The sequence below is a fragment of the Pterocles gutturalis genome, unplaced genomic scaffold, assembly GCF_000699245.1.
Source record: "Pterocles gutturalis isolate BGI_N339 unplaced genomic scaffold, ASM69924v1 scaffold14296, whole genome shotgun sequence".
NCBI lineage: Eukaryota > Metazoa > Chordata > Aves > Pterocliformes > Pteroclidae > Pterocles > Pterocles gutturalis.
The window spans coordinates 3,188-64,355 of record NW_010103350.1 but is presented as its reverse complement, the minus strand read 5'-3'; the positions used below and the strand labels follow the sequence as shown (position 1 = coordinate 64,355).

The window sequence follows — 61,168 nt, the reverse complement described above, 5'->3', positions numbered from 1 at the left end:
GAAATAAAATGGTTTTTTCTCTTCTAAACTTTAATAGCTGGCTTCAGACTTTATTTAATAATCTTGCCTTACGTCTTAATAATTTTTTTTCTCATCTTTATTTCTTGTGATATGTAAATAGGTAAGAAATATTAAATATTGTAATGTTCTTTCATTAAGACACTAACATTTCAAAGATTAATGTAAAATCAAGCTGCTAAAGTTTACAATTTCTCTGTCCAGCAGTTCATTTATACAACTGCCCTGAGTAGATGCTATATGCTGCTTAGCAAACGGCCTTTAAGAGTTTAAAAATAACTCAGTAAAGCTACTCAAAGGTAATGCAACACTTCTCAGGCATCTGTAATTTGAATTAAGGAAAAAAAAGGATTTTCTCATTAGTTAATTACTCACTCCTTCCTCAATGATTTGTACACCACAAAAACACAATCGAAATGTTCAGGAGAACAAATTGTGCTTGTTCCTATGCATGGTACCATGAGCTTATTTTTCAGAAAGGCAAGATTTTGCACCAAAAACTAATCCTATTTTTGTAGACAGTTTTAGCTGCTTTTATTAAACTCTATGTTGTTCCCATGGGAAGCCAGTGAAAATATTTTTTTTCTAATCTACACTGTTGTGAGGTTTTTTTGCAAAACCTCACTGATCCCCTTTAACAAAAAAATATTATCTTATTTCAAAATTCCTGATATAATCAATTTGCAGTGTTTCTCAAACTGGTACAAATATGCAAAATTTGTGCTTTTAAAAGCTTCTGCTTTGAGTAGCCTTACATTCCATAATTGTGCCCTAGCAATGATCAAGCTCTATTGCATGCCCCATTCAAGAAAAGTATATTTTGTTGGGATGATGTAGCTTAAAGAATTTGGCTCTAAAACTTCATTACCTAGAGCTTCCATTAAATTATATTAATTTAAAATATCTATGGAATGATACTTTTACAAAAATATTAAAACAAAAAAAATTAATGGGTTTATGAAAATGACTCTTTACAGTAAGTAAAAAAGGTTTATCACAGTTTTGGTACTTGCATGAGTTCATATTGAAAATAAATCTTTCACATGTTCTTAATGAATTTAAAACTTTCATGCTCTAGGTATTTTCAGTTGTATGCTCTGAAACAGTAGACACCGTACAGCTTGTGCTTTTTATCAGGGAAGCCTACAAAGCGAACAGCTGCTTCGTTAGGACTGCAGCGTTTCCTTGGCCTGGAGATTGGGTAGCGGCCACTGCCATCAGCCAGCCAGCCAGCGTCGCAGCGGTCGTACCCCAGGAGCTTCCAGGCAGCAAATATCTGGCCAACTTTAGCGATCTGAGCTCCATCCTTCAAGCACGCCTGGACAGCTTCATCGTAGGTCAGCTTGGTTGGGTGAATTAGGTAGTAAAAGCGACCTAGTAAGAGAAAGAAGGAAAAAGGGTCACTAATGACATGATTAAGATGATACGATATGATATCATATGACATGATAGATATAATATTATAAAGGTGGTTTGACAAGAAATAGGGATGTTCTATTGCAGAACCATATCAAATAGTGGTTGACTCAGAACTGCGTAATTTCTATGTTGCGCTGTTAAAAATATCTCAGTTATTTTTATAGTGAGTTGATAAATATCAGGAGTTAAAAAAAAAAAAAAAGGTAAGTAGATAAAACTGACTATTTGAACAAAACAAAAAAAGTAGCACTGTATTTATTTCTGCTAACTTAGGACAGCGTGACGTCCACATCCTCACTTGCTTTCGGTGGTAACTGCACTGTTGCAATGCATATTCATTCTCAGAAAAAACAGCAGGAAAAATGTTGGGGGAGAGGGGTGATGGAAGGCACCCTGGTAGTCAGAAGAGAGCACCTGTTCTGCATATGACTTTATGGTGTCAGAGGAATTTACCAACAAGGTGCCAGTGACAATCCAGTCAAATGTCTGAGGAACTCCACAGACTTCATGCAAGGAGTTCTCATGCAGCTGTAGCTTACTGTCAGAGAAGGGAAATCAGTCAAACATCCGAAGCAATGTACTTCTTCCTTATTCTCCCAGCATCAGCTTAAAACCTTTATGAGTTTTCCTCTCAGAAGCACGGCATGGCAAGATCTTTGATGGCATTTGGGTGAGGGTGGCTGGAGGTAACACATGCAGTTTTACTCTCTGACAAGGCAGTGACCTCGTTTCTGATTAAGTACAAGCACATTTTTTTTTTTTCCCCTACAAGAAAACTGAGATATTGCACAGCTTCTCAGAAGCAGAGTTTGAGCCTGTGGTAGATCAAAACCGTGCCTGCCGTAAGTCTTCATTAGCAGCGTCAAAACCACACGCAGCAGCTCTGCAGCTCTGTTTCTCCTTAGGCATCAAAGGGTATATCCCCACCATAAGACGGCATTGAACTGACAGTGTTGCTAAGAAAAATGTGCCTCTGTCTCAAGGTAATGAAAACATATGCCGGCAAGTAAAGCTCAAAAAGGAAGTCTCCCCTACTAATCCATATGCGGCAACAATATTAACATTAATTTCATTTATCAAGGCAATACAAATTAATTGTAAGCCTTTCATTCATTATAGTTAGGGTTATTTATCATCACTGATTTGACAATTAACTGGTAGAAATGGATTGCAGAGAAAATGGAAAAGATAAATGGATTTTTTATTTGAAGAAATAGTGATTTCCAAATAAATCCAGATTTTCAGCCTGATTGTTCTGTAAGAGGTAAGTTATCTAAAAAAAAATACATTTATTCATGCAGAGAGCTTCTAATTCCAGAGCACACTCTTCATTTCTTAATTAAGAATGTACTCCAGAATAATATCCTTTTTCCTCCTTATAAGGAACAGGCAAACACACTAACAGAATTCTGCTCAGTTTCAGATTACTTGCTTGGAGAAAAAAAGGCAGTGAGCAAGATAAAGAGTTATGACAGCTCTAGATCCCTGCAAAAAAACCACATAGCTTTCCTCTAAGTAGAGAAATGTCAGGTCAGATGTCAATACAAAAATAATTGAATTAACTTTGTGTAAAGGTTGGAAATTGTATGCCATGACAAGAATGTAACAAAAAAACCCCAAAACACTAAGCTGTGATGGCGAAGACACTTTTCAAAAATTTAATTGCTGTCAGAGACAATATCAACGTTATTTCCACAGGAAACTGTCAAGAGTAGATAATCTACCCATTTGTAAAATGCTTGCTTGACTCCATTTCAGCAAGTTGAGAGCATTTACAGGGTCTTGCTAAAGAGAATATTTATTAAGTGGAAGCCTGTTCCTGCTATGTTTTAAGAGGTTTCCCCAAAGCAAACAGGATTTCAGAATTGGCGCAACAGGGATTTGGACTGATAATATGTAAACTTCACCTAGTTTATTAGTTGCTCTTCAAACCATATGTCAATGGAATGTAATTTCCTAGGGATTTGCAGTAAAGTCAGGCTTTGACATATGGCATCAATAATAAAAACTCCTATAATTTATCCCTTCCTTAAATAGGTGAACTTAATAGTAAAGCCCACAGGAGTGTAATGTATATCCCAAATGTCTGATTAAATAAAATTCTGTTAATAAACTCAGTACAGATTTGCTGATTTTCCCCTGATAATAGGTTCGAAGGGTTCCTAACTGTTCAATCTTAATACTTGTTAATTGATGTGGAAGGAGAGGGAGGCATTAACTGTCTCTCTCTCATTAATATCTGGTAGTTGGGTCACTCCTACAGAGGATGAGCGTGCTTGATTTGCCTTCCTACATCCAAATCATGGGGCAGAGGGTTTATGCAAACCTAATCAAACCCCATCTGTAATAGCTATTTTAAGCTTTTGGAGGTAACTGAACAGCTTAAAGAGGAAAATGCGAGCACTTGACCCAAATACCCTACACCCTTGCGACTGTGGGAGTTTAAGTGATGCATCACCCTTGGAGATTTTTCCAAGCTCAGCTCTAAATCGAAAGATTTACGAGTAAGTGTGTATATTGCAGCTGGGTGCGCTAGACAGTGGGCCACCACCTTCAAAGGTACAGAAAGGCAGTACCACCCCTTTTGCTTTTGTAATGCCTTAGAAAGAGGGTGCTGGATGGACTGCTCAGAGAAGATGCCCTCAAGTGCAGCCAGCCATCAAGTATCTAAACATTTGGGCTCAGCCCTAGGACTAGTCCTGACACAGCTTACTGGCATGCTGGGACAGCCTCTTGCTCAGCCTCATGGCTCTGATGCTGTGCAGGGGCAGCCGAGGAGCTTGGTGGGTGGCAGCGCATGCAGGAGAAACGCTGAGCACAGGGCTGCCTTTGCAGCCAGCGATGGACGCGTGTGCCGAATTATGGCCACAGAAATCAGTGAAGTTGTTTTACTGTGTAAAACTGCTCTAGTTTGTGGTTTCATATGGGCATAAAAGGCACCCTCAGCAGCCCGCGGGGTATATCTGTAGCTTGCACAACATGTAGACCCTACCATCTGCTCAGCAGACTCAGTCCAGTGTATCCTACAGCAATACCAAACAGTTGAGGGAGGCTGTTGTCCCTCAAAATCTAAGAACATGTTAAAAAAGTGTGTGAAAGTGAGATGATTTTCATGCCTTTAATCATAAGGTTCTGATAAGTATTTTGATATCCACTGGTCATCTCAGGTAACTGATTTTGAATTGTTACTTTAAATATACGGGAATAATTTAAAAAATTCCTCTTCCAGCCCACCCAATACCAGCAACGACCCTGGTGACTCAGAAGCAACCACTTCTAAGAAAGGGTACGTAATTTTATTTTGGGTGGGTTTGTTTCTCTTTTTGGAACAACGGCTACATGTTCCTAGCGATAAAACATTCTGAAATGGTCAAATGAGCAGCCAGCATGCAGTATTAGAGATGACTTTCTGTATCTTTCTCCCAGAAATGGTAGACGTAGTTAACATCACACGTGTTACTGTAGCAAACAGGTGGTTAACAGCTGCACTTTTAACATGATCCCTAAAATTTATTCTTTGTATTTTTAATTTTGTTAACACGAGATTTTTGCTTGATTCTGCTAGAGCTGATAACAAATCAATTATGCACTGTGATTCTGTATGCAAAGTGTATAACAAAATCAATGTTAATGAGGAAAATGTGTGATACAAGCTCTACCTATACTTCTTTTTTCTTTGAAAATGCTTAATTATAGAGGAACTGATAGATATGTTTATGTTTATCTCACTTAACACTTTCCATTACAAAAGATTCCCATGTGGTTTTTTTGAGGAACTCACCGTTCTCCCTCAGAAACCCTCTGAAATTAAGCAAAGAATAACCACTCAGCTGTACCATCATATGTTCTTTGTCCCATGCCTTTTGGGCTCTGTGGGGAAGAATGCAACAAAAGGATTCATCTGCATTGACTCCCCTGAATCAGTATGTAGAAGCTCAAACTGACCTTCTAGAGGGAGTGTGCGGAGGAGAAGCATCCCCATTCCTTGAGGAAGAGCAGGGAGAGAAATTGTGATTGCCTGCAGCCCTTGCAAACCTCCGGATCATGGCAGACTGTTCCACCACATGGGGCAGGAACCTTTAGCTTTTTGAAAGAGAACATGGACTAAAGTGGCTCCTAGCATGAAGGAAAAGTGGAGGAGAAATTGGCTGTGAGGGGAAAGAGCTGAACCCTCAGACATCAGTAAATTCCAACATGGGATATCCAAATTTAAGTTAGATACATCCCACTTGTGTGTATTAATTTTCAATAGTCTTTATCAACATGAGGAACGTAAAAGCAGATTGAGAAACACGTTGCCATCCTGTAGATATCTCTATGCAGGCAGAAGAGTTGTTATTTCACAGCGTTTTGATGGATTTAATGGATAATATTATGCTAATGTTACTCTTTTCATTGTTTTATGAAACACATCACTATATATTCTTATAAACTGGTAAATTGATGGTACCACTAAGAAGTATATGAAACATTTTCAGGTTTTCAGCTTTGCCTGCACAGACACAAAACATGAACAGTTCTTCTATGAGCCAACAGAAAGATTTGAGTATCAAGCAGTTATACAGGCAGAACAAAATATTCAGGTGTTATGCTAGTCTAAGAGAAGACACTGTAGATAGTAATTTCATAAAGTACTAAGACTATTTTATCTTGCATTGCAAACTTTGCTAAAACAATTTCCCTGCACTGGTAAGAAGAATGCATGTGGAATTCTTCACTAATTGTATAAAATCCCCTTTTTTTACCAGTATTTTTTGGTGTATTCAGCTCATCAGAGATGGGATCTAACAGTTCCCGAGTGAGAATACTGAACCTAGATTTGAACTTGCTGGATTGATGACTACATTTTAATTTTTCACCTTAATGGTTGAATGTAATTTTGCTATTTTGTATTTTTCTTCTTCAGGTAAGAAACAAGCTTTGCACGTATTTTAGACAAAGACTTTTTAGCTTTGACTGCTGAACTATTTAAAATTGAGCCCTTTTTTTTATGTTCCCTGAGATCATAATGTATTTGGGTTTTCTTTCCCTAAAAAGATCCCAGTTAGCAGAAATCTAAACCTCACTCACTCTCTTTCTTCATAACAGCTCCCACAACTGACACTCTTTGAGATTTATTTTTTTTTTTAAGCTCTCCGTATACTCCCCTGATCCTGAGGCCCTTGGCATTTTTCCAGCTCCCTTACATAAAGCTAAAGGCTTCTCTGTTTCATACCATCAGGAGACTCCAGCAGTCACTGCCACCGCTGGAAATGCACGGTGTCCTAACCACTTCTCATTTTCCTTGGCTGTTCCTCAGCTGAGAGAATCAATATTAGGTGTTGCAGAAATAGCTCTTTGCCCATAGCCACTATCTTTGTCAATCACAACATGGTGGCAAAATGGGTTATTATAAGCTTTTCTCCTCTCAGTGAGAAAGCTAAGGTATGCTGCTAAGTGTACATAAGCTGTCTGAAGTGTTGAGCCGAAAATAGGAAGCTGGCATTTCGGGAGAGTGACTGAGTTTACTGTGGATATTAAGGTAAACTTGGGACATGAATAGCAGAGAACATAGCAGGGACGTGTGAGGATAACGTAAGGTGCTGAGTTGTTGGTTAAGGAAATGGATGCTAGGAGAAGCAGAGTCTAGATTTTCTGCTGTCACCTTGAGAGACCTACATGGCACTGAGCTGTTAGGGACTGGAAAAGACGGTGCTCAGCTCTAAACATCATTCTGTTGCTATGTAGTATTCCATCTTGCAGGTTGGTTTAACAGACTCATCAAGGATGAGATTCATTTTAGTGTCTTCTCTTTGATTTCTCTACTTCCTGTATACCTTATTCTCACCTTACCTCATTCTTCTTTCTCCCTTCCTCCGTCTCTTGCTGTAAAAGTGCACAGACAGGGTTTATCTGTCAGTACTTTTTTTTTTTTTTAACAGAAATAATATTTTTTTCCTTAAGAGATACTGTCCAGCTGCTAGGCTGGAAAAGGGTGGTAATTAGTGACCAGTAGTCACAAATGTTTCCTCTGCAAGCACTTTAAATAGTGCAGCTATCACACTTCTAGTTCTTTTTCCATGTTTATTTTGTTCCTCAGTGTTATTTCTATAGCACAGGGTTAAATCTGCATACAAGAGATGAGCTCATATAGGATTTCATCTTGGGTAGATGAAGCAAGAAAAAAATGAGCCAGCATTTCCTGGAATGATGCAGCATGATAAAAATCAGCTAAACTTTTTTTTTTCAGACTGCATCCAGACTAATTTTTGATATTGTTGGTTTGAGAACTACAGGGCTTTTTGAGACTTAGCACTGAAGCATATCTTCTGAGAGCAAGGCTTATGTATATTTTTTGGTGTTCTGTCGGACAAAAATGTTTCATTGTGGATAAGCAAGCTGTGCACAAACAAAAAAGGCCATGCTCCTTAGTCTGGGTGGGCTGCAAGCCAAACATGTACAAAGTTGCATTGGAATTATCCCCAATTATGATGTTGTAGAGGACTGTAGACTCATTTTGCAAATGTTCTCTTGCAGCATTCCTCTCATTCACAGCCATGCTTTCTAAATCCTTTTCAGCCACTAGATTAAACCTGAAATTATAGCAAGCTGAGATCAAGTCACTTCATACCTAAAGTAGCATCTACTAATAGCACAAAAGCTCACCGTCTGAAATAAGGTTTAGAGCAGACCAAGCTCAGAGCAAAAGTGAACAGGGTTTTGGCAGTGTACTAAGATTAGGAATCTAAATTATTAGCCATAAAAGCTAGAAATAACTTTGTTGATAAGGAAGTTGTAGTGATTTTAGACCCTGTATGTGAGCAGAAGCCGCCTGACACGACAGCACGGATGAGGTGGTGATCAGAATTTTGTTTTGTTGATATATTTAAGTTGTAAAACATCATAATTATAATTTAATTCAACAGGAAAGCTCATTTAATGAATTGCAGGTTTCTTCATCATTGTAACTGTAATAAACTGGGCATATATCAGCATTAAAAAAGTACATATAAATTTTAACAGGGTAAAAGCAGAGATACTAGAACACACAAGTTCTGAGTTGTAAAACTATCTATGTGAACATGTGGCAAAGACAACTTTACTCGGCGCATGTCTCCTTGTAAATTCAACAATAACATTCCCCAAGCCTAATATAAGCTTTGACAAATCAAATATCACTTGCTGCCATTGGAATTTCTTCTCTAAGCACAAGAAACAGTCATTTACAGGGTAAAGGGTAAAGAAGGCTCTTACCATTGAAGTTTGAAGTAAAGCAGAAAACATCATATCGGCTTTTATCTTTATCCCAGAACCCGTAATTCCTGACCCCAGGCACTGTGTTCTTCCCTCCGCAGGGCTCTCTGGGCTTGGTGATGGGGTACTGCACTGAGCCATCACTGAGCCAGCCGGCGTTACACCAGTCCAGCCCTGACCTCCAGGCATCGTACAGCTGGTCAAAGGAGGCGATAACAGAGTCCTGGTCCAGACACGCTCGCTGAGCCTCGTGGAAGTTTAAATTGTAACGACCCAGCCGTGGAGAGTAAGGGAATACAACACCTGAAGCAGTAGGAAAAGGGTGAGTTACTGGACACTGAAAAAGCAGAAGAAAGGGAAACAGCATTTACAGCCACCAGAAGGAGAAATAAATGTCAATGCCGTGTGTGTCAGACTGTTCTTCTATTTCTGGGGAAAAACACACTGTCAGAACATCAGCCATTAGGTCTGAGAAGGGGACAGCTAGCCAGATCCTCTCGCTGTAACCTCATTACTTTCCCCATGGGAACTGTGCTAGGTGTGCACGTTACTCCCATCTGCTGCTTTGCTCTCCCTGCTGTATCTCACCCTTGTGCACTCTGAGAGTGCTTAAAGATGAGTGGAGCTGGCTGAAATTTTGGAACTACAGGCTTTTCATCAGAAAATTCCAGTTTATCAGATGTAAGATCAATTTCTCATTTTAAAAAAGTAAATTAAAACCCAGCCTAGTTCTATTTTTTTGTGGGATGGGATTTAGGGATTTTCTGTCAGTCATTTAGAAAGAAGAAATTGTAGTACAGAGGCATATCAACTATTGCGTTCTACACACGGGCACTAAAATGAAATGTTTCAATTGATATAAAAGAGTGCCATGTTCTTTGCATGCATCCTGGACAAGATTTCCTGAGAGGTTCAAGACAATTGGTATTTTGTTTGTTTGTTTTTATTTTATTTCACATCATCCCAGGAATGGGAAGGTATTTCATGGCTGGTTTAATAACAACATTTCAAGGTTAGACTGCTAGAAGGCATAATTTTAGTGTCCTGAAGTCTTAAAATAGGAAATCTACAGGAAAATAAAATCAGTGAAATAGTGTGTGGCTTTAGGGAGACTTTTCTATAACTTTCCGGCTGTTTATTGGCAGTTTATCACCACTCAAGGAGGGAGAGTTCCTCACAGAGGGCATCAGGGAGCATGGTTCCTTGAGCAGAAGACAGGTTTCCCCAGTTGCAGATGGTGAGCCATGTAGCACACAGCATACAGAAATGCAAGACATCCCTAGCTGGAAGCCATGTGAGACACCACCCTCCCTTGCTACCCCTATGGCTGCCAAAAGCACTGCTGGCTTAACCAAAGGATGCTTGTTGGAGAGCCACTGTGCAAGGAGTACGGACCTGCCAAATGCTTCCTTCCACCCCTGAGGACAAGCCAGAGACCAGCCCAAAACCCTGTCTGTTGCTCATTGGTGGTGAGCCAGCAGGCGGGGCAGAGAGACCTTCTCAGAGGACATTCAAGTGGAGATGGGAAACGTGGGGACACCTCCAGAATTGTTTCAGTGGCAACATTTAATCAAAGGCATTGCCCTTATCTGACAGATTTTTCTACTGTATATTTTCTGTGTGTTTTATGAAAAAGGTCTGATTACTCCTTGAAGCATGAAAGATGTTTTAGAAAATGCTGAAGAACCACCTCCCCATTGGCCCATAAAAGGGAAGAGAGGGAGTAGAAAAAAAAGTTTGGATCAGACCACCCTAACCTTTGGCAGGGTTTGGAAAATTAACCCAGATCTAAATTTTACAGTTGGCTTTAGCCCAGTCTCATAATAAGTTGAGATAGACCGGCATCAGAGGAGATCCAGCTCAGCATGTTTATTCTCAAACATCCCTATACAACTGAGTGCTGTAGGATGCAGAGAGACTGAAGACAAGATAACACACGAGACAATCCAAAACCATTACACTGGTATAAACATCCATCCTTCTTTTATCTTTCTCTCTGCTGATGAATTCTCCCAGCTATAACAAGTCTCTTGCGTCTGGGGCAATGTAGCATAGGATAGAGAAATTACACCATACAGTCATGCAAGACTGTCACCATGTAATGAAGCCATTCTTCTTTCTAAACATTCAACCTTACTTTGGTGTCTGTTCCACTGGTATCCTAACATCTCCTTTCTTTCCCTTCTCTCTCTTGCCCACCTATTGTCCAAGAAGTGTTATTTTTGTTAAAGAAAATATTTGCTATTGCGAAACCTCAGTGCCTTGATCCAAGAAAATAAAGCATGCAAATGTAAACTTGGCAGGGTAACAGTAAACTATTTCGCTTTCCTTCACCAATTAACTAGAGAGTCTGCTGAAGTTCCTTCCTTTTGTAAATCCTTTGTTAAAGGGCTTTTCAGTTATTAGCTGTTCTGAACTATAAAACATGAAGGAAATGTGACACAACACGTGCTGTAATCCATAACTTCATAAACAAGAATCTGTAGATGTTTCATATTTTTCTGGATCTCTGTTTTTCCTTCCTCCTCCTCACCTCTCATAAAAAGATATCCAGTCTCCCTCAGTGCTAATTGATAGAAATATCACTGGCTGTAATAAAAATGTAGCAAATGTGAGAGGAGTCCAGGCTTTATTACTTTATTAGAAATCCAATGCTTATTATTTTCTAGAATGAAACTTCCTCAGACAACCAACTAGTTGTCCAGTACTTGTGTCTGATTTGCATATAGATGTAAAAAAAAAGCCTAAAATAATCAGAGGTGGGTATTCTTTAATCAAGATCTAAACTTATACACTTCAAAAAAGTGAGCAACAATTTGTTGGAAACTATTCAAGGAGATTTAATTCCTTGAGATGTCTAAAATCACTTTTTTAAGGGGCTAAAATATGTATGTAAATTTGTTACAAATCCACTTGAGTTTGACAGTTTTGAACATAGTGCTTTAATAACATAAATATACACAAGACTGTAATATTAGCTTTGGGCTATATTCGGGCAGACTGCATAGAAGCCGGTTTTTTGTTTGAGTTCATCTGCAGTACAAGCCTGGAACTGATTAGCATTAATTTCACCCTGCAGATGGGGGTGGCTATTGCTGATTTTGTATAGCAAAATGGACTGGGTATGTGTTTTGTGTAGCTTTGCATTATCTTGCATCTTTATTTATACAATATTTTTTCTTCTTCACTTCCCTAACAAACCTAACAGTGAAATTCATAGCTAGATTTTACTATTCATCTTCCTTTTGTTACAGTTTAGCAGTGCTGAACTTCAGTTCATTGCAAAGCATCTTCTTCAGTCTTGGATCTTATAACCTGTCAAAAGATAATCCATCCCATCTGTTCTTGAATGGACAAAAGCTGTCCTGGGGCATGTTACTGTTCCCAAACTACAGACTGAATCTAAACTCCTAACTCCAACCCTGTTTTACCACTAGACAAAACACACACTTCCAAACATTAACAAATACAGCTTAAAAAATGGAAAAAGATAAAAACTTCCAGCCTCAGATTTTTAAAACCTGGTTAGCTTGTGGGAATACTGAGTGAGGACCCTTACCTTGACCTTAGTGATTCAGGTCCCTACCCCAAGGAAGCATCTGAGCCACTTGTGGACAGTAAATGGGGAATATTAATTTACAGTTATAGACTTCTTCACAGTGTGTCTGCTCTCCCAGACACGCTGTTCTCTGGAATAGGTGCTACCCCCAGGGAAAGACTTCCTTTCTTCCAAGCAAGAGAGGAAGAACCTGACACACACGGATTCGGTGGAGAATAGATCTGCTGGTGAAAGAGCAGGGCTGGGTGAGGCTTGCTGTTATGCACCTGTGACAACGCAATCACAGTCCTGAAAACGACTGTTGCAGTGGAAATTACGATTTCTACCAAATCAGAACATGAGACAAATGTATAACATATCCTCCCCATAAGCACACTTTTATTTCCATGAATGCCCTACATTCAACCCTGTGAATGTACAACTCCGCTTCAGTTACTGTGGTTTTAGGGAATGCTAAAGAGATTACACTTGTGTGTCCTCTGTAAACTATTTGCACTTCAGAGTCTTATATGCAGGTAATCCCTAAAATTTAGTGCAAGTGCTTTGCAGTTACCTAGTCGCTGTAGGCCCACTGTCAGTGCAAGGAGCTGTAATGGTTACCCAAGGTGAGGAAATAACCTTAGAAAGCTCAGCTCGTGTAACAATTTATGGATGTCTATTAAGCCAGCACCATGCACAATTAGCAATTTTAAGAGTATTTACTTATAGGACAAAATAACACAATTTTTTTCTGTTGACTTGTATGGAAAGGAAAAAAAAAAAAGGTCTTTTCACAGCCAGAGTAAAGAAATGGGCTTCCTTGAGTTCTAGCCCAAACAGAAAAGTAAGTTTTCTTGTAGCCAGTGTAAACATAGGGTAACAGTAGGGTTTGCTATATGCTATACTGTAGGGTACAGTTTTATGCTGGCAGGTTCATACACTTGATTGCAAAATTTTCCATGACGGATTTCTAAAACTTGATCAAAAGTGGCAAGTCCCTCATTTTCCTGGACTCTCCATCTCCGTTTCTCTCCCTGTCAGGACTGTCAGGTATCTGATCATCCAGTACAGACTCCATGGGTGGGCCACTAGCTGTCAGCAGGTATCAATCTCCCTAAAAATTAAACTGAAGCTTGAGACAGTGTCCCTCCAGCCCACAGCATCCTATAACTGAGCTGTCAGTGGAGTTGCTTATTTCTGACAAATACAGGCATACAAACTAGACTCACCTGGCCTGAGAGCAGATTATCCCTTTATTTTTCTACAGCCTTTATAAAAATTTGGAGACTGTTGTCTTTCCTTGCTCTCCTTAGTCTAATTACTCCTAATTCTTTTAGCACTTTCCTTTTGGGTCATCATTTCCCTATTTTGCTGCTGCATTTTGAACTTTTTACTTCACCTGCATCTTTTAAGTACCGTTTCTCACAGCACTTGCAAAGACCTGTTACCCTGTCACAGAATAAATTACATTGGTCTGTTGTGACTTAGTCTTGATAAACTCCTGTTGTCTTTTATAAGACTTTATGTTGTCTCCTAGGCACCCACAAATAGTGTGTCTTATAAAATCAGTTTTAGAGCAAAGAGAGCAACAGATTTTCATGCAAAGGGCATTTAAAATAGTTTTTTGTGCATGAATGCAACACCAATACACAGAAGAAGCAAATATGACATACATTATTAGGCTAAATCTGATTTTTCCTCCTGTTGAGAGCATGAAGTTGGGTTCATGTTAGTTTCAGATATGAATTCCCCATTGCTTATATCCAACATAAGAGCAAATGACTAGATTAGAAAATGATTGCTGTGAAAATTTCGAGGAATTTGTTTATATGTAGTTTATGGATTTGTTTGATATATTTTGAACTATAAAGTCTGTTTTTAAAGAGATGCCTGTTCTTTTTCTAACTCTGTCTTGGACAAAAAGGCTAACATACCTCCAGGCAAGATTGTAAAACCTGATGGGTTTTTTGGTTCATGTGGAGCCACCCAAAGAGTTAGCTTCTATCTAGAAACAGTTTTCTACATCAAGTTTTAATGGATTTACCCCGATCTGTGTATTTCTGGTACTGTTGAACATACAAAGTAATTATTTTATAGCCTGTATCACAAAACTACTGTGTTCAGTTATCACCTCCCCCTGTAGACAGAAACTATTAAAAAAATTCCTAATAGAGTAAAAATCTGGCTTTGGCAGTTGAGCATTGTTCCACTTTCTTTGTCACCTGGCCTATGGACCTCACAAAGGAATAGTACACAAAATTTGTGCCTGAACAGTACAACCAAGGGCCAGTGCAGGAGCCTTCACAAGCCTGGGAAGCTGAAGCACACAAACCCAATGTAGTGAGATTCATTACAGTGCCCAGTATTCATAGCAAAGGAAAATAGTAAAGCACTAACATAAAGAAAACTTAGTGTAGAACAGTAAAATACCAACATAAAGAAGATTTAATGCAAGCTGAGAATTCTTTACTTGCCTATGACTCAGGCAACAATATCTAAATGCCGTAGAAGACCTTCCAATTTGTTAAGCTTTTGACTCTCAAGACATTTGACAAAGAGTGTAAAACTCATGATTTGTATTTTATGTGCAGGAGGAGAGTAAGGCCAGTTCAGTGAGACAATGGCTTTGGTGACAAGGCCAACATAACAAAGTACTCTCTGCAGTACCTGATATTTTTTGCAGCCACTGTGCCCAGCCAAACTCTTCTGCCCTTAGACCAGTCCCTGTATTTAAGGCTACAAATAGGATGATAACCATGACATGATTGAAGAGTTGTGAAATACTGCAGTGAATCCTAGTCCTGAGCTTTAGCTGCTAGACAGCACTGTTTTGCTAGTGTAGGGGGAAAATGGTGTGGTTCTGCATTAAATAATAGTGGAGAAAACATACAAAAAAAAACATGTAATGTATGTAACAAATACAGACTGAATCAAACTAACTGCACTGCTTTTTTTCAAAGCTAAAAGTACCCAATTATGAGGAACAGTTTATTTAATGACAATCCCAGGAAACCTTTAAGTCTAAAAAGAATAAAACACCATCACCTTCAGAGAAGAATAAAGGTTCATTGAGGTAGAGGTCAACAAGTTTCATATTGATGTATGAGCATACTTTTGTCTAGCCAAAGCTATACTGTTTGTACAGTGAGCTCACATTGGAGCGATGAGCTGTTTTTTTTTTTCCTGGCTACAAATGGTTCTGTCTTGCTGCCAGTTAACATCCTAAGGGCCACCATCTCAGGACATCAGGCTATTGATGCAAATCCTTCCCACTGTGAGATTAACCTTATTATTTATAACAGATGTAGAATGTTAGGATGGGCTGGTATATTTTAATTTTTTTCCAAACGTTGATTTTTTTTTTTTCCCCTTGATCTGTTCTGCATTACACAAACACATGAAACAGCGATTAAAACCAGCACTGCATAAAGCTGCAGATGAGAAGACAAAATAAGCACAGGGGCATGAAACAGAGGAATACGTTCCATAAGCTATACATGCTGTCTGTAAATATAAGCGCATTTTATTAATTAGCATTTAGAAGGAAGAAGAAAACTTCAATGAAACTTAGATGCAGAATCATGGGATTTAGTTGCCATAAGCAGAACTGACACTGACACACTAGCTAGTCTTACCTCGCTTCTTGAAAGGTTATGTTTCACCATCAATATTTGCAAATGCAATTTTCCTGTCTGCTTAGGAAACATCACTCTATAACATCAGAAACGAACAGTTTGACACCTGTCCCGTGCCTCACAAAGATCGTTAAAAAGACATTGTTCATATCCAATGGGCTGGTGTTATATCATTAAACAGTCACAGTAAAAAAGGTAGAAAAATCTCCTTTTTTTCAGTTCTGTTACTGTGTGCAGTAAAGAAAAGATTTCATTGCTTTCTTACTCTAGTATCAATCAAATATTGCCTTTCAAAAGTAGATCTCTGCATGTGCACAAGTATTTCTACCAACATTCAGGCAAAACTTCCCAATCTGCCACTGCAGCCATCAGCATCTCCCCTTCCCCAAGTACCCCTGGCACAGCAGCGCTAGAACCTCCTCACTTTTAATAGCAGAAAGCTAATGAACTTTTGTTTCAGAGGCCTGATGCTAAATGAAACCGGATGAGTACCTGGATCAGATGTGTGGTGTGATGAACACTTTGAAGATTTTATGCTAGCTCTGACCTTTCTACATTGGCAAAAATATCATAATGCTTTATTTTTTGGGAAATCCCAGTGTGTGATGGGCAATAAGATAAATGGTTATTTATCTGGAACATCTGGAAGCCTGATAGAGGTATGTACTTAGGAGACTCTCAGAAGAATATTATCAAATTATTGAGCATCCTCACAACCCAAGGGTGGGCTCTGGGCTCCAGGACCTTCTGCACAGCAGCATGAAAGGAGGAGAAACATGCTGGGGTCAAACACAGCTCAGCAGGTGCTGTGTGTTTCTGACCTAGATTACGTGGCGCTTGCTATTCCTCATGTGCAGTAAATAGCTGCACTTACTGCATTTTTATTTACATCCTTGTCTGGAAACCAGCCTGTGAAGTGGATCGCTCTTGACCTCTGGGGCTGCCCACCTCATAATGTGTCTCCTGATCACAGGGAACATACCTGCAGCCTGGGCAGCTGACCAGAGCCTTGCTTTCACTTAGCATACACCAGGGGTTTGATTTTTTTTTTTTTTAATTTATTCTTCTTCCTATCTACTTTTCACAGATAATGTGGCTTCTATAAAGCTCTCTATGGCTCACCCTTGCTGGTATGAGTAAGGGTAAGGGAGACATCTTCATGCAACTTTTAGTTTACTGCTGATTCTCAGTGCAGTGCTTTTGGGAAAAAAGTCCAAATGCTGGTTTACATGCATTGAACCTCCTAGAATTTAACTGAATTTCATAAGAGTAGAGTAAAGCTGTTTTTTTGTTCCTCTTTAAATCTGTTTCACTAATTTTTCTAATGCTTGTTACTCTACTGTTTTCAATAATATTGCTGAGGGAAATAACTAGAGACTACGTGTAGGCATTATCTTGGCAGGCTATATAGAAATGTATTTTATGTAATTATAAGACTGGAAAAAACAAAAAAATTGTCTCTGTAAAACACTTTTAACATGTTCCCTCTTTGTAAGAAGATTTGTATCTGCTTGATAATCTAAAATGTCTTGAAATTCTATAAAAAGGCTGTTAGGGGAATATTTAATATAATTTTGCCTAAGTACTGTAAAATCTTGCAACGACTTCTGTAAAGTGGTAGGAGCAAATTAGAAAACATATGGAGTTCTTCATACGATGCTTGGTCATTCATTTTTGGCTCCCCTCAAACCAGGTCCCACTGGGAGCTGAAAATGCTGTAAAGCTAGCATAAGTTTTAGAAGTCCTAATGTTCGTCTAATTTGTTGTCATGGGCTGTCAGGCCAAGATCCTCAGAATACAATGAATCACAATTCTCAGGTTGCTACTATCACTGATAATACAATATCAGCAATTTTAGGAGAAAAAACCAGGTATTTCTTAAAAAAACAGGTATTTCTTAACACTGTGTAAATCTGAATTTATGCGTAATTCGGATGTTACCTACCTTCCAAATTCAGAGCTACCACTGCTGTGTCATCCTCTAATCCTTCAATCACCTCACACTTATATCTCCCGTAATCCTCCAGTATTATATTTGTGATGATAAGAGAGGCATCATTTTCGCTGCTTTCCCTCAGAAACACTCTGCCCTGGTAGTTTCCGTAGCTCTTTCTGTGGTGTCCCATCGCAACAATGACGTCCACTTCTTTGAGGTAATCTGAAGTGAGTTTGGTCCACTTGACCCGGATTTTGTGGGTTCCTGAGCCAGCTGTTGATGTGTGTTCATGGTAAAATTTACATGGCAGTGTGACATTGCCACCCCGGTGTGAGAAGATTTTGGCTTGCTCTGCTACCACAAGTAAACGGGGTCCATTTTCTGCTAGGATTCAAGGAAAACAAACAAACAAACAAACAAACAAACAAACAAACAAACACCAAGAATTAGTCCACAATTTACCTTTTACAGAATGGATATGACCAATTCCGTAACAACCATAAGATATATTATACATTAGGTCTGCAGAATCAGTCCCCTGCAGAGAGACAAACTGATTCACAGCATTGTCCCCTCATATAGGCAGAGGCCATCCTCTATACTCCATTGTCATGAAGATAGGGTTGTATCAATACATTGACAAGAGTTGTACAGCTCGTAGATGAATGCCACCATCCGTAAAAGGCTCCACGTAAAAATCCCATATTTCCTTGTGGGTTGTTCCAGAGCTTTCCACCAATGCTGCAGTTTTTTTTCATAATTCCATTTTTATGTAAGGACTCAGTTATTCAGGCAGCAGAATACAAATTCCCTCACCATCTGGGATGTAGTGAATCATGCTCACAAAACAGAAAGACCATTACCATGTCAAATAGCACCATTTATATTCACACAAAAAGTGTCAGCATAACTCTAAAATGTCTCATTTTCTATTTGCGTTTTCTTCAACATTTAAGTTCAAGTTTCTCTTCTGACATACTTCCACCACAGTAAGGAAGTCATATTTGTTTTCAAATGTAAAATTCAAACTTGTCCCTATTGTATCTTTGATATGTTGGTCTCGCTTTTCACACAAACTCGTATTTAACTGACTGCCTCCTCTCCTCACCCTCACCCCAGACTCCATGCTCTCTTTTCTTTCTAGAAGGTCACAAGAGCTGACGTTGCTGTATGAAATCACTATGTTCAGGGCAGTCGGCTTGAACAGGTGCTTGCTTTCAACCTTAAGTCTCTGGGGCTTCTTTGACAGTCTGTGCTGCCTTGGGAAAACCCTGGAGAACACAGGTTTCATGGTGGCAGTCAGCAGATGTATCAAAAAATGGGAATATTTCCTTCTTTCAATACCTATCTTCTCGTGCGCGGTTTGCAAAATTGATTTAGCAAGCTCAGCGCCTCTGTAGATATTGCCGTCCTCTATCACTGAGGCACCGACTGAAACCAGGAGTGAATCACCAGTGTTCTGCTCTCTGGGAAAGAATTACTGACCTCACTCTACATAACAAAATCCAAATAAAGACTTCGCAGCTCCCTGTGTGTGTTCAGCAAGTCAATATAAACGCCCAGAAATGCAATTACCAACTCTACGGTTCAGTTTGGCTCTAACTTCAGAAAAAGCCAAGGCTAAGTTCCCGAATGCAGGGGCTGCTGAGAGGTTGACCCTATGGAGGCTAGCAGAAATCTTCTGCTGGCACCTATGTGGATGGCTTTGAATGGATAGGACAAAACCACAGAAATTAGTGCAAAAAATGTCATCAGCCAGAGAGAGGTGTGGATGACTGAAGGAGGGGAGGGCTGGGATGGAGGTGGGCTGACAGAGGAGGTGTCAGGGGGGAGCCCACCATGGAGCATCCCAGCTGCCAGCTCTCTGTTCACAGAACTGCAAAAACCTGTGTTGTGTCCGCAGCCACAAAAAGTGCAGGGAGACATTAGGATCTGTAGCTCCTCGGTGTCTCCAGAGAGTCCTCAGCTTCTGAGTCTTGCTGAGAGGTGTGCCAGCTAGATTATATACTCCCCTAAAGTGCAGTTTCAGCTTGACTTCACTATCTGTCCATTCTGGCTACACTAAGCAGCAGAAGATACCCCAAGGCATGCAGCATTTATGATCATGCAAACACATTCAGGGGTGGCAATTGCAAGGAGAAGCTTGCTGAGTGCAAACTTGCATCTGCTTAAGAAAAACAGGTATCTCAAACATCTAGTTCTTTGCCAGGAGGTGCTGTGTCAAGAGCATTGCTACTATCTGCACAGGATAGACCAGCTAGAGCTCCAGCTTCCTCAAGAAGGAACAAGCTTAAGCACTGCAAGTTGTTTTACCAGGATGAGAGACCTTCCTACCTAGTGAAAAATCATTACTGCAGAGCAGATCACCCGTAACCCCATATAACTGGTTTTCTTTTTCACTGCCCTTCTTCCCAGAGGTGAGCAGAGGCTTGGGGCTGCTCTGATAACCCAACATTCCCCTTCCAGAGAAGAGCATCCAAGGAGAGAGGTGATCTGAGGCAAGGTACCATGGAAAGTGTTGCTAACGTTTTTTCCACAGGACAAGGAGAAGGAAGTGAAGGCAGCCAGGATGGTTTGTCTGCAAATTTCCTTGTTTCCTTCAGGGACAAAGACGTTCCACAGACTTCTGTCCACCTTGGGAGGAGAAATGTTATGCTTTTGGGTGGTTATTACCGAGAAATCTGAATCAGAGCTCAACTATGTCAGGTCTTTAATACCGAAATAGTCAAGTTAATAAATATTAGCAGAAAGGACTGGGGCAGGAGGGAGAGTGTGACTCAGTCAGTTAATGCTCACTCTTTCTAACAACAGCTACCCTGTGCCAGCACAGCCTGGAGACTCGCTCAGAGCACTGTCATCTCTGACTCCATCGTTAGCATCCTAATGCAGTGGTGTACCTTTCTCCTGGCTGACTACCACCTCTTCTGGCCCTTTGCAGCAGCCATTACCTGAGTTTACATCTTAGTAAGTATAAAGAACAGAGGGGGTGGCAACCTGGGAAAGGAAAGAAAAGTATGGCTTTTCTCAGCCTGCAACTTCTCCTACATCCTTGGAGCTTCAAAGTGAGATGCAACACTTGAAATATGCCTTTACCATCAAGTTTTCGAAGAGCCAATTCTTTTTCACAGAAAGAAAGATGATCTCTCTCTGGCAAGACAATGGAGCAAACAATAATATCACTGCTGCTCCCAGTCCTAGGGGAGGAGTAAGGAAGAATCTCTGGCTTTCGAGGAAAAGCAGATGTCAGATTAGGGGATGCTGCATAGTTTCTTTTTGGGCTCAAAGACATGCAGAAGACATGCAGGCAGCAGGGATTCGGTAGACTGAGGTTTGGCAAGAGTCCAAGAAGTCTTCATTATCCAGCAGCCAGTGAGAACCAGGGCCAAATTCACCTCACTGCATATTTTTGGGAGCATGGCTTTCTGGAGTCAACAGAGAAGGATTTAAAAAAAACCCAAACAAACAACACAACAAACAAAAATAATGATGAAACACAGAACAAACCAGAATCCCTTCATTTACAATACGTTTAGCACTCTGGATGCAGCATGCTAGCTTCCTTCTGTGAAAGTCAGCTCAAATGAGGAATGAATCCTGCTTCCTGGGTTACCTTAACACAACGAGCAATGATGTGTTGTGAGACAGTGATCTGGTCATGGAAGATGGGATAAACACTGTTCTAAAAGCTTCTCAAGAGTGGCTCCCTAGTTGCTTTTCACAGGGGATTTCTGACAAGGCTACTCCTTCTGAATAAAATTATCTTTGCGTCTAAATGGCAGGAATATCTAAAAGATAAGTGCAAGAAGGAAAAAGATGGGACAGAGAAGTGTTACCATGGACTCCAGCATGTTACTTGAAGAAGGCAACACTTCTTTTTCCATAGAACTGCTTTCTTCAAAAGTACCATCAGAGAATTTGCAAGATAAATGGCCAAACAACTATAAACTCTGCAAACCCCAGATAATCCCTTGCTCAAGAGTTGTCTGCCACAGGACCATGTGGATTCTTGCTGGAGATAAGACAGACCACATATGTGGCCCCTCCGGAGTCTCAGACAGTGGACTAATGGAGAGGAATGTGCTGGGCAAGCTCCAGCTGCTCCTTCTGTTGGGAACAGAGATGGCAACAGCCTGGTTACTGGCTCTGGTCTCTGTTCCAAGGTCAGAAATGGGATGAGAAAGTTTTGCGAAGTTGGGTTTTCACCCTTCCAGGCACATTGTGCCTTGTGAGCCAGGCAGCAGCTTAGATGTTAGTACGAAACCAGGCACCACTAGTGACTAATCTGCCATATTTTTTCCACTCCTCCTTCCCTGCTATCAGTTCTGATGGGCTGTGGCCTTTTGCTAATCCTCTTGGTGCAATTCAATGGATTTTTTTTTCTTCCTCTAAACTGGCTTCTGCGCTCAAGAGTAATGGCAAGCCAGGTTTGGAAGGCCAGGAACACAGTGTGGGGCAGAAGGGATGAGTCACACCACGACCCTGGGCAAACAGCTTTATCCACTTTATCCAACAGAACAGTCTAGGAGCTTATGCTGAGCTGGCAATGAAACTTGATTATTCCTACATTTTAATGGACTAACAGAGCAAGAGTGGAGAAAAAATGGTGCGTTTTTAGAGGGAAAAAATAATAATACAGGGATCACATCATAGATGTGTTTTGTCAGATAAATCCCTGTATTGCCTAAATGTTCCACATTGTTAGCAAGCCATTAGGTTAATAACAAAACGTGCCATCCTACTTTAAATAAACACAGAGTTGTAGTGTTAGCAAGGACTTGAGCATAACTGTCATGCTAAAATATCCTCACTCTTCTTATAGCAGTGTCATGTTTTGTTATCCTACCATGCTTATTTAAAACTCAAAAATAATTTCTGTGGTTACTTCCTGTAGTATGTATGGAAGTACATTATTGATATATACATATATGTGTCTATTACTCAGAGAATTCAAAGGGAAAAACAGGAGGAAGAAATACACACACTTCTTTCAAAATTATTTTCCTACTACTTTTTTTCTAACTATGTTTTAACTAACCACCTTTTAGTTTTGCTTTTGGACAAAACCTAAAAACTTTTGTATATCAGCTATAAGACCAGGAAAAGCTGTTCTTATTTGGCCAAGCATTAATACCACTTTGTTTATGTCATGAGAAAGAAAACACAAGTATCAAACTCCCACGTTTCTACCTCTAAAACGACAGGATGAAATACTCTCTACACTACTTATCAGTTTTGAGGTACAGCTGGTAAGAGAGACACTACATAAATCTTAGTTAAAAACTTCAGGTACAGAGATTCAAATAATAGTACAGCTAAAAATACCCGCTTTATAAATGGCAGAAAAGAAATCTGTCTCTCCAACACAGAGATGACAAGATTTTCCAGTTGATCCCATCTACTCGACCTCAGTAACACGTTGTGGGGAATAGTTAAAAGGGCCATATTAACTCAACTTTAGGATTCTAGGAGACCTAACAGCACATAAAAACATCAGGGAAATAAAAAAATTCAGCTTTTCTAAAATATTGCCACATTTTGCCTTAAATACACTTTAAGTAGATGTTTACTTCAGTATAGGTAAAGAACTTGCATGCAGATCAGGCCTCATAGACCAGAACAGAACAGAAATAATTACAGTGTCTTTGAATTTCTTCTGCACAGGAGAAAATCTTCATGGGCAGCATTGAGACTGTTTGACAAAAACAAATTATCACACAGAAATAGTGAGGAGCTTTTTCAGATCTTTAATTACCCTTAAATGTTATATATGTGGAATTAGACTGAGGTAGCAAGTAAAGGCAAATTAGTAACTTAAATTTATGTTTAATGTGAATCCTTTTGCTTCTGTAATAATTCTTCACAACCCAAATATACTGGTACCTATCATTTAAGGTCTATTCCAGAATATGCAGTCCTGAATGCCTTTAATGAAACCAGCATGCCAACAGGAGGTGAGTTTACTCTTTGCTGACATTTCTACTACATGCCATGGTCTGAAGAGGAAAGCAAGTTGTGTTGACGTAAAAGAAGCAGCTTAATTATGAGAAGAGACTGCAAAATGGATCTTGACACAATCTAAAGTGTCCTGAATGGCAACAAAGCTAGCAAGAAATTTTAAGCAGAAAAGATAAATGCAAGAAAATTGAAAGAAATAACAGGTAACATCACTGAAAATGGGAAAAGTGTAGAAAGGTGGACCAAAGGAAGAAAGTCAAAAGGAAAGTAGAAAAACATGGACTTGGGAAGATAAGAATTAGTGTAACAGGTCAATTCAGTAGTGCACCTGATCTCTTATCATGTTTTTGCCCAGTCCAGCAAGCCTATGCAGCTTCTTTCTCTCTGTTGGTTGTGGCTTCTTTTGAAGAAAAGAAGTGTATTGTGAATAAAACTCATTATCATGCAGAACGAGTTGGGCAAAGATTTCTTCTGCTTTTGTTACTGATTAATTGTTTGTTTTTTTTTTTTTTTTTTTTTTCAACAGGATAATATTAGAAAGTTTTCTGCTCATTCCATGTTGACATATTTCTTGGCATGTATAAATAAAACTGTGCAGAGGTCTTGATAGGCAAATGCATGTATTCTTGTCTCTGAAAGGTAAAGAAATGTTGCATAATGTACATTTACTTGTATTCAAGGAAGAGCTTGAAAGTTGAAGGTTGATCCTTCACAAACCAAACTTTGTATTCTCTTTGCCGGCCTTTCTTGTTGTATTTCTAAAACCTGAACAAACTGGAGGCATATGTTAAAGACTCCTGCCACCCTTAATTAACTTGGCAACAACTGTAACAGCTTAGTCAACTTCGTTTATTTTGCAGAACAGCTACACACAGAAGAATGCTCTTATCTCTGAAGGGTACTCTGTCTCTTCGAATAAGTGGTCAGCAACTAGCACTATGAATAGATTAGAGAGATAATCTGAGCACTGAAAAGAATAATCTTCCTCTCTCATGGGTCACAGAGTCGTTTGCAGATCTTCACTTCAGAGAAAAATCTGAATCTTTAATTACATTGATATGCTTGGAGTAGTATTGTTTTCTTGTTGTGGACACTTATGTGGTTAGGGTGTACTTCTGTGCCATTTTCACATTTTCACCAGATGATTTAATTTAGGATTATGTTTTTTTTTCTAAAGAGTGAAACTGGTATCCCCTAAGGCACACACAGTTTATTGGGGTGGGAGGTCAGGGGAACAACACATCTTCTTTAAATACAGTTCTCTCATTTGCTTTTATCAAATTATCTTAAATTAGAAAAGTTAAACTGGAATGGCTTTTGTACGCAGACAAAATACCAGAGAGGAAAGTGATATGGTCAACCAGTCTGGGATAACAGAGAAGCCTGACCGAAACCATGAAACCAACCACAGGCTTCAGGAAAGGAAATAAAGTCACAGAAGAGATAAAATGGAGCTTTAGATAGTTTCTAAATTTTGTTCATAGATACTGGAATAAAACCAAAGAAGAAAATCTATTAAAAAAAAAAGAAGTGGGCCAGAGGAAAGTAAAAAGCAATACTGGCAAAGGTGGGCAGGTAAAACTGTCTAGCAGATGAGAAATTTGACTGAGTTCCAGTTTCACTGTCTTAACCAACAAGGGGAGAACCAATAACTAGAGCTGACACTGACAGCAGGAACAGAGATACTAATGAAGCCAGCAACTCATTTCTAAGAAAAATTGAAAGATTTAAGAGAGAAGGTATCTATGCCCATTGCACTGTTAAAGAGGTTGTTTGGCAAGTGTTTAGTAAAGCTGAAGAAATCCACAGCTTAAGGGTAGTAGACATCTGAAAGACAGAGCTCTGCATTCATAAAAGCAATGACCTGTCGGCGTAATCCGAGAACAATACAGTTTATGAAAAACTCTTCATTCTAGTTAGCAAACGCTGCGTCTGAGGCTGAGAGAGATGGCAGGATTTTTATACTAATGGAGGGACAGCAAAGTGGGGTAACTAGATCTTCTGGTTCCTGACACAGTGTTGTTAAGGGAGCCAGAAGTACACTCTAATAGCCATCAGACCATGATACAGTATTAATAGCTGGCTGATCAAGAAGAAGAAGACCAAATGAAAGACAAAGGTCGTGAGGTGGCACTGCACAATAGTGCTTTAGCAGGTTGTGAAGAAATAAGAAATTATAGTGAAGACAAAAGAGATCATGTATCAAATGCATGTCAAGAAGGACGTCAAAAGATCCTACTGTAGCAGTGAAAAAGTCTTTTAAACAGGCACAGGTTCATTTTGTAATATGTAGCCACTACACAGACAAAGGTGGAAGACAACAGAGAATTGATCCAAGCACTATATTAACATATCCTCTCTTTTTAATAATGCTGGGTCTGATGTTCTGAAAGTATGATGTTGTTTAAAGTACACGAGTGCATTGATACGAAATGAAAACATAAAGATGAAAGCTGAACTCAGAAAATATAGCCTGTTCAAAGAAAAGGGTGGAAAATCTCACAACCTGAAGTACTGACCTTGCTACTGACACTTGGCATGGCAAACCTGATGGCAGAGATATTAGCTCATCTGTCACTTTAACAATGGTACCATGTGTTTCTGGTCAACAGCAAAATAACAGATATAACTAAGGAAAGCAATTTAACCATTAACAGGTTGATTAGTCTGACCTCAACAGCAAACAGGACCTTAAAACAACTTTTGAAGAAAAATTGTTGAAGAACAGAAATAGAGTAAGTCACTAGAAAGTCTGGTAAAACTAAGTAGATACTGACCAAAGGGTGTCAAACTAATTTGATACCAACTATATAATAAAAATAATCAACTATATAATAAAAATAAATTTATAAGGCCAGGGAAATGTGATATATCAGGTGCTTGAAGCTCAGGGAAGTGAGTGAAATGGAAAATATATGAAATTAGACAGGATAAACAGGTGTCTTCATAGAAACTTTGCTGAGTGTCTAAGAACTAGAGACAGAGGAAACTGCAACTGGTTGGGCTAAAACATAAATTATTAGCCTAGAAAAAGGCCACTGGACTGTCTCCAGTATAATTTTTGAGTTTCTACAAATTTCTGCTTATTTTACCTTGTAAAGCAAATGTGACTATCGAATCAGTAAAATTTTCACACAGCATATTAAGCATCACTGAAGGGAGGAAAATGGATATTTAAAATGTTTGAAGAAAGAAGTGTGGAAAAATATGAAAACATTTAATAGTGAGTGCATAATCTAGGTTTTTAAGGCCAAGTATGAAGAATTATTGATATAAACCTTGTACTTGTTAATTGCAAGTGATAATGAGGGAGAATGACTGCTAAATGTTCTCAGTCACAGAAGAATATCGATCAACACTGCAGCATGGCTGGGAAGAGTACAAATTTGATCCACGGTCTGAAAAACAAAGCATTGTTAGCTGGAAAACAAAAACACTAAAGCCAGCCTAAGGTCTTATCAGGTTACTGGAGGTTATAAACTTAGAGAAGAATTTGAGAAAGTTTACTTAAATGATAGCTGTGAGGATAAGATGCTATTTTATTAATATTTTAAAGTGAACATCAAATAAGAAGAATTGTTATTTGAAGCTAAGAAACTGAGAGAAGCATAAGGCCATACAATGGCTGTGAGTAAACATGGAGTATCGGGAGAATGTTTTTCATGTCAGAAAAATAGAGTCCAAAACTACCTTGCAGGAATGAGATTTGAAACCGAGCATTTTCTAAGATGAAACAAAACCTATAGGAGATTACATGAGGTAAAGAAAGGGGAATAGAAGACAGTTCAGTTCATCACCTCAGGAGATCCCTTTCAGCTCTGTGTACTTGACTACACAACATCTGCGCCTTTTGTAATTCCAAGGCACTCCAAAGCCTGCAGTCCAGGAGGAGTTTAGCTACACATCTCTTGGATTTCAGCTGTGGAGGGGATGTTACACTCCTTGATGTAATATAAAATACCTTTTGCATGAAGCTATAACACACGTGTTCCACAGGCTTCTCTGATTTCCAGCTCGTTTCCAGGTGTTGAACATCGTTTGTGGATATGCAGCATTGGGCAGAGTGGAATCCCACCCCTGACGGGATTCCACAATGCAGAGAAGAATGCAAAAAATCAATAGTAAAAATAGCAAGTTTAGAACAGTTTTATTCTTTTTGATTTGTGGTCTGTGTATTTCAGAGCCTCAATCAGCTGATGTACAAAGCTCATTGTAGAGCTCAGTTTTAAGCTTTATCCATCTTTCCTTGAAGGAATAAACTCTTGAGGTTCAGATGAGTTTTCATGGGTAGGGAGAATGGTCCATCTTGAATCTTTTATCAGCTTTGAAATATTTAGCACTTGTAGACTGCACTGTGCACATGCTGAAGGACGAGTAATAGTGATATGTATGACTTGCAAATTACACTAAACTGCTGCTAAGCAAGTTTAGCAGACACACATAATGGAAAAAATAATTTTGATTTGGTTTAATTATTTCCACTAGTTTAATCTCCCAGAAAGATAAACAAAGCTCAGAGAGAAGAAACTGCATTGTACAAGGAAAGGCAAACTATATGTTCATTAGGCATTGGCGTCAAATTTTAAAATTACCCTGGGGAATGAATGTTCATCATCTCACAACAGTGATATGTCTTCATTTTGAGTATAACACATTCATTTGACCTTCATCCTGTGAGTTTCCTTAGAGTGAAACCAGCAATCTGTTATTCCTTTTTTGACCTTGACAACCCGAGTGCCTGTTTTAATAGTTGCAGGGTCCCTTTAACTTCTGTGACTTTCCTGTGAACTTCTAAATATTCAGGATTTCTTAGAAACCTTCCCTAACCTGGTAATTCATTTTTACACAAACACCCCAATAACAAAATTTGCCAGCTGTTGAGAGAGTCAAAATTTAGAGAGAGAGAACAATAATGAAGAATAACTAAGAATAATAATTTCTTAGTTTTGCAAGATTAATTCTATGCAGCCCCAAGAAACATATAAATGAATGCAGAAAAATCCCTCTTACTTCAGCCTGTCCTTACTGCATAAATCTCCTGTTTTTTCTTATACAGGATGACCCTCAAGGACTGAAGCTGGGACTGAAAAAACAGCTGCATTGTACTGCAGACTCAAACCCTGCTACAGCTATAAGCTCTAGGATTCAAACATGAACCAAACGGGATTATGCAGAAGGGCAGTACAACACTTAGTGTGAATTAAAGGTGTGAGGAAAGGACACATTTCTTTGAGGGTAAGAGACTTTTTTTTTTTTCCGTTTTTAAACTGCCCAATTATGATCTCAGATGTGCTAAGTCTTTTAAAATAATAAACAGCAATATATTTCTGTAATTTGAAGAACTATGAACGACAGTCTTCTCAAAAGCAAGTATGTTCCATAATAAGCTAAAGGTATTTCAGCCCTTTGCAGTTGCTTATTACTTTAGGATGCATGCTTTTTGTCTTTATCTTAAATCATTCTGAACTTTATTCACTGACCTTGCAAGTTTGTGACTAAGTACTATTAAACAGTGCAACTTCCTTTTTTTTTTTTTACTTTCCTTAGGAGTAATAATAATTCAACAGAACAAGAAAATAAAAGGTTTGTTCACCAGTAATAATAGTACTTAAAAAACAGTGCAGCAGAATAAAAAATTAAGGATCATGAAGCACATCACTCTGTTTCCCTCAGCAATCTGAAGATACTGGCATTTTCTCATGTATTTCCTTACCTTGAATGTGAATAATTCTTTCATGCTCCAGACTTGAATTGTCAGGGTGATGTTGAGCCCAGCAGACAGAAATCAGCACCAGGAAAAGTAGACTCTTCATCTTTATAGTCAAAAGAATCTTCTTCACTGCGAGGGCATAACATACAGAGAGGCTTGTGAATTTTTGGAGACCTTTACAGTGTTGCACTGCACAACTTGTTACAGCGATGATCTCGTGAGGGATCTATAAGATATTTAACCCACCCAGCTGAAAAAGTTACAGCCACTGCTAATTTTTTACTCATGAAGACTGGACCTTTTTATGATGGATTTTCATTGAATGAAACTGGCGTTCCATATTTAACTCTGCCTATGCAGAAATACAACATGAAAAAATAAAAGCATAACACACAAATATCCATAAACCAAACTGCTTGCAAGACCATATGCAAGTAATACCTGTGTTTCAAAAAAGGTTCTAGTGTACTTTCACTTTTTCAGACCTTCTCTAGACCTAGCCTGTAAATACAGTTACAACAACGAAAGCTATCACTATATCTATATCCACTGCATAATGCAGTCTGCTCCTGACAGATTTTCAAGATTAAGACAGTCTTCTTGTAGATTTTTGGCATTTCAGTCAAGACTGCAAGTTAACTCAGCAGTCAGGGTGATTGAGCTAAGCAGTAAAGATGACAAAACATTTCTTAGGCTGACTAGAAAGATCTATTTTATTCCAGATCCACTTACCATTTTAAAAGATGCTTAAATACACAATGAAATGTTCAAAAACCATGCACAAAGTAGGTTAGGGTTGTATATGCTAGCACTGCAGCTGCCCTGATTGATTTTTCATTCATTTCTACCTAGAATGCTGACGCACCAACTCAGTGTGCCAGGTAGGGTCTCTGCAGTCAGCAGAGCTGAGCGCTGCAGGGGAAATCTCTGCCAGCCTCTGAGTAGTAATTAGGCAAATGAAGACCTGAAATAGAAAAGGAGGCATACAATACAAGAGGTTTTATGTAGAGGGTTCAGGTTGCTCTGTGTTTTACAGCTATAATTTTTATGACCCTGATTTCTTGAAATAAAAGATAGCTATTTCCCAACTTCACCTTTCAAGAGACTAGGATTTTTTCCCTAATCATCAAATAGTGGCAGCATTGTTAATATGCTTTCTCTATAACGCAGAGAGAATTTTGTGTTTTTTTTTTTTTCCTTTTTCTCTATCAGAGCTAGAAACACACCAAAGTTGCAGCTTATGCTTGGTCAGAACCTGGGTCAAGGTCTGAGCTTTGCATACAGCCCCTGTCCCCAAACAGAAGCAAATACCTATGTGTCTAAAGTCTAGATCCAAATATTGTAATCTGAACCAACTTCTATTACAGACTAAAAGGCAGAAATGCTATTGCCATTTTTTCATAACAGAACATGCATGCTACTTGCCTGCCCTTCCATGTCTTCCAAGTGAGTTTAGATGGGAGTTCAGAGTCAGTTCAGCATCCCTGACTCCTTACTGTGCAGTGTCTAGAGGTAGAACAAGTGCTCACCACACACTGTTTTCCAGGTGGTCCATGCTCTGTAACTCAAAGCTCTCCAGCCACTCCCTCTTTCCTGGAAAGCTTGGCAGGCTGGCGACCTCCGTTTTGGAGAGAAGGACAGACGTGGCTCCCTCTAGAGCACATCAGCCCCAGCCTGGGCTAACCAGAGGGGTCACACCAGTGCAGGCGGGTGTTCCCCTGGCACAATGGGGATGGGACCGTGGGCCTGGCTGCTTGGGAGAGCAGGGCACGCTTGTGTAAATCGCACTGCTCTTTTTTTAATCCCAGGCCAGGCACTCGATGTATTTTCTCTAAGAGTGAAAAATGCTTCAGGTTTGGAATTTGGGTTTTTTTGGCTGTTGACTAACAACTGACAATTGTTTGGGGTTTTTTTTTGGTTTGTTTTTTTTTTTTTTTAATTGGTGGGGGAGAGTGCTATTGATTTAGAAATAGTCTGGTTAACAAAGAAGCTTTGATTTTGAAGGCAAGGTTTATGGGGATATTCCCACCTCAATCTGCAGCTTGGAGCTTACAGATGCAAAACCTCCTGGACCCAGTGAGTGAGCGTAAAGCCCACAGGGGTTCTACAGAACTGGTCTGGGAGAAACTTAGCTGCTCATTAACTCTTTGATTCTACCTGTTGCCACAAACTTGTTCTTTTCTGTGGCGCTAGTGACAGGAGGAATACCTTTTTTGGGGACAGCACCTTCCCATCTTCACCAAGCCCTACGTGCACAGGGACTAGGGATCTATTGCAGAATAAGAAACAATTACCTTCAGGTTACGTGGATTGAGAACTCCACACCTGCCCTCCTTCCTTGTCAAGATCACCCCAGAATGATGGGGCAAAGTCCTGCATGTAGCATCATCAGGTGATGGTTGTCAGAACAACCAGTTTCAGGATCAGTCTGCTGCACTGAAGGGGCAGGATACACCATTTAGAGATATTTGCCTGTACCTTCAGGCAAGCACCATATTACTCTATAGAGCTTACGTGATAGCACCACACAAGCAGGACAAGAGGTCAACAATGACTTGGTTTTCCGCTCTTTGGATGCAGCTGAACAACTTCATAGAATCACAGAATGGCTTGGATTGGAAACAACCTTAAAGATCATCCAGTTTCAACCCCCTGCCATGGGCAGGGACACCTCCCACCAGACCAGGTTGCTCAAAGCCTCATCCAGCCTGGCCTTGAACACTTCCAGGGATGGGGCATCCACAACTTCTCTGGGCAACCTGGGCCAGCACCTCACCACCCTCACAGGAAAATATTTCTTCCTCATATCTCAACTAAATCTACCCTCTTTCAGCTTAAAGAAACATCACTTGCCATGTATAGACATGGGTAACTGAACTTACAGTTACAGATTGACATGTTTTTTGGAGGGGTATACCCAAGATGGTGGTACTTTAGTTTTGTTAATAGGCAGAGTTTACACTGTCTGGGCTTCTGATTCTCCCTAATTGCCATGGACACAAAGGGCAGCCTAAAGTGTTCATTGTGTGTGCAGGAACACAGACACAAATAGCACATATGTGCCTGTATGTGCTTTCTTTGACTCTGGCAAAGTTCATCAGCACCACTAAGATGTGTTTGACAGACTGCACAAAACTAGCAAGAACTTAAAACTATTTCCCAGGGACCTGACCAGCATTTTAGAAAATATATCCCTTGCATATCTCTGGTTAAGTCACTACTTGCTTCACACTTGAGGTCAATCAACTGAGAGTAAAGTTTTAGCTGGGCAGAAGCACCCTGTTAGGGGCCATTTTAACCCTCCCTTTAATCTGAGCAGCTTTAAGGCTGCTCCCTTTTATTGCCGTGCACAGCAGCAGCTGAGAAAATGTGGGTATCTGAAATCAGGAATACCCCGACTGCATGCCAGTCTCCTCCTGGGATTCCCTGTGATGGGAACAGTGGCACTGAGCCAGAACAGTGCAAAGCAACACTACCAGGCCAGGAATCTGACCTCTGATGGTTTGTAGGTTATCCAAAAAGCAATTAGCCAGAGGAATTCACATCCTCAACTCTAGCTAAAGCAATAGAATTCAGACTCCATTTCTGCAGCAGACTAAGAAGACCTCAGGGGAGAAATGATAGGTGTGGATGTTTTCATATTAAAATTAATAAAATCTTGGCTGGGAGTTAGTGAATTTTTGGTAAGAAATGGTGATGATTAGTCATACTTAAGAAATTTGCACTGGTTTCAATTACTGCAGTTTAAGAATCTGCTATGTCCCCGGCCAGGGACAGAAAGAAGCTGAAAATTAGTTTTTAAAGGGAGATCTCAAGGCTCAGGGAAGTGATCAAGGTGAACATGAGAGTAACTGCTGTGTGAGGCCAAGGGTCCACCTAACTCATTATTCTCTGTCTGTAGTTAAAAGCCTGGGGAATGCCTTTGTTCACAGGAGTTAATTTCTGTCTTATATTAAGACATGATGATGTCCTATATCAAATGCTTGTTTCCCTGAGAAGAAAGACCTATGGAAGCCTGAACTCAAGATGGCTCAAAAGCATATGGTAATACCACCATCTCCTTTGATCCAGCTGCTGACACTGTCACCCTAGTAAGATGGGTGCTTGAACAATGTTTTACCTAACTCATGCAAAAATCTGGCTGTTTTTGTGGAAACACCCCTGCTGGTTTGGATCTTGGAGGGCTATGATTCCCTCACAGCTACCCAGGTGTCCACAGGACCCTCAGAGAAGAGAGAATTGCAATAACACACTATGCCATCTTCTCATCTGTGTAACTTCATGATGCAAAGAAGGTTGAGAAGGAGAGAAGGCCAAAAGCAGATACCTGGGGGAGAAGGAGACGAGGTACCAGTGCACAGGGACAGAGAGAAAATTAAACTTCTAGGGCAGGCAGAAGGGACTTCTTTACCAAAGCCTTTGTCTTTCTGTGGAGTTTCCTATATTTAATACAGTGACACCCAGCAACTGAAAGAAGTAACTAATGATATCTAAAACAGTTAACAGAACCAGTAAAATCAGTCTCAATAATTTGGGGCTGAAATAGCCCCAAAATCTGCAGACTATTCACCTCTGTGCACAAACTTGCTGTGTAATGCAAGCCTTGTAAAGGGCCCCTCTCTGTGGAGCTCTGTTTCATCTGTGAATTGGTGCTAAGCACTAGAGAAATAGCTGTTAGTGAAACAAAACTGATGTATTTTCAGCGAGAGGGTGCTGCAGTAGCTGAGTCTCTCATCCTTGGACACCGCTGGTAGATAACAGAATAGAATGAAGACCAGTCTAGGCAGTGGTCACACACTCTCTTCAATACCCTTTTTTAAAACTGGGAAGTTGGAGTAGAATATGTCAATCTAGCTGATTAGAGAGATTTCTGGTATCAAATGCCTGGTCCAAGTATCCTAAAGGTCATACCTTATATATAGGCATAGACATCTAGGTTTAGGCAACTGAATGCTTAAGGACAGAATTCAGCTCCAGATTGTGGACACCTAAATTAGTGTGCCTCTATGTGAAATGTTTACATTTAATTTAGGAGTCCAGCCTATTGTTACAGTCAATTTACACCTAGCCAATATGGTCAGTGGAAGGCAGATGTGTAGGTAGTTGACCTAGGATGCCTTTGTCTATTCACTTTTGTCCTTGAATAACTTCCTCTATCTGCCGCGTGGCCTCTCTGGAGAAGTGGGGATTGTTGGCTTGAAACTTGCATGCTGAAGTGGAGGGCACACCTTGCACAGTCTCTTTGGCTTAGTGGTCTAACATGAGGCTGTTTTGCAAATGAGGTACAGATGCAAATTGATTTAGTCAAGGACTCATCACTCAAGATTAAAGGGAGGGCAATGGACAGAAGTGCCTGAAGTGCAGATCTGACTCAGGGGTTCAGAGTCCCTCTTGTAATTAGCATTTCTTTTGGCTAGCTCTAGAGAGCTTCCCACTCAGCAGGGTAAGCAACAGTTTAAGAAACAAATACTCACCTCCCTATTGACTGCAGAAGGAGGGAGAGTGTTCTGACTCATCCTGATAGCACTGACGCTCATTTTAGATGTCCTGATGGCAAAAGGGGGCATGTAAAGCAGGTAACAGCAAAGTCAGCCTTCCTCTTGAAGGGCACCCAGCTTCTCATAAGTATTTACAGTCTCCTTCAAAGATCCTTCATTTTCCAAAGGCAAAATACTCAGTTCCAGCTACAGACTTAAGACCTCAGTTGGTAAAATCAAATGAAAATCCACTTCTTGCCCCTTATATGCCCTTACACCATCTAGTCCTGATTCTACTTTTCACTTATTTTCCTAAGAAGACAGGTTCTTCCCAGTGAAAAAGCCCCCCAGGCTGGTGGAATTAAGGTAAGACAGATTCAGCAGACTGCTCCCCAACATAAACTGTTCCGACATAGGAGATTTTGCTGATACCATGCCAAAAAGAAAGAACAATTGATGGCATAAGAATAATAGCATTTTCATGCTCTATTAGAATGACTTAGAGCAAGCTTTCCAAGACCTCCTCCCATGCTACTTCATTAGTTAAGGTAATTTGGAAATTTGTGAGACTGTGTGAGTCTTGGGGCCATCTAAAGTGCCAGGCGGTCAGTGTCTGAGGAACAGGTTGTCATAGTAGTTCCCTAACCATAGGCAGAACAGTTCAGTGGAAAAGCAGCATGACCATTCAAAGACATCTGGAATCCCCTGGAGTCTATTAATTCCCCGGGTAGAATGATGATAAATTGCTTGCAGGGAGAAAGAAAAAATCTTTATCTTTGAAGTGTCTGCCTTGTGTTAGGTATGAAATTTATTCCAGATACACAGGGTAACAATAACACAATGGTAACAATACTTTTGACATTATTCAGAAAGTATAGCCAAGGTCATGTGGTCTATCTTTATGACCAGAAGTTAGAAAATTTGGTAGTCTAGGTTTAATGCAAACGTGGATAAGCCAAATGTGCTGCAGTCAAGGCTTATCATTGATGGAATACTGGTCACCCAGTGCTTTAAGTAGTTTTCTTGTTCTTTATAATGGACTATATAAATATGCCTTTAGTTCAGGAATGTGGATATTTTTACTTAAAGTACAGCAATATTCTCTGATAACACAGCGCGATGCCATAGAAAGATAACTCTGCTTTTTGCTTTGCAAAGCGGATCCACTTGCTTGCAATCCCTTCCTTTAGATAAAGTACTTACTGAAATATCCACATATTGGTGGTTTTCAATGAATTCTTACAAGCCAGCCCCAGAGCTCACTCTTCAGCCAGACTGTGCTTGTATTCTGACATCCTCTACATCAAAAAGTCTCTTTCAGCCTTGAACAAGGAAGTCTGGAGGTCAGTGGAGGTCAGTAAGAAAACCTGATCGCTCTCCCTCATTTTTCTTTCCTCTTGGACATATTTACAAAGCTGCCTTTTCATCAGGCCCTCACTTTTTCCCCCGGTCCCCTCCTACTACCTACACCTCTTCTTCAAGGTGCTTTCTTGGTTGCAGCTATACTTCCAGTTTACTTTGTGAAGTTCTGCCAGTTTTATTCAGTATCTCTAACCTTCATCCTATTGATGCTTCCAGTTTGGCCAGTTCTTTGTCAGATGCTTGGATTTTTACAGGGGCATAAATGACTTAAGTTTTTAGTGCTCTCTCCCACTGCAAATGGTGAATGAAAGCTGTCTTCTTTGGATCATTAAAAAAAATCCCATATATGATATCTCATTAGACAGGTTCTTAAAAACTGTTCTTTCAACCTGTTTATAATAGTAAGTGATTATTACTAAGTGATAATGTGATTATATTATTTATAATTACCATAAATGCAGTTTTTTTGCTACGTTTCTGTGCCTAAACTTCCAGTGCTAGTTTTCATGTTTTAAAGTAAAGGTTTAATATAATCCATGGATCATTTGTAAACAATCAGACAGAATTTTGGAGGCTTTTGTGTGGAGTGAAAAAGCAAAGATTTTGACTCAAAGCCCATTCAAGTGAGTGGACATTCTGATATTTAATTACTTAGCATTAGATTGGGACATTTGAGTAGTGAGACACTAGGACTGTTAGTTCCCATTGGTAATGTTCAGGCTACTGAGCATCATAACAGTACTACTAACCATAGCCTGTCCGCTAAACTCTGCCAGGCATAGGACCTAGGATGACAAGAAACAAGTTTTCTAAAGTCTTAGTCTCATTTCATAGTTTTCTGCAGTTGCTCATCCATTCTGCAACCCATGCTATCTCTTCCCCAAGAGTCCTCCCATGCTCTCAGCCACCTAAAAACTGCCCATGTTTTGAAGCAGACTTAGATGTATCTACACAACCTAAGTCTTCTCCATTTTCCACCAAGTACAAGTGCAAACTTGGTAGACAAACTCTTTTTACACATAAAAAACAAACCAAGCCCCAACAGAATCCCCCTCTAAAAGCAAAGAAAAGAAGGAACTTTCCTTCTGGAAATATGGCAGAAAAAGGATTGAATTCAAGAGAAACCAGAAAAATCAAATCCTGACACTGTACATAGAACTTTTGTGTCATTGTAGACAGCAGCTTTCCTGACTCATTCAAAATTTTGATGTCACTCAAGCCAAATTATCTAATCACAACTTAAAATTTAGGCTTAAACTACTTGCTTAGGAAATACTGTGAAAGTTATTGGAACAGTAAGTTAGGAAACAGTCTATGTAATGATAATACCTTGAGATATGCAAATAGTCTAGTTCCTATTTGTTTTATCTATGGGAGGTGCAACATGTCTATTCTGACTGTCCCACATTGTGATTCAATGGAGTTCTCATTCCTTTTCCTCAGCTAAGCTGACTGTACCAGCAACAGGAAAATAAAAATTAAAAACATTAACAGTGCTTTCACATCCTTGAAGGATCCCACTCTGAGAGAACAGATGCACTGCCAGACTTACTGAGTGGGTGCCTGGTGCCAGTCTGCTGTAAGGAATTGCTGGTAGTGTACCATTTTTGGCACGGATCCTGGTGCAAAGCATAAAACAGGACCCCTTGCCCAGCCAACCATGAGTGCTTGGTCCTGTCCTCCCTCTTTTTTGTGATCCAGGAATTGCACTGTCTGCACTTCAATGTCATTGAGAATGACTTGAACAAGCCACACAGTTTCCTAAAGAAATGACAGCATTGATATAATACTCTGCATGTTTTTTAAATTGGTCGTGCACATTGCTAGTGCAAGTCCTCATTGAATCACTGCTTCTAAGAAAGTAAACATTTTAATTTTACAACAGCAGTGTTTTCATCAAACATCTGCTTCTTTCTGCAATGACACATAAATTCTCTTTGGATATCTGGTCACAAAGAGGTTGGCTGTGGGTGCAGACAGATAGATCAAAGCCATATTGGGATCAGTTGTAAAAGCACAACTCTTTCAACAATTTTCTAACTGAATTAATCAGCAATCAATGGCAAAACATACTGGCATAACATAGAGCAGCTATTATAAAGAGGAGGAAGGTCTAGAGGTCAGGGCATAAGTTCAGACTTTAAGGGACACAAGTCCAACTCCGCTCTCTCTGTCCTTCATGTGGGACCTTGGGAGGTGTGGAAGTGGTGGGCAGGATTAGTTTTTGTTATTTGAGCTCACCATCCATGACACAGCGTTAACGGTATTTTCTGTCACTCAGAGGATATTACGGAAGTGAATATATTCATGCTTAGAAGCAACTCTCACATCGCTGCAATGAGACATATCAGTACCTGGAACAGGAGGGGATTTATTCACAAGGGGACAACTTATAAACACTACACACTTTCATGTGCTGAAGCACTGTGTGATAGCTGACCATATCTGTCATGCAGACAAACAGGCAGATGTCTACTTGTACCAAGCTTCCCTCTGCTTTTATTAAACATCTTTTCATTGCAATACCTTAAGCCTGAGAGCACTCGAAAAACACAAGTCATATGATTGTTTAGTTAACTTCTTTTTAGTTAAATTCTACTGGAAACAAATAATAAACATTTTTTAAGATTGTGGATGTTTGTAAGAGAATTTATCTAAATAAAGGCAACACTTTCAAACTTTATTGCTAAGCAGTGTCACCTCAGTATTATGCATACACTTTTTTTTGTTTTGGTTTACACAGCAAACAACAGTAGAAGGAATGTGACAAATTCAACCGATGGTCTGAAAGGTACTTTTTATTTTGAGTCAAAAAAAGTGCACAACCCACTCAATTACTTATTAAAAAAAAAATTCTTTGCAGGTTTACAGCAATGATAACAGAGACTTGCACAGACATCCTTGGTTAGTCAGATATGAAAAAGATGTGAAGAATCAGTTTATATTGAAAGGTCCAGACTCTGTATATCTACCAGTTGCAGATATTGGCAAATAGTGATTGCAGTTCTGCACTTTGAGCTGGATAAGTTAACAGCAACACTAGAAAGAAATAGGAAAATAATTTATTGGATTCAAGAGAAAAAGACAATAACTTGAAAACTAAACATGTAAACTGACAGTCCTGAAGAAAAACATCTTGGAAGCTGCAAAGTTTCTTTGTGACGAGTGAACAGTAAACATAGTGCCAGCAAAGGAGAAAAGCTTTGCCACAGGTAGATCACACCAGAGTAGCTCTGTGTCTAGATAAGAACTTGATCCAATTACACTACTCCAATTTCAGGAAAGCATCAAACCATTGGCTGTGACTCAACATGGGAAATTACCATTGAGATAAGAGAAGGAAGTGACTAGTATAAGGAGGCAAGGACTTTCAAAAAAGGCAGATGTTATTACAGTTGTGCTAAACCCCAAAATTTTGCTACAGGGCGTCACCAGATGAGTTCAAGGAGCTATTTCAGGACCAGATTTGTTACATGGAGTATTTTAATTAATGAGCTGGCAGAAAAAGTAGATACATGCCAATTTTATCTGTGGATGAAAAAATGTATTGTCTGTATGAAGAAAAATCAGCATGTGGTACCAGATCAAGTGGATGGTTAGTTAGATGGCCTTCATGAGTGCTGCGGTAGAAACTGGAAGTTTTGGCAACAGAGCTGCCAGGGAGCATCACAGAGCTGTACTGACCACTTTGTACCAGCTTTGCCTTAGCAGTGTCTTTTCCAACTCTGTATCACTGGTAACACCATCAGACATACTGCCTGTATCCCTGTTCACATGGGATTAGGAGACAGTAACTAAAACAGGACATGTGCAGTTTATCAGGGCAGTCATAGAACCACAGAATGGTTTGGGTTGGAAAGGACCTTAAAGATCATCAAGTTCCAACCCCCCTGCCATAGGCAGGGACACCTTCCACTAGCCCAGGTTGCTCAAAGCCTCATCCAGCCTGGCCTTGAACACCTCCAGGGATGGGGCATCCACAGCTTCTCTGGGCAGCCTGGGCCACTGCCTCACCGCCCTCACAGTGAAAAATTTATTCCTAATGTCTAGTCTAAATCTGCCCTCTTTCAGCTTATACCCGTTACCCCTTGTCCTCCCACTACACTCCCTGATAAAGAGTGTTTGGAGACCAGAAGAGCTTGTCTTGGTTAGTCCAGCAAAACACAGCTGAGCAAGGATACAATTGCTCTCTATAAACATATCACAGAGTAAATGCCAGAGGAGAAAAAGAACATTTCAGCTAAAATCTAGCAACAGAACAAGCAGGGCCATAAATAAGCTTAAACTGGAAATTAAATTATTTTAAGCTGTAGAAAAACATCACAAACATCTTCCTAAAAACATTTTAGCAGGGAGGAAAGAAACACAGCTAGTTTTAAACCAGAACTTTCTTGGTCTATGAAAAACTGCCTGGGATGAAGGGGAATGTGGATAGAAGAAGACTAGGTTATGACACGGGGGATCCCTTCTGTTTTTTCCTGTATACCTAACTTTTGGCAAAAGCCTCAATTCAAGTAGGTTAATCAATTCCTATTTCAAGCAGAATTTTTTTCTTTCCTTTTATGGCAGGTCCAAACTCTTCTGGCTACTGCTGTTAACGACATGAGCCAATATACTGAGACAGGGCTTCCTCTTGCTTCAAATGCAACTACAAACGTGCTCTCAGTAATGCACAGCACTGGCAGCAAAGCACCTTGATCATTGTTGGTACTTCTTATGGGACATATCTCAAAGCAGCTTTTAATATTTTGGCTTGGTATCTGACTCCTGTAATTTCCCAAGCAGACTCTATCTATGCTTTATATAATAACACTGTTGTCCCTGATACAGATCATTAAATATCTGCAAATGAGATGGAGACACATGTGGCTGGCTTAATGGCCTGACTTCTGCAATGTTCAGTCATATGGAAGGTTTGGCTCTGTCTGCTGCAGTGGTCATGTGCAAAACATGAAGACGACAGCTCTTACATTCCAGAAGTATGGCAGGGCAATGCATTATTTCCAAAATGCATTTTAGTTGTGATGGTTTGGAGATTTAGGATGACGTAAAAATAAAGGAAAAAGGCAGTTCCATTTACACTCTGGGCCACAAAGAAGAAAGACTCAGGATATTAAGCTGAGCAAATAAAGATAATTTCAACACACACTTGTAAATCAAAGATGTAACATGAAAAAGAATACAGGAGCTCCTCACAGCACACTGTCTAGGTTTAACATCCTCATAAGGAAACGGTATAATGGTTTGGTAAATTTCAGAAAATGTAAAGTATAGAATTAACTGAATAATTTGCATCTGTTTGATAAAATCCTAATGCAGAAAATAACATGGTAGATAAAACTCTTAAGTTGTGTAAGCAAAACAGCTTGCAGAATATGCAGTTTAGTGCACCTAGCACAAGAACAAAAGGACATCATATTTTAGACTCAGGTGTAGGAAGATGTGACCAAAGAATCTATATCCAGGAAACACCTACATTCTGCAAAATTAAGTACCCATATAAGCCTGTATTAGGAAAAAGTATGTGTGGAAAGCACAGGCAGCAAAGAATTGAGTATACACAAAGATAGAGACGGTGAGAACAAATGCCTAAGGACAGGTTTTAATTTGTTGGGGCATGACATGAAAGAGAAGACATTTTTTAAAAATCAATGACATTGTTATGTGAACTGTTCTGACACTTATGTTGGTTTCCAGCAATATGTGCTGGCTTTGGCTCAGTTGTTCAGGTGAAGAAAACCTGAGCAAACTTCAGGAAAAAAATGCATAGACCCAACAACAGGTTTTCTTGACAATCTCTGCATTGGAAAACTCAGTTAAGAAGTAAATTGTATTGATTTGTATTATGTCAGACAAGGCCGTATCTTTGCTTAGTCAAGAATACCCACAGCACTGGTAGGCTGAAAATGAATGAGATTTCAAAGATACATAAGTAGGATATCCAGCTCAAATAAATGGCAAACAGCTAGGATTCACAAGTGCCATTCAACCAAGTTAATTACAGAGATCAGCATTTCTACAGCAACCCAGAATAAATGCAAGGCTTTCCTTTGTGATTTAATAGTCTCAGGATTATGCAGGCTGTTTCAGCTTCACAGACATCATTCCCAGTTCTCAAATAGCACTTGCCAAGGCTTTGAACACCCTCCAACCAGGGTTACCCAATCCACATCCCCACATCTGAAGTGAAGCTGTGCTCATGAGGCAGGGTTTGTCCTGCTGTGAAGGATGATGAGATCCCAGGAACAGGCATAAACTGCAGACAGGGATCTCTCACAGAGATCCTTAAGACATTGGAAAGGTGAGCTAGAGAAGGACTGCACTATTCTTGCCCTTTTTTTTTTTTGTAATATATGTTCCTTCCATAAGCAGTTACTGGAGGTGATGGGCACTGGGCAAGGTTGACTTTTGCCTTGACACAGAATAGCCCCTCTCATGCTCTTTTTTCAGTTACCAAAGCTTCACTGGTACTTTTGCACCAAGTACCTGTCCCATTGACAAACTGGTTGTGAGGACAACAGGAAAATTTCCATCATTAGCTCCACTCATTGCAAATAGGGATGTTAAAAATGTGGCCTGGGGTGAAGAACTGAGGAGCAATGGAAATAATGCAGTTCAATGGAGCTGAAAGAGCTCCTCTCCAGAACTGTCAGAGTGAAGATTCCCTGCCCCAAGGTGCTGCCGTGGAAAAAGGATTGTTTTACCCTTCGGTGTGCTAATGGCAGGGTTTGTTGCCGCTATCTTCCACTGCCCCATGGGGAAGAAGAGAAAATAAAAGGATCTACTAAGAATTGCCCTGGAAAGGTGGAATTACTGTTCCAACTGCCTGTTGTTGGACTGTTCATGTCTTCTCATATGCTCCACAGTCTGTACTACGGAATAATTGCAATTTTTCTTCACACCACATGTAACGTCACCTGCCTTAAGCCTTTATCAAACCATGACAGTTCTATGTGAAGTGTCAGCAAGGTTTACATTTTCCTTACTGCTTTTAGAAATTAGGGTTTTGGTTTTCAATTAGGACAATAAATTATCAAATAAACTAACTGAGATATGGGTTTCGACGTAAGCCAGCTTTCATCTCAGTGACTTGTAGAAATTTCCCAAGCTATATAAACTGCATAGCTCACACAGCATGGGACACTTCTAGGATCTCTCACTTACCAAGTCTCAATCTTGTACGGTCAGCTCAGTTTCATTTCTTTCTCAGAGGCCAAATGGACACATTCACTTACATCCAGATGTCAGGGTTCACAGACTAAATGCCATTCTCCAGGCTGTTTTTCCAGGGCAGGGTTTTTAAAGAGTCAAATAGCAGGGGTTAAGAAAAAGCACAAAACACACAAACCTATACCTCCATAGACTAACTCTAGCAGAGCTCCACCTCCCAGCCTGAGGGCAGCCAAACAAGAGCCTGGGAGCTGTGCTAATCCCTAATTAAATTTAATCTACACTAGAAAAGGTTTGTTGATTTAGCTAGATAGGCAGAGCAATGATGACAGGTCAGTCCTAATGTAGGCTTAGCTGTAAGAGGAAAAAAAAAAGCCTCCAAGAGCATAACTGATAGCAGTTGGTGTGCAAAGTGAACTCTACTATAGAAAGCACAAGATTCTTACACTTGTGCAACTTGCATCAATGGTACGTGACACTGTGAACAAGTGATCTGCGGAGCAGCAGCAGACCGTGAGTCCTTCTCTAGTTCCCTTGACTGCCTTGCAGAAAGCCTACAGTTTGCACACTCGAACCAGCCCAGAAGCTGGCCTCTGTTTTGGCCATGGTGGGGTATCTGCTGCGGCAGTAGCTGTTACTACTGTGAACTGGAGGGCAGATGCTCTGCCTGAGCCACAACAGGAAAAGAGTCGAAACTCATCTTAAATCCCCTATTGGACGTATGCAATGCTACATACATATATACACATATTTATAGAATCACAGAATCAAAGAATGGTTTGGGTTGGAAGGGGCCTTAAAGATCTCCTAGTTCCAATGCCCCTGCCATGGGCAGGGACACCTTCTGCTAGACCATACTGCTCAAAGTCTATGTACAAGTTTATGCATTGTACCAATGCATGGATAATCATTCAAGCTTTCGCTGTTGAACATACTCTGATAAAACAAGATATGCTTTTGGCTGACATGACTGCACCAGTAAAACCTGGTAAGATAAACCAGTATGCAGGAATTTTGTCATCCTCTCTCTAGAGATGTCTACATGACACAGGAAAGAAATTACCAAACACAAAACCTGCAATTAAATAATTTCTCTTTTTTTTTTTTTTTTTTTTTTTTTTTTTTTTTTTTTTTTTTTTACTCTTTAAGTATCAAGGCACATTATTTTCTGTTCTGAAAAATAATGGCTACTTGCGTAATTATTACGGATCCCAGACAGAAGGGGAATCTATATACACATCCTGTTAACGTGCTGTTCTCTGGGACTGGAAACTCCCAGGATGTACTTGAGCAGGTTCCAGATGCTACCTCCACGCCCACCTCTGCTTCAAGCTTGTGTAATGTTCATTTGTTTCGAAAATAGGTTATTCATGTACACCAGCTATTTTAACATTCTCACAGGGACTGCACATCCAAGGGGAGAAGAGTTTGTCATTTTCGGGGCCATAGCTATTACTGTAGCAAAGACTAGTAAAGAAAATGTCACTGAAATTAGCAGATTAGAAAAAATATAGTTTAATTGGCTGACACATGATAGCAATCTTATAAAATAACCTTCTATTTTGGTCACTTTGAGGAATGGATGCTACTTAATAAGTACTGAAGTGAGCCTCAAAATTAAATAATCTGAAAAGCATAAATATAATAAATGAGTTTTTCCATAATCTAGTCTCACTGGAAATGCTGTAGATAGTAGAAATCTATTTCTAAAAAATCAGGTCATCACTTTAATTAAATCTGACATAGACATAAAAGCATGCATATAAAGCCTGCATTTAATAAAGAACAATTTTGCACCTCCAACATGTCAGTGAAAGATTACACTACACAGAATAAATGCCTTTGAACCCTGTTATTTTAATCTGAAATTTACATGACACATCTTCTGAGGTATAGTCATGGATCTGTTTTACATAAATGCAGAGTAAGGACTGTTTTCCTTGCACTTCTAGACTAACTTTCGGCATTTAGCTTTGATCTTTGTCAGTATCAAGATGGAACAATTTCTGCCATTAGATACCAGAGGCAATTTACTCTCAGGCAATCACAGTGTCTCAGATGTGCTGCAGGAAAAAACAATTAAAGAAAATACTTTCTGTTCTATGGGAAGGGGAGGGTAAATGCAGAAAAAAAACCAAGTTTTTTCTCCAAGAATGTGGGCGAGGAGCTGGGGTCGAGGAGAGGAACACTTTTTGGCTGAGCATCTGATTGGAACTTCAGTTCTAGATGGGCTTTACATGGGTCACCCAAGGGAAGACAGCTGCAGCTGTAATGCAGCTCTTAACGCATAAATGCTATGCTAAGCAAAGCATACTGCAGCCTAGACTTTGGCAGTAAAGGTAGAAGTATGACTGCAGGGAGAACTGCAGGTTCCCTGCTGAAACAAGCCCCGGAATAGAAGTGAAGACTGAGTCAAGTCTAACACTGATAACCACAAATGGCCAGTTGACAGACCATTTTGCATAAAGTAGAGTGTGGTTGCAACAGATCGCATCTCTTGGGAGCAGAGTGAGAGCAAAGGAAAAAACCAAAATCAGAGAAAGGACTGAGAATGTGCAGTGGCTGTGTACCTGTTCCTTACTGTGTGAGTTAGTGGGTGACCTCTATTCTACAACTCGGACATCAAAGGCTGTACAATCAAATGCTATTTAAGTGACGAGAAATTCCCTTCATTTCTACTATAAAAGGACTGGCACACATATTTTATGAAGGATTTCAAACTGGTCATAAGAAAAACAAAAAAAAGCCTTTAACACCAGTCCTCTACTGCAAACACCTGTTTAAATGTCTCAAATTAGATTTTGTTGGAAAAAAGATACTGGCACACTCATAACCTGACATACTTTCCATTATAAACTCATTTCTAGTGTAAACTCTGTATGTACAAGCTATAAATAGCACCTTGTCTACAACATAGACTTTCATTGTGTGCTCTGAATTCAGAAACAATATTTGGACTTTAGCTTATTTCCTCCTTTATAGTTCTTCATCACTTCTACCATTTATTTACTATTTATTTACCTTTTAATAAAATTTTGTAAGAAACTTTTTCCATAATATTTTTCAGACAGGAAAAAAGATGTGGCAGCAGTGAAAGACCTCACACTTGTGGTTCAGTGAGCAATACAGTGCAGTTCCTTGCTGTGCCATGGCATAACAAGCAGTAAAACCCAGGAAGAAAGAACATCCAGAACTATGGTCCAGTATCCTTCAATTCAATGTCTAGCCTCTCGGTGCTTGCTTCAAACTTTTGCAGCTATTAAGCACCTCCAATTTGTCCGTCCGCTGTGATTTTATGCAAAGTAAGTTTTTTTTACCTTTCCTCAGAAGCCTTCTTTCCCTTCATGAAAAGTTTCAACCATTTTCCGCTGTGCACATTCACCTCCAGCTTAAAAAAATCTCTTTTTTTTGTGCTTACATGGTAAGAAAATAAAAGAATAAAATCTAAGTATCTAGTGTTCCCTATGACATGTAGAAATAGATCCTCTAGATGTTCCACAACATTTAGAACAATGCTACTACCTGAAAAAAAAGAGAAATATCTATGAAAAATTAACCAAACAACCAAAAAAACCTAAGGTAAACCTTTCTAAAGTGTATGAAGGTATTTGAGTCTGCTGGGTTTTAATGTTTTACAAGGATAAAGAGAAATACAATAATATCTATGTAGGTACAGTTTCCATTTTGCTGGTCATCAGAAAAAAGGAAAAACAATCTAACTTTTGGGGGTTGGCAAAACAGAGTAGTGGGTACCATCAAAGACAAATATTGTTTGTTTTTCAGCATGCAAGATGTTTGGTTAAACAACACTGTCTATACTTCTTGGTCACTGAAGCAAAGGTTATTAATTTCACAAGAGACATCCACAGTTTACTCTAGTGATATGCTACAATTTGTGTAACCATTTTCAGCAGGGCAAGCTAGCTGAGGCAATATCCTGACCTGAAAATATTTTCTGGCAAAGTGTTCCTTGCGGTCTGTTACTTGAGTCTCATGGTGACTCTGTACAATATCTCTGAGCAGCGCACAGGATGCAGTCATTACATAGACACTGTAAATGGAGTTTGTCACCATCTGTATATATTGGCATATTCAGGATTCTCTGCATAATGTATGTGCACAAACAAGCAAAAGCCATAAGATTTCTCTTTGCTTTGAAACTGCTAAATGTGTTCCAGAACATAAGTTTATATTTTAAAAAAAAATTAAAAATAATTTTAACTTCACCTCCCCTTTCACCAAAAGACAATGCTGGTTGCCATCTTTGTAATGCAATTTAAGATGCAGGCATGAAAGTGATTTGTAAGAACCAAGTATTATTTTCACAGTTCTGAAGAAAATGTTCTGAATACGAGTTCGTGGCAAGCAATTCTGTGGTTCCTAGCTGAACCTGCAGTATTCTGGCTAGAACAGTAACTCTCAGAGGGGCCCACAGCTCCTATTCCTTTCAAAGAAGTGAAAGTATAATGTCAGAAGTGCGAAAATTACCATTTAAATACAACATATTAATGCTTTCATGGGTAATAGCCTTAGCAGAAACACTCAGCTAGTTCCTTGAAGTTAACTACTGCAAACAGGTGGAATGGGCACATACAAACTGCTGAGAGATACGGGGTTGAACCTCTGTTCCTTCCATGTGCCACTTCTGCCACGTGGCTATGGTGCTTACCATATCTGCACACTATGGGGACAGGACATCACACTTCTCAAAGCATCATTTACTACTGTTTGCCCAAGTTCATGTTGGCTTTCCTGAAACTCCAAGGTCATAAGTGTCCTCTCCCACATGCTAGAATCTTGAATAACATGAATTCTCTAAAATCCTTGATATCTTCTTATGCAGCAAATACTCAGCTTCAAATATGAGCATGGTGTATAGAAACTGGTTTTAATATCAAAGTATCTTGGGAGTGCACTTAATGGTGTGCAAAATGGTGCCCTGGCCCCATGGTCCTTATGAAATAAATAGGCACAAGATGTGTTGTGCTGACTGGGATGCTTAAGAGGAAAGTAGAGGAAGATTTGACAAGGGCGATGTGAGATGCATTTCTAATGCTGTGGTTAAAGAGACAAGCCTCTTTGACATGTATGCTGCCAAAGTTGGCTCAGGGCAGCTTATGCAAACAGGCAGTTGCTAGGACTATTGGAATAGGCATGGTCTCACCATGTTTCTTGCCTATGCCAGAACCCAAGAGACTCCTTCCCTCTGCTCTCTGTTCCAGCTCTGTCTGTCATCCTTTCCCTTTGGCAAAAGATGCTTGACCAAAAAACAGCTGGAACCCTCCTCCTTGAAATGACAAAACTCATTTGTGTTGGTAAACCTTCATGACTAAGATGTCAGGAACCAAAATATGAACTTTGCTTTGTGAGATATCAAGCACATACCCTCTAAAATATGATCAAGAAATCAGCAGAGCAAGGATTGACATACTGGCTCAGGGTTGGCCTGGACACATGTCAGCTGGTCAGACCCTTGGCACTGTTTGCCAAAGAGGTTTTGTGATTGGGAAAACTGTTTGAGAGAAGAACGATGGCACAGTCCTGCCCAAGGCTACAGCTCAGTGTGTGGTTTGCAGCCTGTCATTGCCTAAGTAGTGGCATGGCTAGATGGGGACTTACCAGTGCAATGGGAAGCTTGGCTTCCCAAGTTTATCTCTCTCAGACTTGAACTAGCCGTCTTCCAATGCTTTGACACAGAGAAGACCAAAGACTCTGATAACTGAATCCTTCCTTCAACACATGGAGGAGTAAAACCTTTACAACAGCAGCAATCCGTCTAACCCAAGAAGCTAGGATGGAATACGAGACATATTGATGTAACTGTTGATGTAATTGGTCAGTCTCTGAAATAACTTTACTTGCTTTGAATATGTAATAAATACCTAAAAGTATTCCCATTAAGTCTATGAATTTATAAATAAATCATTTCAGAAGCTATATATACTTTAAATGGAAGATGGAGTCAGAAAATCAAAAGGAATATTATCAGCTTCTGAGTCAATGAGCCAGAAGACATTAGCATATGCAATCTTTACTGTAATTATTCAACATTTTTCAGGCTGCTGTGTTAACCTTTGGAAAAGTAAACAATGGAAAGTTACATGACTATTTTCAGCAAAGCATAAGCCAGAACTGCCTTTTTTGTCTTGTTCGTCTGAAACAATAACCTCATTTCTCAAACCATTTTGATCAGATTTTTATTTGCCTTCTACTAATGTAGACATTTATATCTTTGTAAAGTAAATGTACAGGATTCACATACAATAAATCTTAAATAACATGAACAATGGGGGTTCCCTTGCATCAAAAAAAGGTGCACAAATTTTCATATAGCATTTCTATTACTATATGTAGTTTTTTAGTTTTAACTTTGATCACTAAAATATTATAGATATAAGTGACAAGCTTTATGAATTTTTGTAGGGTTTTTTGTTCCTGTTTCCACATCTTCTCCGTGTAGTTTTCTAGAAGTAAATTGAAAAGCTTCTGGGGCAGAAGATGACTTTTTAAAAAAACTACACAATTCCCAGCAGCCTCAGGCTATCTAAATTATTTTCCTTGCCTACACATCCATTTCAATCTTCTTACTTTCTTGTAGTTTTTAACATGCAGGTATCACTTCTTTATTCGGAAAAATGACTCTTTGAAGTGCTATAGAATACGACAGCCCCAAGCAACATGAGTGCTAAGAACTACTCCAGCTTTTAGAGGAACTGTTGTTTTGGGCTCAGTGACTGGCTTGACGTGATTCAGTGTTGCACGAAAGCCCATAAACTCCTTTGGAATCACGAGTTTAGCATAAAAACAGTGATGTAGTATCAACTGAGCAACGATCGACGATACACTTTCCATGCAGTTCCTCTGGATTTCTTTCATTATCCTTTCTTTCATCCCTCCCAAAGCCATTGGAGATGGTCAGGATTAGATTGGCTTGCATGGATGCAGATATCCAGTTTCTGGGATAGCGTCACAAAACTAAAAATATATGGCACTAAGCTGGAGGTAATAATATGCCTTGCTTGACTGAACTGGTTGCACAGCCACATTTTACAGGCAGCTCTATACCACTACCAGATAAACTGATAAGGTTGCTTACATGAATCTTCTGTATCTTCATACGACCTCTGTGAAGAGGGTAGGTTTTATCATCCTGTTTTTATAGATGGAAGAATGAAGGACTGAGAGCTCCCAACTTATTCAAGGTCATGCAGGGATTTAAGTCTGAGCAGGGAACTGAAACTATGCTTCTCAAGCAACAGTAAAATATCTTTACAGCAAAGTGTCTTAACTACTCAGTAATACTTTCTTCCCTGTTGCAAGTAATACATAATATAACACTTAATATCTGTTTTCAGATGGCTGAATCTCAAACTGATGTTGTGTTACATTCTCTCTGATAGTACAGCAACCACAGTTCTCCCCTTCAAACAGCAAGGCGTTAAGATGGCAATAATGATTTCCTATAAGTCCTTTGTGGGCACTCCACTATGCACCGAGAAATTATCAGTCTCAGTGGCAGGGAGATATAAGCAGTAGGGTAGTGGTCTTCAGATTTCCAATAAAATTGCCTTGCTTGTAAACATACTAGAATTCCTGCAGCTGTTAAACGATAAGCTATATTAGAATGATACAGCAAGCACTAACTTATCACTAATGGTCTGTTTTGTGACTATAGACCTTTGGCTATTCTCTATTATGATTTTATTTCAGAAGGAGGAAAGCAAAGGTCAGAACACAGGCAAAACTTCTGGTTCCTTCCTCACTGTCCATTCAACACACTATATGGAATATATTTGAAGTCATTTGGAGATGAAAGATAAAAGACTTTTCTAGCACTGAATCAACCACGAAGTACCCATAGCTTCCCAAGTCAGTCTAGCGATGCTGAACAGTTTAATGCTGGAGAATTTCATTAAAAGTCAAAGCCAAGCGCAATTAAGGGCTGCACGGTAGGAAATTGAAGAGTCAATTGGGAAACATAGTGTAAACAAGCCTTGTGTTTTCTGTATGCTGTCTTTCTTTGCTTCCTTCTCTAGATTCATCTGAACACAGTTTTAAGAGGACTGTTCAACATTCGACAGCAGTAGCTGCCACACACAGAATGAGGTGTGAGCTTCCTCCTCACGCCTCTCTGTTCTGGTTTGAAGAAACGTAATATTGCAGTTTTGATCTTTTTTACTCTTTGTTTTGCATTATTTTTGTCCTTCTTCCTCTTTCTTTGAATGGCATTGGAAAATGCTGCTGGAGTGGAGATTTGGCATCATTTTGCAATATCTTGTCCTTCTTTATTTTTGTGCTTTTTAATATCCAAGTAGACAAGAAAGAATCCACAGTCCTTCATAGCTAAAATCAATGACTCTTTTTCTCTTCAGTCCCATGAGTCCAGATGATACATGAGCACACGTGAATTTGACTGTAGGAGTCTAGTTCGACCACCCTGCTGACAGCAGGGTCAGGTAGAGCTGTTTGCTCAGGACTGCGTCCTGTTCGGCTTGGACCGTCTCCAAGAATGGAAATGCTTCCACCATCTCAGGGCAACATGTTCCAGTGTTCAATCACCCTCACAGTTTTCTTGCATGTTTAAGCAGAATTTATTGTATTTCTGTGTGGGCCCCTTGCCTCCTGTTCATGCCACTGGGTATCACTGGGATGAGAATGCCTGTTTCAGTCTCACTTGAACCCATTGATAGAGGATTGCTAGAACAAATCATGGGTTAGGACTCTCCAATTTATTTCTGCAGTTCACATATTCAAGCTTCCCGTTGTAAGTAAAAAGATGAAAAAGACTTGTCTTAGTGGGAGTCAAGACTTATCTAATATAATGACTTTAAAACTGATGACCTAATAAAAGAAGCCCACAAAATGTTATAAATTGCAAGAGTTGACTGATATGCTTTCTAGGCCATGTGCCATATTTAAGCTTCCATGACAGAGAAACATGAACCAAATTCTCTTTGAGGTAAGCCCACATGTATTTCCTTCGTGCTACATTGTATTTACTGGAAGAGCTTACAGAAATCCAGAATTACCTTTTACATTTTCTTCCAGATCTGCAAGGTTTCCTAAAATGACAATAAGTATCCCAAAACCATGGGAATAAAAAGTTACAGCTGTTGACCAGCAGAGTGTTTAATTTGTCCTTTCGTTCATATTTGTTTGCACATTGCACAGCAACTGAACTTGCAAGCCTTTGATTGCAAAAGAATAAGCATATTCTTGCTTCTGGTTTTCCTCTAGACTGCAAAGTCTGTCTATACATTTTCCTGAAGTAGACACAATGGGACTGTGACTCTGTTGCCAAAAGAACCATTGTTCATAGGTTGCATTTCTGTGGACTTAGAAGAAAGACAAAATTTCTTGAACCAAGGTCCTGGATTTCTAATGAGCCACAGCTTAGGGCAGATTCAAGGCTGACATAAGAAATATGCTAAATTGGCTATTTGGTGTCAGAGGAACTCAAAGATGGTGTGCTTCCACATCGGAGACTCCCATCTTCCTCTTTTTAAATATATTTGTTAGGGTGAGCTCTTGCCCTCTGACTTGTGGGTTCCATTATTATACTACATCTGTAAGATTTAATTTAATTTTTATGTGAGAAACTCAATATAAACCGGACAGTTGGTACTAATATATATATATATTATATACACACACAAGCATAAAACCTGTAAATGATAGTTCCATGGTAGTTTCTGGAGTAATAAAAAATAAATAAATAAAAATAAATCAATGCATATCATTGTCTGCAAAAGGAGGGTTGTTTTCTGAGATGAGTATTTGGCAAAATGCAAGGCACAGAAACAAATATAGATTTGCTCAAACTCATAATCAGATAGAAATAAAAGTCACATTTCTCCATTATAATGTCAGAAGAAAGCTGAACTCCAAATAAACAAATTGCAGTAATTCAGTAATGGTGTGGTCCTGGACCAATATTCCTCAGATAAAGTAATAGAATATGCATCAATCATCAGATGCACAAAAAGTAAGTCACCCTCACAACATGACTTGACAGGATCTATGACTTCTGGTCTGCAAATAAATGTTTGTGCTTTCCCTTGACACTTACAGGGTTTTCCATAAATGTGGTAGCTTTAACTTTCTGATAGATGACCATTATTCCTTGTCAATGTTCTATTCAAGTGACATCTCACAACTCTCTGCATATTTTTTGCTGCTTGATACTTCTTGAAAAATAGTAAAACTAAAGTTTCTATCAGCTTGATACCTAAAATGAATCACTCAATGCAGTGATATGCATAGGTGAGGATGCTTTCATCTCAAATTTGCAGTATGTGATTAAAAATAAGTAATTCTCCACCTCCATTTACCCAGATGATATCCGAAGCCAGACTGGACTCAACCATATCCGCAAAGATCATGTATTTGAGTTTCTACATTCGAGAACAAAGAGTTATCTTCATGAGCCACAAACTGTGAAAACTCACTAACCTCTTTAGATTTTGTTACTCTTCTGCTTGTTTAGATGCTGAAGAGAGTCATAACTTTCAAAAGTATTTCTCCCAAACAAAACTATCTAATTCAGTAGAATTGTAGAAAAGTTGTCCAACAGAGAACCAAAAGTAGTCACCACTTTCCTATTTCTATCCATTTTGTCTAATATGGTATTGAGCACAGAAACAATGGGACTTCACAGGCTTTCCAGGAAACCTATGCCTGAGCTTTCTCATCTTCTAGAAATCTCTTTGTCCAGTCTTTCTTCCTGCCGTATGCACCCAGTACTTCTCCTTTTCTCTCCTATAGACATAGAAAGTGGATGATTTACTATATCTCTGTAGCATTTTTTATGATTTAAGAACTATTATCAGGCCCGTTGTTCAGTGTATTCCTCTTTAGGCTACACTAAGCTAGGTTAGGTTTTTGAGTTGATTCTTCTGACTACTGCTTCCTAAAATATAATTTCTATTATTTGCCTTATGACTTTCTCTAGCTGGTCGATACAGCTCTCAAAATGCAGTATCTGGCACCAGAACAAGCTCAAGTAAGACCTTAAACCCTACTCATATTTGTAGATTGTTTTCTTTCTGCCTCGGTTTACCACATTTTATTTGTTGCAAATATTTTTTTCCATTTTCTTTTCTCCGGTTAGGCAAAAAAATTTAACTTCAAGGCATAGCTCCCAAAATAATTCAATCTCTTCCTGTTTCGCATTTTCTAAAAACTTAAGCATATTTTATTTTCCATTATCCAAGTTACTACTGAAAATATTGAAGGGTACCAAAGCTGACTAGCCCTGACAAATACCCATTTGATATGTGCTTCTGTTTTCACCGTGAGCTATTGATTTCCTAACCAGTTTTGAAAACGTCACACTAGTTTTATCAAGACAATATCGTTCCAGCTTGCTTATGAAGACGTTAAACATGCCACTATCACTCCACCATCCTACTGGGGAATGCCCTACTGGATTTGAAAGTTTTTCTTATTATCTGATTTGATCAGAGTGGAACATACATTAAAATGCAGATGCAATCAGATATGAAGGTTGCTTTGGAAAGATGTACTAGTTGCTCACTTTTAGCCCACTCGTGAGGGAAGCCAGAATTAAGTCATAGAACCACAGAATGGTTTGGGTTGGAAAGAACCTTAAAGATCATCAAGTTCCAACCCCCCTGATATGGGCAGGACACCCTCCACTAGACCAGGTTGCTCAAAGCCTCATCCAGGCTGGCCTTGAAATGCCTGGAAACCAGATGCAACAAGCCATTCATCGTCTAAAATACCAGATGTTGGTATTAAGGAGAACCATTCAGACACATTGGCAAATGTTTTATTATACATTTGATCTACTCTGAGAGATTCTTGGTTAAAAATCACATTTTTTCCTTCTGGATTTCCCAGGACATATCATGGTTTATTTAATTGCACAGCACCTTGGCTCCTGTACAGACATTCTACTCCTGCCTGCTCTTTTCTGCTTTTTTGTATTTTATGTTGTCAGAGTGGGACCAGAATGTTACACATCTGGAGTGCAACTGTTTTTTCTCTGGCACATGGTTTACAGGCTCAAAGGAGCTATGTTGAAAGACATATAACCCCAGCAGCCCAGTACTTCTATCTGTCTCCTGCTATGTGGTCACTTATGCACACGGTGTGATGGACCAGGTCACTTCAAACCCACACAGGGACCAGTCACACCAGTGTGCCATACCAGGCACCAGTCACTGGGGAAATGACTTTCCCTGGCACTCAAACATCTTGAGAGCCCATTTCTTTAGCAAAAGCTAAAACTAGTTTATTATTTCTGTGTCCTTTCTCAAGTGATGATATTTCAGAGAATAGATCTGCAGTACTATGTGGCCAGATTAGAACCTGGTTTACCAAGACTTTTAATCAACATTTACGAGTAAAAAGATGGTAGTCTGTAGTTACCTTTATCAATACTGACAGCTGAATTACTATCCTCTCTATTTATGTTTAAGCTGGGCAAAACCTGGAAAATGTTTGAGAGATCAACGTCTTCACTATCTCCCATTGGTTCTTGGCTCACAGAGATGACCATTACGTCCCCAAAGTACATCAAAACATCGTGACATGATATATGTGAGCAGACACACCACCACACGCACAGCCAGACAAATACACAGTTATTCACTAATGAAGTGTTTAGAATAATTTAGGTTGGAAAGACCTTTAAGATCATTGAGTCCAACTGTAGCTTATTTCAGTATACCAGTGAAAATGTGTTCTAATCAAACCAATCAAAGAATAAATACAGCAACATCTGACCAAAAACCCAAAACAAACAAAAAAATCTGCCTACTTGACTTGCTGATAGAAGCTGGATCACACTTTCTTTGTCTGAAATTAACAATATGCTCATTAACCTTTTAAGTTATGCATGAAATTAAAAAAGCAGAGCTTCACTACTGCACGTACAGCATCTCGGGTGTTAGAAAATGTGAGGAAATTACCTTAGGCAACAAGTAACATGTATCAGAAGGTGGCAGCATCATTGTGGTCTGCTGTAGTTGCAACACACGTGTATGACTGCAATTTCAGTAAAAGACTGACCGCTTCTACTATAACATTATTTTTGTCTGATGTGGTTTTTACAAATCTCTTGGTTGGGCCCAACACTATAATGTTTTCACAGCTATTACCAAAAAAAAAAAAAAAAAAATTGCGATGTGCTTTTCTCATTTCTAGGTAGTATGTTTGTACACGAGTTAGGGCTCAGTTGTTTTTGTTTTGGTTTGGGGTTTTTTTGCCTGAAAATATGTTTATGGTAAAAAACAACCACTGCATAGATATTTTGGGGTGAAGCATGTATTTTCTCAAATACTAATAGATAAACGAGTAGTTACTCAGTTCCGATTGTAGGGTTTGGGAAGTTACTTTAGCAAAGAACTTTTTTTTGTATATTAAAGATGTACTTCTGCACACAGATTCCATAGGTCCAGGTCTTGATTCCTCCACTCTTTGTACATGTGCACAGTTTTAATTAACGCTTTATTGCTATCACTGAGGTACTTAGGTCTATAAAGCTAAACAGATTTGCAGGTTAGGAGCTTTATGTACTGCTCTTTGATCAGCCATGTGTGATATTATGGATGCCATTCTGCAAACAGATGAATAGTTTTGTTCAATGAGTCCGTCTGAGTTTCTATTGATTTCACTGAATTACTAATGTAAGTAAAGTTGCTTATATATTGTTTTGCTGGATCAGAATCTCACAGCACGGTGGTATTAGACCATGTCTTTTCTGTATATGACCTTCTAAAAAGTAAGTGCCAAGCAGTCATAGTCGCTAACTAATAGAATAATGATTCACCAGTTTTAAAACAATGGAGGGTAATAGTCCGTATGCTAGAAACTACAAATCAATAGCAGCCTGACATTTTAAACAATTGATTTTCAATCAGCAGGCTAAAAAAAATTACATACTGTAATACGGCATGTGCACATATGTATGTGTATATATACATGTGCATATATATATATTTATATACACATATGCATGTACATATGCATAGACGCACACAGACTGCCTCTTCTCTATGTGTATATGCATTATTGTAGGAAAAGTATTGTGGATGTTAAGAAATTATAATCACCATAGATGTCAGTACACCTCATAGTATAACATACTAACACTTATTGATATACTTTACATAGTGAGTTACCAGGTACCATGACATAAGCAGTGTAAATTAACATATGATGTGCAAAAAAACCCCAGACAACTCCAAACTTAACACATCTACTTGCAAAAGTAAAGACCAAAAGTGATCAAACCCAAATTTGAACTATCTCCTTCTTTTTCCCCAGAGTAGTTTGAAACTTTTGTTTTCTACCACTTAGATTTTTTCCAAACACATTTCTAATCTAACCTGTCTCAATTGCCCATATGTTCCTTGTAGGCTGCAAGCATTTAAAGTAATTAGGAGATATTATTAATGGAAAGCTGTCTCAAGATAATGGTCTTCTGCTATTAGACAAATGCCAAGATGACATTTTTGGAAGCAAGAGACATATATTCAGGGACATTCTTCTGGTCTCATGATTTTAGTTCTATTATGACAGACAATTAACGATACAGATTCTGCTGTAGCAACCAATGTGCCCTGCTCTAGGAAATGTTGGTGACTCTACTGGAAAGCTTTGTCCTAGGAGGGTCTCTGTGGCCTTGCAAAGACTCTCATTAACACAGTTTGGGTCCGATTCCATTAGTGGCTCTTGTGATTCACAGTACCATGCCAGGCAGAGCTAAAAAGAAAGGTAGCCACCTGTGAAGCACAGCATCAAATCAATTAGCCCATTTGCTGCTGTGGTGTTTTACCTTCGTAGATTTTTATCTGTAAACTTTGCCTGGTTAACGGAAAGGAAGATTTTCTTCTTACTTTAGTCATTAACTCATGCATCATGTTAACAACCTCCTATGATAATATTTCATATAACTCTTGAGAAAAGTTGTTGAAGTAGTCAGTGCAGATTACTGCTCTGTGACTTCTTAATAGATGTTTTAAATGTTTGTTTTCAGAGCCATTAATCATGTTCAAGATTTCCATTCTCTTTTACTAATTAAAAGAAAACAAAAAAGTGTCTTTTCAAAGCTAAGTGAAGGAGAAGGACACGGAAATTGTTTGTTCAGCTAAGTGTGATGTTGCCATTTGATTTACTGCTCAGTGATGAAATTCAGAAGGAAGCAAAGCACAGGGAGCTTGACTTTGCCAAGTTATTTTAATACTTCTTTGCTCCAGTAGACATTGTGGCACTTACTTGGAAAATGTGGGATCAGAACCATAGAATCATCACCTGGTTTAGGTGCCTAGGAGATGATTGCAGTGGGAACTGTGATGATGGCAAAATTTTAAAAAAGCTTAGGGAGTGGAAGCATGTAAGCTGGTCACATATAAAAAGTCATGAAGTATACCCACACTGATCTATGCCTGCCTGAAACCTTAACATTTCATGGGATCCTTTAGAGCTATGAGAATTGACAGCACCTGAACATCTGTTACTGGATAAACAATCCAGTGGACCAAAAAGCAATTTTCCCTTCCTTAATAAAGAGAAAGGACAGTCCGAGAGATAAGCATGTGTGAGGTCTGAGGAAGGCGGACATAAATGACATGCAGAGAAAACAAAGATGGAAAGGGTTTATGACCTTTTATTAGCCAACAGAAATAATTTGACACTTTCTTTGTCTATGCCTATCACTGACAAAATGTTCAGGGGCAAAACAAAAAGTTTAACAAAAGCACATCCTATATGATAAAGGACTTTTGGAATGAGCTTTGAAACACTTAACTGCTGAACATTGCTTCTCCTGCCACAATATTTGTAGAAAAATCTCTTCACTTTTACAGCAACATCTCAGTATGTCAAACTAAGTGTTAATTTGTGGATATTTGTTACTGAATGGTTTAACAAGTCTTTGGAAATATATATTAATGTCAAATTATGTTAAATAAAAGCTGAACTGATTTTTACCAGATCTAACAGGCACTTAAAAAGCAGGTATATCCTCCCCTAAAAATCTATTGGGAAAGAGAAAAAAAAAAAAAAAGGCTAGATGATAGTTTTAAACGTTAAAACCGAATGAAACTAACCACTTAAGTTGCACCGGGATTAGTTGCAGATGTTCTGAATAAAAGAAAAAAAAAAAATCTTTTGAAAGACTCTTTGCACTATCCACTAGGTGGCACACAGTGACCACATTTAGGGCGTCTTATCTCCACAAAACCTCCCATTCATACAGCAGATAAAGAACTGTATTATTAATTTATACCACTGCATCCACTCTACACCTAATATTTGTTTAGCCAGCTGTTTCCTCTAATCCTCCTTAAACACCATTGATTGAAATCCTAAGTATATTCAGACTTTTTATTTACCCCAAAGAACATTTTGTTACCTACAAGTTACAAACTACCTTTTCAAGTCCAGTACTGTATGCTACAGTTACTAACAGTGGAGACAGAATGTCTAATACTTCCTCACAAGCAACAGAAGCAGCTTGTCATATGAAAATAATTTTTTTCCAAACCTTTTCATTTTCAGGGAGTTTTAAGTAATGAAATACACTGTCTAGTTTACAACAAAACAGACATGCAAAATATTTAAACTTAGAAGGATAGTTTAACTATTGCTTCAATGCAAAGGCAAATGAAAAGCAGAAAATATTAATTTCAGTTCTCACACTTTAATCCTTTCAGTGAATTGGAAAACTTCGTATATACTTAAATATAAGCAATTGTAAAGTAAGTCTTCACTTGAAGATTTCAAAATACTTTTTAAGGTTGGTCAATATTATTTCCGGATTTTTTACTGAATAGCAAGAAGGTTAAGTGACTTGATTAAGTAAGTATTGATAACAGTTCTTTTGGCTCCAGACTGTGACCAGTAGTGGACAAAAATATTTCTTAGTCACATTTCAGCATAAAATGAGAGGCTGGGGACATGCAGTAGGAAATGGTCTTCTCATCCTTTTACAAAGGTGCACTGCAGCATGCCACAGAAATCCTCCACCTTTTTCTGAAACCTCTCCCTGCTCAGCCCTAAGCTTTTGTACCACTTTAGGGCTTTTTTCAGTACCTGCTAGTTGTTTCAACCATGCTAACTGAAAATGAAAGGAAACCAAACCCACTACGTTTATAATTAAAGGATGCTTTCCTGTGAATTACACTGTTATAAATAATACCTTTTTTTTGCTGTAGATAATACTTTTCTTCATAATGACACAAGGTTTTTTTCTCTTTCTCATTGGAATCTGCATAGACATTCAGGAATCTTATTAGGAAGACAGGCCTTCTGGCACAACTGCACTGCAGACCAGCAGTGTCTTGATTATTACATTGACATTTATATTATTTAACTTCAAAAAGCTGCTCTCTACAAAATTATTTTTCCCATTTTGCTTTAACTGCTATATTGAAAAGTATCACAAATTAATCTTTCCATCTTTCCTTCTGTTCCATCCTGCATTCTTCCTTCTTCCCTTTCCTCTTGTCACCAAATGTAATACAGGTAAGTGCAGACAGGCTAGAGTCTCAGATAATGTATTCAGAGCAACTCCACTTAGCTGTGCTTTACCAGAGTTGAAGACCTGCCTCCATTAGAGATGAAAACCCAAGGAAGCATGAGCTGTCTCTTTGTAGCACAAGGATTTGGCATTCTGCATGACACACCTTGGCATGAGTCTGCTGACTCCCAATACCCTCTCCATAGGAGCCGATAATAATTTTCCTG

At 39.1% G+C, this 61,168-nt stretch overlaps 1 protein-coding gene across 1 annotated transcript; it reads right to left on the bottom strand.

Annotated features, from left to right (window-relative positions):
* Positions 1–621: 621 nt before the first annotated feature.
* On the bottom strand, positions 622–29,567 carry HAPLN1 (hyaluronan and proteoglycan link protein 1). The gene is made up of 4 exons (XM_010086694.1): positions 29,448–29,567; positions 17,789–18,163; positions 8,671–8,973; positions 622–1,392 (listed from the first exon to the last, which is right to left on the bottom strand). Exons 1-4 carry the CDS (start codon positions 29,545–29,547, stop codon positions 1,103–1,105), a joined length of 1,068 nt encoding a protein of 355 aa, XP_010084996.1. The 5' UTR covers positions 29,548–29,567; the 3' UTR covers positions 622–1,102.
* Between the last annotated feature and the right edge of the window lie 31,601 nt (positions 29,568–61,168).

What these genes read in the sequence shown, in the direction of transcription:
- HAPLN1 (XM_010086694.1), bottom strand. Translation starts at nt 29,547, where the DNA reads ATGAAGAGTCTACTTTTCCTGGTGCTGATTTCTGTCTGCTGGGCTCAA. An exon ending in GGTAGCTCTGAATTTGGAAG is followed by an intron (nt 8,974 to 17,788) that starts GTAGGTAACATC and finishes CTACTGCTTCAG; the next exon opens with GTGTTGTATTCCCTTACTCT. An exon ending in CTTTACTTCAAACTTCAATG is followed by an intron (nt 1,393 to 8,670) that starts GTAAGAGCCTTC and finishes TTCTCTTACTAG; the next exon opens with GTCGCTTTTACTACCTAATT.